Here is a 72,089-nt window from a genome sequence, read left to right as displayed (position 1 = left end):
TTGATTGCCATTGGAAAAAGGGGAGGATGGGTAAGGTCGGGCAATTTAGCCTCCTGTGCCGGAGCGCAAAGGTTCCTACTCCTATCGAATACCACAGCGGGGTTCTTTAACGTGCGAGGAACGTGGCATCTTTCCCAACACGGTGCACCACTATGGTTTGCGGTCATGTTTTTCGTAATACAGAGCGCCTAGCCCCTGGCTAGGTTTCTGAGCTCATTTAGTCGCCTTATACGACAAGCTTAGCGCTGCTGCAGGCCTATTCACCAATGGTGATTTTTATATATACATGGGTAAATCTATAAGTAAGAAAATGTTTCTTTTATTAATGCACCTTCTATCATACACACATAGCTACACATAGCCATATATGTCTAACCCCTTCATAATGATTGAATAAAAAAATTTTTTACTCCTTTTCCAATCATCAAAACCAGATTTAAATGATGCACGATTGCTCCTACGTACAAACATTTTTCCGTACTATTCCTGTTAGCGTGAACTTTCTTCCCGAAGCAAGCAAAAAGTATTGTAACGTTTGGGCTAAACATTCAATGTAAAAAAAAAATAGGGGATTTTTAATACAATATAATAGAAATTGCTACGATATACATGTAATTATATTTCAACTTTTTGAGCAAAAACCGATGTTCATTATACAATAGAAGAGTTTTTTGTCCTAGTTCTTGGTTAAGTGTACTTAATGTATTCAGGATGTAACATGTCACTATGTGGACAAAACACCTGGGTTTAATCTAAAGTAAAGTTACTTAATCCATTAAAACAAAAGCTATAATATCCTATTATAACACTTGTAATCCGTTGATAATAATCGTTATTATTGTACTAATCTAGTAATTCAATTTGAATGGTTCAATGTTCAAGGATGTTTAACAGGTCCAAAAAAGTCACTGCCTGCAAAAACGGACAAAAAAAAATCTTACAGAAGTGGATAGTTTTTTGCCAAGAAGATCCTTAATAGATTAAACTGTAATCCGTCTTACGCAAAACAGAAAACTGTAACATATTCTTAATACTGACTCCATTGTCTGGTACGATGAGCCAACAGAAAACTTTAACATCGTTCTAATACTGACTCAATTGTCTGGTACGATGGGCTATATACTGACACCATAGTTTGGTACAATGAGCTATGTAGTGACTCCATTGTCTGGTACGATGGGCTATGTACCAACTCCGTAGTGGTATTAATTCAATGTGGATCCTGAAAAATTCGACAGATTTTTGAACACATCAGTTCAAGACTATTATCTGAATGTAATATCATTAACACCTACTGTACTTTATGTTCTTTGTTGTGTATGTCTGTTTTTCATGTCTGGTCTTTGTTTCTGGATTACATTCTTTTAACTTTTAATTACCGCTATAACCTTGGTTCCCTTGATTACTCTTTCACTGTCTGGTACGATGGGTTATATACTGACTCCATTGTCTGGTACAATGGACTATATACTGATTCTATTTTCTGGTACGAAGAGCTATAAAGTGACACAATTGTCTGGTACGATGGGTTATGTACTGACTCCGTTGTCTGTTACAATGAGCTATAAAGTGACACCATTGTCTGGCACGATGAGCTAACAAGAAACTGTAACATCTTCCTAATACTGACTCATTTGTCTGGTACGATGGGCTATATACTGACTCCATTGTCTGGTACATTGGGCTATCTATTGATTCCATTGTCTGGTACGATGAGCTAACAGAAAACTGTAACATCTTTCTAATACTGCCTCCATTGTCTGGTATGATGGGCTAACAGATAACTGTAAAATCTTTCTGATACTGACTCCATTGTTTGGTACGATGGACTATACACTCACTCCATTGTTTGGTACAATGGGCTATATACTGACTCCATAAATGACTGGTACGATGGGCCATATACTGACTCCATTGTCTGGTACAATTGGCTATGTACTTACTTCGTTGTCTGGTACGATGAGCTAACATTAATACTGACTCAATTGTCTGGTGCGATGGGCTAACAGATAACTGTAATATCTTCCTTATACCGACTCTGATACAATGAGCTATATACTGACACCATTGTCTGGTACGATGGGCACGATGGGCTATACAGTGACTCCATTGTCTGAGACGATGGGCTATATACTGACTCCATTGTCAGGTACGATGGACTATATACTGACTTCATTGTCTGGTACGATGGGCTATATACTGACTCCTTTTTCTGGTACGATGGGCTATATACTGACTTCATCGTCTGGCACAATGGGCTATACACTGACTCCTTTTTCTGGTACGATGGGCTATATACTGACTTCATCGTCTGGCACAATGGGCTATACACTGACTCCAATGTCTGGGACGATGGGCTATATACTGACTCAATTGTCTGGAACGATGGGCTATATACTGAATCCATTGTCTGGTACGATGAGCTACAGAATAGTTTCCCTCTTTACATGTTCCTGTTTCACATTCAATAGATGTTTTCATTTTAGAACAAACAATGTCAGTCCCAAGTTAAATATTACAAAATCTTGATTCTAGCCTTAAATTAAAACTTAAGAAAATAAGTATAAGTTGTTACTGTATCCGAACTAATTTCTGTTTTTAATCTAAAATTTACTGGTTTCATATTGTAAGAATATAACTGATTTTATGTTCTCTGCTGTGAATGTCGGTTTTCCATATCTAGTCTTTGGATTACATTCTTTTGATTACAGCTGTAACCTTGGTTCCCTTGATTACTCTTACACTACATTGAATATGCTCCTTTTCCATTTTTCAGACATTTGAACAATGAGAGGTTGAATCCTCCCTATAAAACTTATGTATTGGTGTCATAATCATAGGATATTGTTTGGTAAATCTGTCTGTGTTTTGTTTATCTTTGTACTTTTAACTCTTCAGTAATAATAATAATATTTCAATGGTACACAATGCAAAGAATTCTAAAAAATCATCAACCTAATAAGCTTACTACATGTATGTAAGTACTTGATTGTCAGGAAATGACGATGCATCATAGTATACAAATTAAAACAATAAATAAGTCTTAAAAAGTTTGCTAAACAGTATCAACAAAAACATTTTTTTTAGGATGAGTGACAAATATTCATGGACAGCAAACAAAGAAAAGTAACTCATAATCAAAAGAAGTATAGTTCATTCTATACGTTATTTACATCTCGGAACACATGTTTTCTTATGTGTGTTTTATCGTTGTCATTATTGGATTGAACAGCTATTTTTGGTTGTTCATGCATGTATGAACGGATCTCCAAGCTCCCAAACTCCATGAACGGTCCGAAATCCGCTCATGTAATGTTTGGGAGTGGAGAGATCCCTTCTAAATGAATGAACGACCGAAAATAGTTGTTCAATCCTTATAATTCTATCCGACAGTCAAAGTTACCACATGAGAGCCTCAGTCGGTTATTTTGATACATTGTGCTTATGTTTACGCTTCAATACACACATTCCTATGCACACGTATGGGAGCGCGGACGAATATTTACACATAATTGGCTGCACAACGACAGTGAAGGCAGCATGGACGAAGTGATAGTTGTCATTGAAAAATACGAGATGTAAACAATTCAACAAGAATATAATTATCAAGGAAATACAACAAAGAAGAAGGAAAATTAGAACAAGGTGTTTTCAAGGGTTCAGTCAGACTCAGTTATAAGTTTCTTTTCCCGAGCTGAAAATTACTCTAAGTAAACAAAATTGACCGGTAAAATCAATGTGTATGGAACGCCTAAATTGTCTGATGAGATACACGTTTATTTATGTGTTGTCAGTTTTATATTACTTTCTGTGGCTTTATAATTACATGTGGTCATTTTGTATTTACGTTATGTAGGAACATCATTACATTATGTCGTTTTGTCTTTACGTTCAGTCATTTCGTCTTTACGTTCTATCGTTTTATGGTTATGTCAACATATATTTACGTTATGTGGATTTATCTTTGCGAGCAGTGGTGTTTTATTACGTGAGGTCATTTCGTCTTTACATTATATCAATCTCTAAATATTTTATGTGAATCTTTCTTTTCTTTACGAGCAGTGATTTCTTCTTTACGTGATGTGGACAAAAATGTCATGATGACGTGTCATCTTGCAACTTTTCGATCGTGTAAACTTCAAATCAAACCGTCAAAGGCTAAACAGACGTCACAACGCCGATTTAAAAAGTGCTGGACGAAATTGATTTGAGTAGTCTGTCCATTAACTTCATTATACAAAATGTAAGAGTAATTCATCGGCATTAACTACTTCTAATGCTTTGAACAAGCCAACGTAATTTGATTTGTTTTGTTTGTTGGGGTTTAACGTCCGAGCAGCAATATTTCAGCTATATTCAGACAATGAACATGAAATGGATGATAAAATGAACATGAAATGAAAAAAAGAAAGGATGGGTCACAAGGATAATAGGGTCGACAAATTTTGATTGCCACTAGAAAAATGGGGGATGGGTAAGGTCGGGCAATTTAGCCTCCTGTGGCGGAGCGCAAAGGTTCCTACTCCAATCGAATACCACAGCAGAGTTCTTTAACGTGCGAGGAACGTGGCATCTTTCCCAACACGGTGCACCACTATGGTTTGCGGTCAGGTTTTCAGTATTATAGCCTGACAACCCCAGCATGTAACACGCCAGGGGTACCCCATTCCACCACCTGGGGCACACATCCCAGTTGCTCTGTGGGCAGAGCGCCTAGCCCCCGGCTAGGTTTCTGAGCACTATTTAGTCGCCTTTTACGACAAGCTTAGCGCTGCTGCAGGCCTATTCTTTTAACACCCGGACCTGCACGGGGCACGTAATTTGAAGTTTAAGTGGTAAAAAGTGACAAAAATAAAGAAAAATGAAGAAAAACTTTATTTTTCACCTTTTTTCACCAGTTAAACGTCACATTACTGTGAACAAGAGTTCCTGTTTTACACGGGTTTTGAGTACATAGAATTACAAAGTATCAACATGCAGCAATATTCCAACAGCCAAAACTACAAAAGAAAGTGAGTCAAGATCAACACACTCAAACTTCATAGCCACTTATACTCGGTTCAAACAATAATCACAAAAACAGAAGTGGTGCCAGGTGTTCCTGAATGGTATACAAATAGTACGTCGGCTGAGATAACCCCCGTTCACCCCCCTTTCACTCATCAACCAAAATATGATTTTCAGCTTCCCTTATCACTCCCATTTACGAATCATTTTGTCGCAAAAAACTCGAGCATTTTTGTCTTTTTTTTGGCTACATTTTATACCTTGTTGAGGCAAAAGTTATTTTTTTACGTTTGTTTTTATCCTTCGAACTTCATCTTTTTTTCTACACGACGAAGAAAATTTACATATGTATAAATCAACTTGTAGCCCAATATGACTCAGCTTCACAATGGTACCAAGAAAGTTGTGGTTACACTTAGGGTTTTGGAGTAAAAAGTTGGAAAAGTTCAAATATTTATTACTTGGGCTCATTTGGAACTAAGAAACTGTATTAATGTACCGTATCACACAAAAGCTTGTTTAAACTTGTTTAAACTACGGTATTATAAAAAAATGACAATAGCTGGTGATATAAAAGAAATTCTGAAATTCTAAAAAATCCCATTTTTTTCGATTTTATAGTAATTGTCACACCAAAGGGAAAATCTAAGCGCCTCAATCGATCAGATATGTCAAGTACATCATCATCTTAATTATGAATGCCTAAATTATGAGTTCTATGGTATCAGTATGCTGTGAATGAGAATTCTGTTTGATGCTGAGACAAGTTTTCTAGGAGTAGGGTTAATATTTTTAACATTTTATGAAAATTCTTTCTTGGAAATTAGTTTTCCGTAGTTTATTAGTGTAGAAATTAAATTATCAATGAAACCAAATTTGAGACGTTTTAGTTGAACAATAACTAGAAGAGTTGGATGTATATGTCTTTTTACGGAAAAATCGAAAATCCCATTTTTTGCATTTTTGATAAGTTGTAACTACGAAAATGCCAAAATTCATCAAAAGAACTCAGAAGTATTAATTTTGATAATACTAGACAGAAAATACCAAAATAAGCCATTTTCTTTACTGAAGAATAAATACTCTAGGGGTTTTGACATTGAAAAAAATGAAAATTTAAGTGATTTTTCTGTGGAGCAGGGGTACATTTTTTTCATTTTACTCCAAAACCCTAAGTGTAACCACAACTTTCTTGGTACCATTGTAAAGCTGAGACATTGGGATATATGTTGATTTATACATATGCGAATTTTCTTTGTTGTGTATGAAATAAGATGAAGTTTGTAGGATAAAAAAACGTGAATATAATTTTTGCCTCTACAAGGCATAAAAAGTAGCCAAAAAAATACAAAAATGCTTCAAATTTTCAACGACGTGCTCGACCAATCAAAAACGGCTATAAACATGAAAAACTTCATGCTTAGACTTATTTCATCGTGCATTTTAAAGCCTCGTTCTTAAGGCCAAATTTGCACATGTGAGATAACGTGTAAACTTTTTTTGCATATATCAAAATTTACACACGGGTTCAAAGTCGTCCATGTGAACGCATTTACTCACATGTGTAAATTTGCACCATGTCTTTTGCACTTGACCAGGACCAAGTTTGGTATCATTCGATATAGATACGTAATTAAATCGTCTACATAAATTAACCACGAAAAACTAAGTTTCAAGAAAGAATTTTCAAAAAATGTTAAAAATATTACACCTGCCCATTGAAAACTAGTCTCAGTATCAAACAGAATTCTCACTCACAGCATACTGACACCGTAGAACTAATATTTTAGGCATTCATAATTAAGACAATTATGTACCAACAAAATCTATCAATAAAGGCGCTTAGAGTTTTCTTTTGGATTGACAATTACTATAAAATCGAAAGAAGGGGAATTTTCAGAATTTCTTCTATATCACCCGTTATTTCTTTTTTTCAAAATACGGTAGATTAAACAAGCTTTTGTGTGATACAGTACATTGAAACATTGTCTTAGCTTCCAAATGAGCCCAAGTAATAAATATTTTAACTTTTCCAAGTCAAAATAGGAGGAAACTTGCCACCCCTACCCATGAAAAAAAATACCTCAACATGAACTAAATTGTTAATATTCGGCATATAAACGGTGTATAATAGACACTATTGTGTACTATTGTTTTAATTATTGATGTATCCAACATGTCTTCTCATTTCAGGCGCGTATTTTTTTCAGTTTCAATATGACAATATTAAGTTTTTCGTAAAAAGGGGAATTTTCGGAATTTCATATTTTCTTCCAATTCGCCTGTAATTTGCAATTATCTTCAAATACCGTACTTCAAACAAGTTTTTGTATATTCAAATATAATTATATAGTGTCTTAGTTTTCTAAGAGCCCGAGTTATAAGTATTTGAACTTTTTCAAGTCCAATTACAATGTAGGTTAAAAATTGCCATCCCTACCCATGAAAAAAGTACCTCAATATGAACTCAAATGTTAATATTTAGCATTATCTTAATTATGAATATCTAAAATATGAGTTTGATGGTGTTGGTATGCTGTGCATGAGAATTCTGTTTGATACTGAGACCAGTTTTCAAAGGGTATAGGGGTAGTATTTTAAACATTTTGTTTTTGAAGTTATTTCTTAAAAATTAGTTCTTCATGGTATATTTATGTAAAAAATTAAATTATCTATCGAATGATATCAAATGTAAGACGTTTTAGTCGAGCATTAACTTGTAAAGTCGAATTTATATGTCATTTTACGGGAAAAAAATCCCATTTTCCGCTACTTACTACGAAAATCGCCAAAATTCATCATAAGAACCCCAGAAGTATTAATTGTGATAATATACTAAACAGAAAATACCAATAAGCCATTTATTTTTTTTTACTGAAGCACAAATACTCTAGGGTTTTGACATGGAAAAATGTGTCAATTTAGGTGATTTTTCGGTGGGGTAGGGGTACACTTATTTTCATTTGACCCCAAAACACAAGTAAGTGTAACCGCATTTTTATATATGTATAGAATAAACGTCTAAATATGATTTTATGAGTTTTATGCTGAGGAAGGATATCTGTTATCCGAAATATTCAATTTAAATTTTACCATCCTCTGGTGATGTTAAACATATTTAGACGTTTATTCTATACAGTTTTATGAGTTTTATGCTGAGAAAGGATATCTGTTATCCGAAATATTCAATTTAAATTTTACCATCCTCTGGTGATGTTAAACATATTTAGACGTTTATTTTATTTATTGTTATGTTTCGCATCGTTTTTAACGATCCATCACCCCGTAAGAGTGATTGTTGACTATTATTTAGACGATTAATTATATATATATATTTTTTGTTTGGTCGTTCCCTAGACCACTCGGCCAGCTAAGCTATATAAAAATATAGCTTTCACTTGCCGGGTCATTCCTCCTCGTAAAATTAATCTAGGGCAAGCGAAAGCTATATTTTTATATAGTCTAGCTGGCCGAGTAGTCTAGGGCGCTGGACGACTTAGTGCAGGCGGTGTTGCCATAGATGTCACAGCGGTACGAGTTCGAGTCCCGCGGAGGGAACGACCAAAAATTTGCATCGCAAATTTGACAGTTCTAACATCGTTGGGAATTTTTCAGACCCTTCTATAAGTTTACGTTATCTTCCCTGTATCAATTGATCGGATGGAGTAGTCTAAAATACAAAAATGGTTCAGTTTATTTTTTGGGATAAAAAGATTCGTAAATAGGCGGTAAGGGTACCAGAAAATCATATTTTGTTTGAAGAGTTGGGTTGCGGGTGTGCACGGGGGGGGGGGGTATCTCAGCCCACGTATTACATGTGTTACACGAGTATTGTACGTTCATTATTTTGCTGAATTATACGACAGCAACCATTTTTCTGAGGTCCAAAACTGTCCACACTTGGAAAGGTGTAGCATGTGTCGAAATAAACCGTCCCCCTTCCATGTGTAAACATCTGCGCCCTAAGTCCGGACCCCTCCCCTTTTTTATGTGTAAACTGGTATGACTGGTAAACCCCCTACCCATTGTTTTGAGTAAAATATTGAGTTATTTAAAATTACAGAATTTAATATGCACCTTTTAGCTGGGTGGAGTAGAACTTACAGTAAATTAAAAGGTATTCAACCCCCTCTTCCCCCATAAAAACAAAACAAAACAAACAAAAACGACTGGATCATCAATCAAAAGCAACAGGAAAGGACATTTTCACATATGTAGTACCAAGTCTGAATAGCTTATAGTATACAATGCACATGTAGTTGTCTTTCTTTTATTACACTGTATGATAAAAAGTTCTGTTCGAGAAAAATGCACAGTTCTGATAAAGTGTGAATGAATCCTAAACTTTTTGTTATGCATAAAAAATTAGTTGAGAGTCCGTCTGTTTGTCCGTTCGTCTCCAGGCGTTTTCCATTTGATAAACAATACTTTATACAGTTGTTAAGGACAAAACTACATGCAAGTTCCATTTTGAGCTAGATAAAAAAATATATTTCGAGTTGTCAAGAGATCACTTTGATAAACTACTTGAAAGCATAATTAGCGTATTCCTTTGATAATTAACAGGAAATTTCGCAGAATAATTAACAAAATGATTTTCCCCTTTCGACTTTTCAACGATTAAAAATTACGAGCGAACAAGTCCTATTTTGGAGGTTTACCACATATTTGTATGTATATATAAAAGGGTGATTATGGAGTGAATGTACGTCGGAAAAAACTCACACAAATCATACATTGAAAATAAAATCAAGGAACAGGCCTTTAATGCCTCTTCTGCGTCTTGATGTTGTATGAGGTTCTTCAACAATGAAAAAACGTTAACACTCTCAAACCAGACCATTAAGGCCCAGTATAACGTACACACAAGGAGAATTCTTGATAAAATAAAAATCAAAGTTACTCTCTTACTGCCCACTGGCCATGGAGTGAAAACTTTGGCGAAGCCTCAGGATAACAAGCTAATAGCACTAGGATTATAGGTAGAGGCTGCTAATCTTGAATTAATCGATCGCTGCAAAAATACAGAAAATAATCATTCGATTACATGCGTTAGAACAGTATATATTTTTGCGCGCGCAAAAAACAATTCCCCCTGAAAGGTCAATGGTCACTCCTCTGAAACGTGCATATTCTGTTCTATTGGTTACATATAATATATATATCATAAGCAGAAGGTACACATGATAAGTAGTTTTGTTTTTATTGACTCAGGTTCAGATCCAGAAAGGGGGACACGATCCATCCAAACATGGTGTAATTGAGGGTCCATGCGATTTTTTGCTCATTTTTCCCTAAAGATTGAACAAAATCAACGAAAAATTTTAAAGGGAGGAGGTACTCAATCCCGGAACCAGTGTGTTTTTCTTGGAGATGGTGGGCCTGTTTAGTGTACTCAACAGTAACAAAAACATGAAGAGTAACCCAAATAATAATACAAGGATAATTGATTGGAAAGAGTGATCATATTTTGGTTATTCACGATTACCAATTGATTATCCTATTTGTTATACAGATTTCCTCCATTATTCATTGTTATTTTCAATACAAATTTAAAATTTTGTGAACGGCGGATTAATATTCGGGTTGTGACGTTTTGGCGGAGAAAGCAGTGTGAATTATCGAAAACAAATTACACTGGGAACAATCGGTAAATCATTGCTATCTATATAATAAAAGATAACATTATTTTTTGTATAAAAAATTTAGGACTCCACACCGTAAGATACTGCCAAAATAACAATAACTAAACCTAAAAACCCCAAACACCTAAGACTTCCTCAATTGGTAAGAATATTTGAAAAGGTCATATGAACGTTTAAGAAATTTACTATTACACACGTATGCAAAATTCAAATGAATTTGTATATGTGTAAATTCTAACGGATGTAAACTTTCATCAGGCTTATGGAAGAAACTCGACATAGTCCTGCACAAATCTAGTGGTAGGGTATGATGAGATCTGCTTTATGCAACCATTTTAATGCAATTATTACGTGTCTGTGGGACGTTTCACTGTAAGTTTAACACTTCATTGAATACGTGTTAGGATATTTTCTTGTAGCTTACCATAAAAGAAGTAATATCTTTGAAAAAAGACAGCCGACGCAGTAAAATTTTGTTCTTTTTACTTTCAAGTTTCTACATTTCATTCAAGAAAATAACACACGACACGCAATTTCAATTTTCGATACAGTTTTTTCGAACGCCACTAAGTTATCAGTATTTGGCCAATCTGAACACAGAATTACGATCAGGTGACTTGCGTTACAGGTCAAAGGGTAAAAAACGAAACTATAACGACTGTGTCGGAAAAAGGGCGAGTGATTGGTGTTTAATTATTTTTTGTGTGTGTGTGTGAGTGAAAATTAACACTATAGAATAAGTCCACACAAGTAATTTTCTTAAAATAAAATACATTATTAAGCAGTTTATTTAGTGTACAGCGTGCATACGGTGCGACTGTTTAGTAATGCTCTACCTCGCCGAAACGTATTATAATTGTTTTGATGACTTCGCAGAGGTTAAAGCTAAATAATATTACATTTGCTGTAATAAAATATTCTCTGGTTTTTAAATCACAATTTAACTAAATCATTTTACGCACTGAACTACGTACGAAATGGAAATGCAATTTTAGTATGATTACTACTTTTTCTAAACACATTACTTATATACGACATTTGAACCAATATACCAATAAGAGATATGAAGCAATCATAGTCTGTCGCAATGACATAACATCTCTGTATATTAGATTTCTAATATTTTTTTTCTGATTTAGTGCTTCAAGTGAGATTTGATTAAGGACTCAACTGGAAAATCGAATTATCGATGTTTATCTTTCCCAACAGAATTGAGGAGTAACCGCCAGATGTCTGACGTTTGATTCTGTTCATTTTTACTATACAAACATTGATTAAAGGGATTATCTCCCAAACGCGAACGGCACACAATCAAGCTTAGACGTAACGATTTGGTCACTTACATTCTCAATTTTACTGTGTTACGTTTTTTGTTGTTGCTCGTTTTGTTTTTGTTTGTTTTCTTTGATATATTAGGTATTCTTCTGTTTAAAAGCAAGGCAAGGGATGATTATCACATTTCAAGATAATAAATGAAACTAAAAATGTATTTGTTACGTCTTAAGTACCACCTCATATAAATATCAGGCACTGTTTATGGTAAGGTGATTCATGGTGTAAAAACAACGTAGATCAGACGATGTTTAATTTGTCTACTGGCTCTACATTTTATGTAACAGTCCTTTCTGCATTTAGATATGTACTTTTGAGGAAATTTCATTTTAATTTCCCACTAAAATTAACCAAATCAAGAACGATAACTCTTGCAAAGTGCTCATTTCATGTACAATCAAAATATGTTTTATCGCAAATGAAAAGCTAAGGTTTTGTCATGTGATCTATAATGGTTTCTGAACAAGAAATAAAACTGAACTCGGTGGGTTTTTTTGCATGAATCGCTTCATGTCTGTTTTTGATAAAGACCTACTTAAAAACAACTCTTCCTATGTTCGTAATTTTTGAATCTTCTATACTAAATTATTGTATATCGTGAATTTGTTTCGTCTGGTTATAAGGTAAAATCCTAGCGGAAGACATTCCCGTATTTTTCTGTAGTAAAAGGTAACCAATCTCCAGCTGGCAACTTTTATATGCACTTTTATATTTGAATACAGTTTACATGAGGAGGCCTCCAGATGATTTTCCAATCAATAGATATTTGGGATTAAAAAAAATCACTAAAAATAAGTTTCTGCTTGGTTTCAAAGAACAAACAACGTGCGAATGTCAATGTTGATTGCTTCTAATCTAATTCTTTACACATACGCATGCGTTAATTTGAAGATGATCCCAGATGTTTTGCACTTGAAAACGAAGATACATGTATTTGTTTTGTATTTTGAAGATGTGCCGACATCAAAATTTGATTTGAGAATCGCGAATAACCGTTTACTTATAGGATGGCAAACGAGCGACAAAAATTCAGCTAGGTATAGGTATTGGTATAGGCCTAGGTTTCAGGTAACATACAAAATTCAGCTTAAAACGATTTACACAAAATCACTAAATTATTTGCATTTGTGTTTCAAATAATGAGTTCTCATTAATGTTTTCTATCAAACGATTGAACCGATTAACAAAAAAGATCTATTGAACTGAATAAATAATAGTGAACACAGCTTAAGCTCTATGGCAACACGCAAGTGCAAGTTAGCAGCATCGTGCAGAATGATGAGAACAAAAATCATCATCCGGAATTAACACGAGAAGGCAAAAATAAATAATAATAATAATAAAAAACCCAATAATTGTCCCCAATAAATATTTCAAAAACTTAAACACTGCTTTCCGTCCAAAAATATAACTTAAATAGCAAAGGATTGGAATGGGTCAGTAAATAGAGGAGCACAATTTGTTCCCATCGGAGTGCCGGCCTTTTGTTGGAAAACGCGTTCACCACATAGGACAAATATCACTGGTGTAAAGCGGATGACCGTAACGGCTGTTACGGTAATCCTAAGATAGAAGATGGAAATTCGGTACAGAATATTTTTCTTTTGTATACATCGCGTCTACCCTAAAGAACTTGAGATAAAGGATACTACTGACACTGTAGTCAGATTCGTATCTTGACACACACAAGCAGATCGAGGGTAAAGGAAAACTATTGACCAAGTTTTACGGTAAACGTGAGAACTATTCATTCCGTATTGTCAACCTTCCTTTCATCTGTGGTAAAATTCCTTTATCACCTGTGTATGGAGTTTTCATATCACAACTCATACGTTATGCCAGAGCTTGCCATAACGACGTAGACGTTTTGTATTCCACTAGACTACTTATAATTTGCTTATTGAACAGGATTATGTTGCTACAAGATTGAGGTCACCACAACAGACGTTTTATGGTCGTCATCATGAACTCGTGGATCGTTACGGTGTATCCGTCTGCAACATGAAAACTGATTTGTTAAATGTGTCATCGTTTTCATCTTTCGTCTACGCTGGATCGACTTTTAATGAGCACCTGGGCGGGTGTTTCTAGAAGAGAACGCTTACCTTACCGGTGCACTTGGTCCATGCTCCTAGCTTTTAGTGGAGTCCGAGTTGTTCAGTTAATTTGTTACTCTGCATGTTTTATTTATGTTATTTAATTTTGTTGTTGTGTGTGTCTGTTTTCCATGCATGTCAGGATTACATTCTTATGAGTTCCGCTAGAATCTTGGTTATCTTGATTACTCTTACATAAAATCTTGTTTGATATAAATTTCTATTACAAGCGTCTTTAAATGGTAATACAGTACGAGGCTCATTACTCAACATTCTTTAATCAATTCTATACCAAAACGTAGTAAAATAACAACCTCTTCCTTAAATAACCAAAACATCTCACAAACATGTATGCTGACTGTGCTATAAAAACGAGATTTGTAAGTATCGACAATTTTTCGCCACTGGACAATATCATACATTATCAATTACTCTGCATCAATATAACCTAAACTATCATAACAATTTAAAATCGTGAAACCGGCCGATATGGGAAAAACAAAGCCAAAGCTTGATTATTTCGTAAAAAATCGTTCAGAATTTTCGGGACTTTACCGAAATATGAACGAGTTGTATATACAGCTTAATACAAGGTTTGAACCCTGAGTAGTTAGGGGAGGTTTGCACACTCCATTCAAACTTGAAACAGTGTTGCATTTTGATTACGATAAGATATACTTTTTTAATTATGAGCAATAATTTGGCCTTAAACAAGCATTTTCCTTATATCTGGAAAACAACTTGAGTAAAAGTGAATGGAACTCATATAGAGATAAACTGCAATGTGTCATAGTACTAAATAAATTATTGACTTTTTATGAGCAACTCGGCGGGTGTTTCTAGAAAAGCAGAGGACGCTTACCCTACCGGTGCACCTGGTCCATGCTCCCAGTTTTTAGTGGAGTCAGAGTTGCTCATTTCCTTTTGTTACTTTGTATTTATGATTTTAGTTACTTTATGTTCTTTGTTGTGTATGTCTGTTTTCCATGCCTGGTCTTTGTCCCTGGATTACATTCTTTTGATTACCGCTATAACATTGGTTCCCTTGATTACTCTTATTTCTATAAAATGCTTGTTTTTGGAAACCGTTTTGATCCCTAATTCCAGAACAGTCATGGATCGTACATATACAAATATATGTATGTATATATACATGTAGTTTTCGCGACTATTAATTAGACGATTAAGTATTTTTTTTTACTTTCTAGTCCGTATCGTGTTTAAAGACACAATCTAATCATTCTTAATATGCAATTCTAATATTATTTCAACAAATTGAGGGCTCTGACTCTGAAAATGATCAAAACTGAGCATCATATATCTAATTTAGAAACATATTTACATCAAAGAATTATTCCTAAAGGCCTAACACTTAAGTTTGTTTGTTTGTTGGGGTTTAACGTCCGAGCAGCAATACTTCAGCTATATTCAGACAATGAACATGAAATGGATGATAAAATGAACATGAAATGGAAAAAAGAAAGGATGGGTCACAAGGATAATAGGGTCGACAAATTTTGATTGCCACTGGAAAAAGGGGGATGGGTAAGGTCGGGCAATTTAGCCTCCTGTGGCGGAGCGCAAAGGTTCCTACTCCTATCGAATACCACAGCAGGGTTCTTTAACGTGCGAGGAACGTGGCATCTTTCCCAACACGGTGCATCACTATGGTTTGCGGTCAGGTTTTCCGTATTATAGCCTGACAACCCCAGCATGTAACACGCCCAGGGGTACCCCATTCCACCACCTGGGGCACGCATCCCAGTTGCTTTGTGGGCAGAGCGCCTAGCCCCTGGCTAGGTTTCTGAGCACTATTAAGTCGCCTTATACGACAAGCTTAGCGCTGCTGCAGGCCTATTCTTTTAACACCCGGACCTGCACGGGATCTAACACTTAAGGCTTCCTCCCTTACCACTGGAGAAAAATCCAATAGATTTCATCACAGATGGAATAACATTCTTTTCAATGGTTCTTTGAGTCTGATGGATTTATAATATCAAGAAGCTAAGCATCAACTAGCTAATTTCAACATATATCATCAAAATTTACTGAAATATGCTCGTTCTTTTCTGTCTGATCTTGAACTTCGTAATATTCAGAGACGATTAGTCGAAATCCGAGCTATTCAATCCAAGAAATTAAGAAGTAAACAAGTTCGCAAATTCACACGAGACGGCGTAAACACCTTTAATAATACAGAAGCATATAATATTTTGTCACAGGACAAAACCACGCCCAAAAAGTCTCGTAAACGCAGATTTAAGAGAAAATCTAACATGGAACGAATTTCCACCACGACAATTGTCAACCTTTCATCTTTTACTCTATCTGAAACTGAAACCAGGATTTTATCTAAAGTTTTAAATTTCTGTCCCACCCCTAACAATATAGATGAAGTTCAACTTGAAGATGACCAGGATAAATTCGCTAGATCCCTCAGGCTCAAGAACATTTTGCTAACAAACATGAAGACCAGAATATGGACCCTGACAGTTCTGACTCCGACCATGAAGAAAGCGATATATACACTCAAAAATTCGAAAAGAAAAATCAACGGGCTCCTAAAGCGAATAAATGTGGCACGCTAGAAAATGTCATTGACAAAATAAAATCAGATGTCAAACACTTATCCAACAACTACATTCCATCTTCTTCAACATTACGACCGATGAGAAAAAAGCAATACAGTCGTTGAAAAACCGTGACGATATAGTTATAAAACCAGCAGACAAAGGCAGCGCCATAGTAGTTCTGGATAAAAAGAACTACATCTCAGAAGCTATGCGTAAACTTTCGGATGAAAGATTTTATAAAAAGCTACCCAGTGACCCTACTAAATCTTTTAGTGAAAAAATCACTTCAGAACTGAACAAAATGTTCAAGGACGTCAGCATTACTAAGAACAGTTCGAATACTTAAAACCAGAGGATCCAAGACACGGACGTTTTTACCTTCTATCTAAAATTCACAAAAAAGATATCCCTGACTACCCATAGTTTCTGCTAATAGTCACCCAACCGAAAAATATTCTGAATTTGTGGATTACCATATCCGACCCCTTGTTCAAAATCTCCCGTCATATTTAAAAGACACCACGGACTATCTGAGGAAAATGGAATCAAAGAATCCTTTACCTCCCGAAACACTTCTGGTCTCCCTTAATGTCACTTCACTCTATACTAATATCCCACACGATGACGGTATAGAAGCCTGCAGAGAAGCTTGGGAATTACGAGATATTTTGGACCCCCCTACCGACTGCCTAGTTAATTTACTGACTTTAGTTCTGAAGTGTAACAACTTCACTTTCAGCGACGAACACTACCTCCAAATCAATGGTACAGCTATGGGATCGAAAATGGCTCCTTCGTATGATAACATCTTCATGGGTAAATTAGAAAATCAAATAATCTCAACATCTTTATCGAAACCCCTCTCTTGGTTTCGATTCATCGATGATGTTGACATGCAATGGACTGAGTCAAAACAAAATCTAGACAATTTTATCACACATGCCAACAATGTTCATCCATCAATCAAATTCACCCATAAAATTTCTGACACTAAAATCACATTTTTGGATTACTACTGCGTTTGTACAAGACGGATCTCCCAATAGTTGTCATCTAAAACATTGTACTAAAAGCATACCATAAGGTCAGGCACTTCGAATTCGGCGTATTTGTTCTTCTGACGATACCACCAACAAACGTCTAGATGAACTCCGTGGTCTTTGTTATCCACAAATACAGATCGGGGATTTGAACGTGCTAACAAAATCAGCCGTAAAGATCTCGAGTACAAACCTATGAAAAAGAACAAAAGGGTCCCTTTTGTGCTTACATACCATCCAGCCTTTGGGAAACTATCGCAGTTACTGCATTCAAATTGGAAAGACATTCAAAAACACCGAAGCTCTGCAAGCTCTTTCCTGGGGCCCCGGTCCTGGCATTCCATAGACCTAGGAGCCTAAGAGATGCCCTAGTGAGAGCAGAGATTTTCATCTCAGCCCAAACAAAATACAACGGGCCAGTGTCGACCATGTAGAGATAAGAGATGTAAGACCTGTACCCGGATGCTGCACACCAAAACGATTAAAAGCTACTGCACTGGAAAGGAATTTGCCATTTTTTGCGACGTGACTTGCAAAACCGAAAATACCATATACCTTCTCCAGTGCCGATGTGGTATGCACTACGTTGGCGAAACAGAACAACCTTTCAACGTTATGCCAGAGCTTGCCGAAACTACGCAGACTTTTTGTATCGCGCTAGAACTCTAACAAATAGGCTTCTGGAACACGGTTTTGTTGCTACAAGATTGAAGTCATCACTACAGAAGTTTTATGGTCGTCATCATGAACTCGTGGATCGTTATGGTATATCCATCAACACCATGAAAACTGATTTATTCAACGGGTCATAGTTTTCCTTTCCTCGTTTGTCTACTCCGGACTTGACTTTTTATGAGCAATTCGGCGGGTGTTTCTAGAAAAGCAGAGGACGCTTACCCTACCGGTGCACTTGGTCCATGCTCCCAGTTTTTAGTGGAGTCCGAGTTGCTCATTTACTTTTGTTACTTTGTATGTATGATTTTAGTTACTTTATGTTCTTTGTTGTGTATGTCTGTTTTCCATGTCTGGTCTTGGTCCCTGGATTACATTCTTTTGATTACCGCTTTTACCTTGGTTCCCTTGATTACTCTTTCAACAGGCGTATGAATGGTCACCGCAGTGACTGCAAATGCAAACCAGACCTCCCTCTAAGTCGCCATCTTAGATCCGCCGGACACACCCAGGAGGATCTCCAAAACATTGTTGTTACGATCATAGAACATAATAATAACTGGTCAAAATGTAAAAGAGTATCTCGGGAAAGCTTTTGGATGAAGAAATTGCAAACTTCTTCAGATGGAATTAACGAGAAAAAATAATTCATTTTTAGGTCTTGGTCTAAGGCTGGTACAGCACTACTTGCTATACATCAATACGCCGTACTACTATATTTGGACTTTTTATTTTTTTAAATTGTTTTCCACAGTTAATTGTAACTTTGATAAAAAGACCCTCTTTGTTATTTTCATTCAGGCTCCTTATCAGTTACTTATGTGAGCCTTTGATAAAGGTACAACCACCCACAGCGTACGTGATTCAGCTTCTGAATCTGTTTTGATCTTGAACTTTGTGAGTTAATATATAGACTCCCCGGCCAGTTAGGCTGTATAGAAATATAGCTTTCGCTGGCCGGATCGTGCCTCCTCGAAGGGTCAATATAGTGTAATGCATGAATAGTGGCAAATATTGACCCTAGCAGATATCATAATTCACGAGCGTGCTAGTACAATGTGACACTGCCAGGGCTAATATTATAGCTTTATCAATTTCAAGCCCTGTGCAGGCCCGGGTGTTAAAAGAATAGGCCTGCAGCAGCGCTAAGCTTGTCGTACAAGGCGACTAAATAGTGTTCAGAAACCTAGCCGGGGGCTAGGCGCTCTGCCCACAGAGCAACTGGGATGTGTGCCCCAGGTGGTGGAATTGGGTATCCCCTGGCGTGTTACATGCTGGGGTTGTCAGGTTATAATACGGAAAAGCTGACTGCAAACCATAGTGGTGCACCGTGTTGGGAAAGATGCCACGTTCCTCGCACGTTAAAGAACCCTGCTGTGGTATTCGATAGGAGTAGGAACCTTTGCGCTCCGCCTCAGGAGGTTAAATTGCCCGACCTTACCCATCCCCCTTTTTCCAGTGGCAATCAAAATATGTCGACCCTATTATCCTTGTGACCCATCCCTTTTTTTTTCGTTTCATGTTCATTCTATCATCCATTTCATTGTCTGAATATAGCTGAAGTAGTGCTGCTCGGACGTTAAACCCCAACAAACAAAAAAAAAAACGTCATGCATTCCACTAGAAATGCAGCACCCAGTAATGTGTATGGCAATGTAAAGAAGTATTAAGCAGAGACATTGATACATTCAATTCCAAATTCTGTCCCTAGTGTACCCGTTGCCTCATTAACCTCTCTTTTACTGCATGTTGAACGAGTGCCATGAATTTTATAGCAAAATTACTCTTAGTAATTAAACAGGGAATATTATGCATATTAATGCATTAGATGACATTCATCATTATGAGAAAATTGTTTTTGCATATAAAAATCAGCAGTTATGTATTATTTTTATCGTGTACAGTCATTAAAACGAAGAGCTTAATTACGTTAAGTTATTTATGCAGTATTTTGTTGATTAGGAATGATGAATTTTTGCCCTAATGGATGCAATTTATATTATCAAGAAAACTATTTCATTCAAATATTCTATGTTGTTTCTATAGCGTAAATCAAACGTACTAAGATGATAACTTGCTTAATTTCAACATAAATAGTGTTAATTATTCTACAGATTTGCCTCAAGCGTAGAAATAATGGAACTAAAAGTACAATGAAGTATTTCAAATGATACAACTCATAAAAATGATTATTAGAAATTACTTCCTACGATGATACACCCTAGTTATCTTCTTAAAACGTGTATTTAGACCATGTACATTTCCGCGAGGTAGAGCTTCGGTAGAACAAAAAGAATTTTCCTCGCGGAAGTGTATATGGAGCATGCTCTACCCATGTTCATCGACTATACCACAGTTGAAAAAGGGTCTACATGTATCACATTTAAAAAAGTATTCATCTGTTCAATGATGCATTGCCTAGATGTACATTTCACTTTGTTTTCATTAATGAAATGCATAATTAAGAAAAATATTCTTTCGAAAGTCTTTGATTTTGAAAACAAAAAATAATAAAACATTTTTGAGGGGTATTTTTCTCTAAATGAATTCTTATTTTTAAAAGCGCTATGCTATTTTCACTTATTTCACAGTTTAGTATCAACATTTACTACACCAAAGTGCCCATTAATTTAGTTAAGGAAATCACTTAACTTGTATCCCTTTTGCTTAACGAACTAACTCCCAGTCTATTATATTATGTCTCCAAAAAAGGAAATGAAATTACAAAAGTTGCATTTTTATACGTTAAAACACGTGCCATAAAGTGTTCCAGACAAACTATTAAATTGGTAGAGTACAGAGAAGTTATCATAATAAGTTAATCCTCGTCGGAATACACTCAAGCTGAACAAAACGACTGAGTTGGTAAACTCAAATTCAAAAGGCACTTAAAGTTTACACCTAATCATTGTTCTCATAACAGTTGAGACTTTGTTTCACATCTCTGAAGAAAACTTTTATCGCTTCTTTCTTATTTTGACCTTAAATGATTTATACATGGCATTCTTATATGGTAAAGGAAATTATTTTAAGTATATTTTCGAAAAATCTTGTACAAGCATATCCGAAACACAATATTAATAGTATATTAGTATTTTCGCCTTTTTTAATCAACTGGTCGATATCCCCATAGGCATTCACTAGCTCAAAACTATGTAAATTGAACGTGACAAAAGCAAAATAACTTTTAAGTTAAAAGTTTTGCTCTTAGATGAAATTACCGATATATAACAAAATTACTGATTTGATTAAATCTTGACAATAATCGAAAGTAACAGTCAAAAGGAAAGTCGTTATAACGAAATAACAATTTCAGGATAAAACCGGAAAGTTGAAAACAACTGCAATGGTCCCGATATTGTATAGGCATATATATGACGGGTTAAAACTCACGCTGCCATTATGTTTCATTATTTCCGGTATATTTCAACACAACCAGCCCCGTGCAGGTCCGGGTGTCAAAAGAATAGGCCTGCAGCAGCGCTAAGCTTGTAAAAGACGACGAAATAGTGCTCAGAAACCTAGCCGGGGGCTAGGCGCTCTGCCCACAGAGCAACTGGGATGTGTGCCCCAGGAGGTGGAATGGGGTACCCCTGGCATGTTATATGCTGGGGTTGTCAGGCTATTATACGGAAAAGCTGACTGCAAACCATAGTGGTGCACCGTGTTGGGAAAGATGCCACGTTCCTCGCACGTTAAAGAACCCTGCTGTGGTATTCGATAGGAGTAGGAACCTTTGCGCTCCGCCACAGGAGGCTAAATTGCCCGACCTTACCCATCCCCCCTTTCTCTAGTGGCAATCAAAATTTGTCGACCCTGTTGTCCTTGTGACCCATCCTTTTTCTTTTTATCATTTCATGTTAATTGGCTGAAATATTGCTGCTCGGACGTTAAACCCCAACAAACAAACAATCAACACAACCAGAAAGCATAAAACTGCCACCCGTCCAATCAGTAGTCAAAACGGTATCGAGAATATAAGCAAAAAAATAAATAAGTGAAAATAAAATTACAATTGAAACTATCAAATCCAAAACAGGAGCTTCCAAAAGCGATACGTAAATTACCCTAAACATTCAAAATTACAAAAACCTAACGGGATGATTATCATAATAATGTTATTCGCAGCAATGAAAAAAAAACGCAATTTGAAAGGACGCAACTGAGATCTTTATTCACCTGAAGTCAATTTTAGCTGTACATAAAATGGTTAACATGTTACATGTAATGATTCAAACAAGTACACATGTTTCAATAGTATTAGATACCAATATACATGTATCACCATTTCTACCTGCCACAATACACATGAACACATATCCGTATTTCCATTTAAGATTTTGTTTTCGGTCATGTATATTGTAATATTGTTTTAATTGCACTAAGAATCAAATCTTAAACCTCATATTATTTACATATATCAATCTTTTGTATTTAGATGTTGAGAAACAAGAGCAAAACACGACATCAGGTATCATTGACAATAGCCTAGAATAGAAAAAAGAGTACTTCGAGCCATATAATTAGCCTATAATTCTTTAATTATCACTGTCTAAAGAAGATCCTGCCAGTTTTGTCAACAACTTTGGTGTAATACATAAATTAAAGAAAAATTCTATGTAGATCTCTTAGTGTTAGGAAAGATAAAGTTCGTTACATGTTTAGATACAATACAATCATGTAAATCGTGCCTGCTTGTATAGCGGAAAAGTGCGGAGGAAACTGACTGTCATTAGTGCATTTCTATATTTTGACCAGTTAATATACTAAAAGGCAAACTTTACTAACACTTTATGGTAATTTCTGGGGGTTATGATGCATAAAACCTAGATAATTCAATACAATCTCTCTGTTTTTTCTTCCTGTGCCACACCTTATACACATTTTGCCTGATTTTTAGACAGAAAAGTACTTGAATGTTTATTAAATTGATGTACTCCTTTATTAATGTTTATTAAATTGATATACCCCGTTATAATGGAGTATATAGTTTTATCGGTCGCTGCAAATCGCATATATCATACAGAATATTTTGCTAAATAAATAAAATGAGAGGCCAACCCTGGTTAGCAGAGGTTGATTATAGCAAAAAAAAAGATACCCTAGTAATCAGAGGTTGTTCAGGTAATATATTAATGTCAGTAATATACCGGTATAATTCGCAGCGAAATATGCCAAAAAATTGATCAAGCATTTTGAACTATCATGTTTGGTCAACCGCCACTGTAAACAGATAAGGTGAGCTCCGTGTAGCTGTGCCAAATGTTGAAAAATAAATTACCATACAATTTAAAGTTTATCATGTAATGGTAGAATTCAAAGGAGATTTTGTATTGAAACTGATCACTTACAATGTATTTGCATGTACATCAGGGAATGTAACACCTCTCAGAGTTCTGAATGATATATTCAATGCCTCCTTGTAAATTGCTAAGTAATATATTGCTTCCAATATTGTTTGTTTGTTTGTTTGTTGGGGTTTAACGTCCGAGCAGCAATATTTCAGCTATTTTCAGACAATGAACATGAAATTGATGATAAAATGAACATGAAATGAAAAAAGAGGATGGGTCACAAGGATAATAGGGTCGACAAATTTTGATTGCCACTGGAAAAAGGGGGGATGGGTAAGGTCGGGCAATTTAGCCTCCTGTGGCGGAGCGCGAAGGTTCCTACTCCTATCGAATACCACAGCAGGGTTCTTTAACGTGCGAGGAACGTGGCATCTTTCCCAACACGGTGCACCACTATGGTTTGCGGTCAGGTTTTCCGTATTATAGCCTGACAACCCCAGCATGTAACACGCCAGGGGTACCCCATTCCACAACCTGGAGCACACATCTCAGTTGCTCTGTGGGCAGAGCGCCTAGCCCCCGGCTAGGTTTCTGAGCACTATTTAGTCGCCTTATACGACAAGCTTAGCTGCTGCAGGCCTATTCTTTTTACACCCGGACCTGCACGGGGCGCTTCCAATATTAAACGGTGGACCCCATCTTTGTTAAACACGACTTCATTGCGGATTATTCCAGGGTATTAAATGTAACCATCTGCTGATTTTGTTCAGAATGATGCCACCGAAGTATTTACTCGGTGTCTGCACCTTTCCATGTCATCTCAATTTTCAGAATAACGCCAACAAAGTTTCGACAATATTTGAGACCAAATCAACACGGTATTGGGCATGAAATAAAGTACACAGGCAAATAGCGCTGTGAGTTCTTGACAAAATATCTTTGTGTCAATATTTCCTATACATATGTCATTTCCTCGGTATGGATTACGAGAATGTGGAGAGGGGCTTCATATCGTAGCATATGTGACAGCTTTCTGGTGTCTCTAACCAATTTGAACTGCCACAAATAAGAAAGTTTAATTTTCGATTCACAAATCTGTCCTACCGGGGTCCTCGTACAATAACAAAGCCGTATTCAACATACTGAATATTACATGTCAAAACCTGTATCACATGCTGTATCAACCTGAGACTCATCTATCACCCCAAGGGTCACCAGAAACATATTGGCATCTGCAATCCCATTGCAAGCTCTGGCAAATGTGTTTGGCTTTTAATTGTCATACATTGTTAAGAAAGATGTTTCCTTATCATCACCACAACTCTTTTTGATTTTGACGTACGAGTGCTAATGACAGACACAAGACTTTAGTTATCGATCCTCATTAAGGAAAATTCTGAACCTTAAATGAACATTGCCAAAATAATTGTTCAAAACCTGACAGTATCATGGTCTTGGACCCTCGGGTATGAACGAAATAATGCCTGATGTTGCGGTTGTGCTTAATGAACCTGTTAATCTAATGGACGGGACCCCCGAACAGTTCTTGAGACAATCACAGGCAACTGAGAAGAGCTTGCCTACCTTGTATGTTCACTTGATAAGAGGAAATTGGATGGAAACAATTGCAGCGAAGACATACATATATATATATATGCAGAAACTCTTTGGACATATTCTTTGATAATTGTATTTGTAGTATTTTAACCTATTAAATGTTTGATTCAAATTTTGATTTTGACTGGTCGTCCTAACAGTTTGTTTTGTTTGTTTGTTGGGTTTTAACGTCCGAGCAGCAATATTTCAGCTATATTCAGACAATGAACATGAAATGACAAAAAAAAGGATGGGTCACAAGGACAACAGGGTCGACAAATTTTGATTGCCACTAGAAAAAGGGGGGATGGGTAAGGTCGGGCAATTTAGCCTCCTGTGGCGGAGCGCAAAGGTTCCTACTCCTATCGAATACCACAGCAGGGTTCTTTAACGTGCGAGGAACGTGGCATCTTTCCCAACACGGTGCACCACTATGGTTTGCGGTCAGGTTTTCCGTATTATAGCCTGACAACCCCAGCATGTAACATGCCAGGGGTACCCCATTCCAGTTGCTCTGTGGGCAGAGCGCCTAGCCCCCGGCTAGGTTTCTGAGCACTATTTAGTCGCCTTTTACGACAAGCTTAGCGCTGCTGCAGGCCTATTCTTTTAAACACCCGGACCTGCACGGGGTGGTCGTCCTAACAGAGGAATGCATATACAATAAACAAAGTTCTGTGTGTATGGTTGCCCAAGAGCCGGTTGGGTCTTGTGATTTGCGTAACCGATATTGCTCGTGGTAGAATTTCGAGCTCATCCCTCGCCTGCGTTTAGCACCTGCCCTAATTGTCTGAATGTATTTTAGTACGTTTTGAAATTTTGAGCTCTGTATAATAGAATAATAAATGCTTGTGTTTATGATATAAACATTAGTCCAGACTTCTATGTTTTTTTAATTTTTTTCGGTTGGATAATCAGCTGACTTTGATCAAAGGTAATGTTATGTTGTGTATTATTATTGTATTTATTTGGTATGTTAGTTGCAATCAATTATCCCAAAGTGAAATATTCGACCTTGTTTTATGTTTTGTGGATCAGGTTTTGTGTTTTATATATCAGCAATATTATCAAAAGCTTTTAGATACCAGTGAGGGTATTTGTATATTGTTACAGTACTAGTACCTAAAGGTGTGGAAATTGGCATGTAGTTAGGCTTACTTTATATTATTAGCTGAGGCAGTCCATGTATTCCAGGTCCAGACATCACCGGCTGTATACCGGAAATTGTGTTGACGTTTATTGCTATAATTCCACGAAAAGGACAGGCATATGTTGGCTTGTTGGGTACTTCGATTCCAGAAGTGGGGACGACCTATGTTTTATTGACAGTTTGTTGTTGTAACTTCAGGCGAATATTTTAAACATGTAGTTGTGGTTTTTGTTTTTGCTCGCTTATTACAAGTTACTGAAGCTGCTGCTGGGGCTTTTTGTGAGGGGACATTCCTTCTTACACCTCGTCTTACAGACTGAAATTCACATTATTCGGTCATTAGGTAATATTACTGAATTAACGAAATAAATCATCATATGTTTTATTACTAATATATAAACCCTTGTTATTCTCGATACCAATGTTGGAACAGGGTTATATCTTTTGATTTCCGCAAAAACCTTGGTTCTTTTGATTACTCTTTGATAACTTAACGAATCTTGGTTCCTTTGCTTATTCTCATTTTTCAATAGAAATTATCTCCACGAATGACTTTTCTAAGATTGATAAGCTATTAAATCGTCAGAGTCTATAGATAACTTGATGAAATAGGAAAAGCAAACACAAAAGAAACAATTAAGTACCTTAACAAATAGAAATTAATGAAGAGAAAACCATTAATTATCCATTTTTTTTTGCTATACAGATTACCGATGAAAAACGACATTTTGCGGGCATTTAAAGATTTCTTGTATTATTTTTTTAGTTCAATATGATTTTTTATTTGCTAAAGGAACAAACAGGGATATGTTTTTCCTACTTACGTGGTCCTCTCCCATATTTGTCATAACAATTTCAGTACAATTACGCCCCGTGCAGGTCCGGGTGTCAAAAGAATAGGCCTGCAGCAGCGCTAAGGTTGTCGTAAAAGGCGACGAAATAGTGCTCAGAAACCTAGCCGGGGGCTGGGCGCTCTGCCCACAGAGCAATTGGGATGTGTGCCCCAGGTGGTGGAATGGGGTACCCCTGGCGTGTTACATGCTGGGGTTGTCAGGCTATAATACGGAAAACCTGACTGCAAACCATAGTGGTGCACCGTGTTGGGAAAGATGCCACGTTCCTCGCATGTTAAAGAAGCCTGCTGTAGTATTCGATAGGAGTAGGAACCTTTGCGCTCCGCCACAGGAGGCTAAATTGCCCGACTTTACCCATCTCCCCCTTTTTCCAGTGGTAATCAAAATTTGTCGACCCTATTATCCTTGTGACCCATCCTTTCTTTTTTTCATTTCATGTTCATTTTATCCATTTCATGTTCATTGTCTGAATATAGCTGAAATATTGCTGCTCGGACGTTAAACCCCAACAAACAAAAACGTTCGTCGCACGTTAAAGAACCTTGCTGTGGTATTCGATAGGAGTAGGAACCTTTGCGCTCCGCCACAGGAGGCTAAATTGCCCGACCTTACCCATCCCTCCCTTTTGCTTGTGGCAATCAAAATTTGTCGACCCTACTGTCCTTGTGACCCATCCTTTTTGTTTTTTTCATTTCATCATCCATTTCATTTTCATTGTCTGAATAGAGCTGAAATATTGTTGGTCGGACGTTAAACCCCAACGAACAGAACAGAACCGAACAACTGATAATTATCGGTTCGAATAAGGTCTCATTCGTTTACGTGAGACGTATAGGTTTATTATTCATAATTCAAGGTCGAATCAACGAGTTTGTTGTTTTTCACAAAGTAGATTGGAATTTATGTCTCCTGCCATGTTGGATGAAACACTGATGTTACTCTCTACATATCTACAAGCTATCATAATCAGGGTTACAGTTTATACATTTTTAATGCTTTATTTCGAACAAAAGCCACATTTTAATATCAGTAAAGCATGCATGCAGCATCAAATTAAAACTGCAATTCAGACATAAAAATCAAAGTACTTGACAAATACGTAAAAATGGGTCACAAGACAATATACATGAACAATGAATCTAACAGAATCAAATGTAATTACATATTAAAACTGAAAAGGTCGTAAACACTTTAATTCGCTTATCCTACTAATGACATGCAATACAAAAGAAACATTCTCATTTTTTATAAAGTTTAAACCTACATGTTTGTATTTATTTGTCATTATTACAGCAATAATTGGATAAATAACAAGTGATTCGATTTCTCTACTATATACCATTAATTACACTACAAGATACATATGCACATTTAACAATCCATATACTTTGAACTTAGATAATCGTGTATTAAAAAAAAAAACACAAGAAAGAATCTTTACAAAATACAAAATTAAACTCACAAAACAATAATAAATATCATTTCCCGGTTTGTTTCAGGAATATTATATTATGTGACTTTTATGTGCTTACCCTACCGGTGAACCTGGTCCATGATCCAAGTTTTTAGTGGAGTCTGAGTTGTTCATTTGTTTTTATTACTTTTTATGTATGATTTTAGTTACTTTATGTTGTGTATGTCTGGTCTTTGTCTCTGGATTACATTCTTTATTACTCTTTCAAATCATGTAATTTCATCGACTCGTTGTATTCTATATTTGTTTCAAAATATGTCGTCTATTGGTACGAAAAACTTATAGATACTAGTCTCTGATATAAGTTGGGGCAATAAGTGTTCAAGATTTTCTTAGGTATCTTATTAAAAAATGTTGCCGTTTTTTGTCAGCTCTTTTCTTACTTTTAATGAATCCCGCACACTATGTAAAAAAGTTGCATCATCACTGCAACAACAGCTCAGTCAAATTACTGTTTTATTGACATTTTCTCAATGTACGTATTCATTAGATTGACCATTGTAGCATTGTTGGGAGCATCGTGGCACAATAAATATCACGGTCAAATTGTCTACACAAAGTTTTCATAAGGAAAAATATTCACGAAATAAGTAAACAGGGTATAAAACAGATCCCTGTATGCGTAACACCGATGTTTAAATACCATAGGAATGAAATGTTCTCGTCCTACTTTACCCGTTTAAGAAGCCCCTACATGATTAGAAAAATTACTTTCGAAATTATTGAAATGTTAAGATCAGACTCCTAATTTCTATCCAATTCAGCACATTCTAACCGGTTTGTAAGAATTACCTCGTAAAAGGTTTTCTGTTTTCAGCATTAAGTTGGTTAATATATCGATTGTCCTCGACTATCTTGAACTACCAGAATGGTTTCAGGTGTTTTATTTCGATAGTAGAACTGTGGTATTCTCCCGGAGTAGGAACCATAGGGCTCCGCCACAGGAGGCTAAATTGTCCGACCCTACCCACCTCTCCCAATTTCCAGTGGCAATCAAAATTTGTCGACCCCATTGTCCTTGTGTCCCATCCCACTTTCATTTTATCATCAATTTCATGTTCATCGTCTGAATAGAGCTGAAATATTGCTGCTCGGACGTTAAACCCCAACAGACAAACAAAATTTCGATAGTAGAAGGTACATTTTTGTAATTTTCTTACCTCGAATACGCTTTTTAATGAAAATTATGAAGAATTGAAGCTTACAAAAAGTTTAAAATCGATTGATTTACGTTATTCAGAATGCTAGTATGCGTGTAAAGTCAACGAATCGCAACATGTCGCATGCTTTTATTTGGGGAACTCGATTTTCGAAAAATAAAATTTCATATTTTCAATACCTCGGTGAGACTCGAAATATGAAAATATTTTTTTCTCAATGTGATAATTTTCAAATATTCAAACGACAGTTATGAAATTTCTATCATCTTGATTGTATTTATTATAAATTTTCAGATAAGTAGAACGTGTGGTTTTAGTAACAAGTTTGTTTGTTTGTTGGGGTTTAACGTCCGAGCAGCAATATTTCAGCTATATTCATATAAAACATCAAATGGATGATAAAATGAACATGAAATGATAAGAAGAAAGAATGGGTCACAAGGATAATAGGGTCGACAAATTTTGATTGCCACTGGAAAAAAGGGGGGATGGGTAAGGTAGGGCAATTTAGCCTCCTGTGGCGGAGCGCAAAGGTTCCTACTCCTATCGAATACCACAGCAGGGTTCTTTAACGTGCGAGGAACGTGGCATCTTTCCCAATACGGTGCACCACTAGCCCCGTGCAGGTCCGGGTGTTAAAAGAATAGGCCTGCAGCAGCGCTAAGTTTGTCGTATAAGGCGACTAAATAGTGCTCAGAAACCTAGCCGGGGGCTAGGCGCTCTGCCCACAGAGCAACTGGGATGTGTGCCCCAGGTGGTGGAATGGGGTACCCCTGGCGTGTTACATGCTGGGATTGTCAGGCTATAATACGGAAAACCTGACCGCAAACCATAGTGGTGCACCGTGTTGGGAAAGATGCCACGTTCCTCGCACGTTAAAGAACCCTGCTGTGGTATTCGATAGGAGTAGGAACCTTTGCGCTCCGCCACAGGAGGCTAAATTGCCCGACCTTACCCATCTCCCCCCCCTTTTTCCAGTGGCAATCAAAATTTGTCGACCCTATTGTCCTTGTGTCCCATCCTTTTTTTTTTTTTTTCATTTCATGTTCATTTTATCATCCATTTCATGTTCATCGTCCGAATATAGCTGAAATATTGCTGCTCGGACGTTAAACCCCAACAAACAAACGGTGCACCACTTTGGTTTGCAGTCAGGTTTTCCGTATTATAGCCTGACAACCCCAGCATGTAACACGCCAGGGATACCCCATTCCACCACCTGGGGCGCACATCCCAGTTGCTTTGTGGGCAGAGCGCCTAGCCCCCGGCTAGGTTTCTGAGCACTATTTAGTTGCCTAATACGACAAGCTTAGCGCTGCTAGGCCTATTCTTTCAACACCCGGACCTGCACGGGGCTTTAGAAATAAGAAAATGTTTTAAGTTTGTTCATCATCATGTTCAAGATCCGCCTTTTCTTTACAATAAGTTACTCTATCTAATAATAGAAAATTTGTATCATTGAACATTTTCAACATTTTATTTGAAATGGTAGAGTCATGATCGAAGGAATATTTAAAGAACTGATAACTAACACAATATTTATTTAGTTTTCTTTGGAAAAAAATATATGTAATTTTTTTACATTGTTCTTGTGTTTGAACATGCAAGGGTACCACCTGCCTATAAATAATTTGTCAAAAATGTGCGGCTCCAAACGTTGGCTATCATTGAGGTATAAAGAGTATAAAACATCATTTTTACACTTTTGCTTCAACAATATTAATTATAATCCAATATCAATACAATTGAACTTATCGCACGTGTTACCCGCCGATAAGTAATTGTTAAAGATCCTTACGTCCCCCATTCACGCTCAATCTGCAATACTGGACATCCATTTTCGATCATTTAACGATGTTTTCTTTTACCTGACAGTGTGACGGGATGTAGAATCAACGAATGAAACACACAATCAACACGGGACCTTCTTATTAATTAGATAATGTAGAGTAGCTCTTACATTCACAATATAATAGTATAGAACACGGACACTGTTCCGCATTTTAGTCTATATAAAGGATGAAAAAGCCCGATCTCAGTATAAAACTAATTACTTGAATGTTCATCTTGTCTATGTAGTCAAACGTATAGAGATAGATAGAATCTAGAAAAATTTGCCTAAACATTCCTGCCAATTTCCTGCAATTAGTCACGCAAAGATGTTGTTCCGGAGATGCTTTAAGGATCGGACATACTAGAATATTTTTACACCAATGTAAGGCGAACAAATAAGAAATACCAATGTAGAATTATCGTAAAGTTTGCTATATTTGATGCTTAACGTTTAAGGTCACTGCAATTTGTCTAAGCAATCATAAAACTGAACAGAATCATAATGTGTCTAGGGCATGACACGTCAAGTAAAATTTGTATTTATAAAATGTTCCTAGACTATCACTTGAATGAAGATTACACATTTATTTGTTCATGTTGTATTTAGTCTTTTATTTAAGCGAAGGGCTTTTTATCATTCCATACTTATTTCATTTATAGTAACAAAAGTCAAAACGATTTTTAAAGGAAAATTGTGTAACTTAAATTTGTTAGATGTACATTCTTTAAAATATTGTGAATACCAAACTAAAACCATTATGATTTGTTCTATACTTGTTGACCCCGTGCAGGTCCGGGTGTTAAAAGAATAGGCCTGCAGCAGCGCTAAGCTTGTCGTATAAGGCGACTAAATAGCGCTCTGCCTATAGAGCAGGTGGTGGAATGGGGTACCCCTGGCGTGTTACATGCTGGGGTTGTCAGGCTATAATACGGAAAACCTGACCGCAAAACATAGTGGTGCACCGTGTTGGGAAAGATGCCACGTTCCTCGCACGTTAAAGAAGCCTGCTGTAGTATTCGATAGGAGTAGGAACCTTTGCGCTCCGCCACAGGAGACTAAATTGCCCTACCTTACCCATCCCCCCTTTTTCCAGTGGCAATCAAAATTTGTCGACCCTATTATCCTTGTGACCCATCCTTTCTTCTTTTCATTTCATGTTCATTTTATCATCCATTTCATGTTCATTGTCTGAATATAGCTGAAATATTGCTGCTCGGACGTTAAACCCCAACAAACAAACAAAACAAATCTATACTTGTTGACACAATAACTAACTTTCAAATGAACTTTGAATATGCCAAACATGATGACAGTATTTATGGTTAATCCTTCAATCATTCTGTCTAGTCCGACATAATTGTGTGATCCCATGCAGTGACTAATTAAAATTAAAAACGCTCGTTTTTCTGATGGACTCAAAGATATTCTAAAAGTTTCAGGTATTTTCTGAATCGCCCAATCAAAAATACAAATTCGCTCGTTTCGACCATTATGAACTTGCCGACATCTGCAGTATAAGGACGGTTTATATCTCAATAGATATCTTGTATATGTTAATTGACCAATTAGACTTGACATTACTCGGTGTATGTCATTTAAAAAAATAGGAAGCTTCAACATGTTCATTTTGCCCATGATCAAAGTTCATAACCTTTCTTTGTGGTTACATTTCCTTTCTTGCATGTTATTACTGTGTTTTTCTACCTTGCTTTGTCTGTATCCTTAGAAAGAGTAATCAACGGAACCAAAGTTATAGCAGTAATCAAAAGAATGTAATCCAGGGACAAAGATTAGACATGGAAACAGACAAAGAACATAAAGTAACTAAAATCATACATGCAAATTAGCAACTCAGACTCCACTAAAAACTGGGAGCATGGACCAGGTGCACCGGTAGGGTAAACATCCTCTGCTTTTCTAGAAACACCCGCCGAGTTGCTCATAAAAAGTCAAGTCCGGGGTCGACCAAAGAGGAAAGGAAAACTATGACACGTTGAACAAATCAGTTTTCATGGCACAGATGGATACACCGTATCGATTCTCGAGTTCATGATGACTACCATAAATCTTGGGCAACATGACCCTGTTCCAGAAGCCCATTCGTGCACCTGGTCCATGCTCCCAGTTTTTAGTGAAGTTCGAGTTGCTCATTTACTTTTGTTACTTTGTATGTATGATATTAGTTACTTTATGTTCTTTGTTGTGTATGTCTGTTTTCCGTGTCTGGTCTTTGTCCCTGGATAACATTCTTTTGATTACCGCTATATTCTTGGTTCCCTTGATTACTCTTAGAATTCTAGCGCGATACAAGAAGTCTGCGTAGTTTCGGCAAGCTCTGACATGTGGTATGAACACTCCATACGCAGGTGCTGAAGGTATGTTGCCACAGATGAAAGGAAAGTTGAAAATTCTGAATGAAAGTCATCACATTTGTCGTAAAGTTTGGTCAATAGTTTTCCTTTACCATCAATTTCTAAGTGTAGGCCAAGATATGAGGCTGACCTGACAGTGTCTGTAGTATCCTTTATCTCAAGTAGCCATTCTAATGTTTAATTGGCTTTGATTAAGGCTCCGGAACTTATTGTTTCATATACTGCTTTGTTTCAGACCTTATCCATGATGATATCGTATTTAAACCTGAAATACACCCTCAGGTCTGCTTTAACGATAAAAATGCAAAGCATATTTGTCTTATTGACGGGATTGTTCATAAATTATATTTATTCATACAGATCAGTTGATGTTTCGGACGATATAGACATACCAAAGAAAAAAAATACGTTATCGAACAATGATTATGATAAATCAGCCAAAATACATCTCCGGTTTTTCACGCTAATAACGTCCAATTATTTCATACGATTTCCAGTTCGGCTGGTGCTTCTATTTTAACAATGACTTCATTTCAGTTACTTTTCCTGAAAGTATAGAAATAAATATTTGAAGCACGAATCATTTCAAAGCTAACCTTATTATAAACCAAAACCTTTGCATGACTGCATAAATTTAAGCGTATTTATTAACTGGGTTTACTCATTAAAATCAAGTTAGATAAATTCAATAGTGAAACATTGTTGGAATATTTCATCAAGAACAAAGAGAAACAAACATTGTGATGTTTATAACGATTTTTACACTGATACTGTGTCATATTACAGAACTAAAGCAACAACAACTGAAACACACTGTACATACATTAAGAGTTTTGAAACTTTAATTTTACATTCATGTACTTGTATTAATTTAATCATGTGTTTGTATATTAATAAAATTAAACACTTTCATGGACATATCAAAATACTGAATTGATCAAAACATCTGTCATGGCTTTGATAAATGATAAGAGGAGGCGGAAACAAAGATTATGATTCCCCCAGATATTTTTGTTTTTGTTTATAAAATGTTTGTTCGACCCCAAGTTCATATTATAGGCGTGAGGATTAAATTGAATACAAAGGTTATATTAAGAAACAACGACATTAAATATATAGAAAAAAAAAATAAACATAAGAATGTTTGCAGGAACTATACTGCACCGGAGTATAATTATCAGTCAAATAGTTCTTTAATGTTGTATTTAATGTCCTAGAGGGTAGAAATGGGAAAAACAGTGTTATTACTGTTATCGTTAAAAAGAATTTATGTCTAGAATATTTTGTTGGTGTAGATAAAACTATATGGTAAGAAAACCTGCAATTTTCTATCTGTCTATTCGATTTCCCCTTAGCTTTTGAGTTAGCCAGTGTTATATTCCTTTTAAGCAAAGAATGCGTTTGTTTTAATATATCTAAAAATTAAATTGATGAAAAAGATCGTATTCTTTTCTATTTTAATTCATTAATTTAGATTTACAACCTGTAAACATTTGAATACAGTGCCGTCCTTTATTGACGTCAAAACGAATTTTTGCACTAGTCGAAATAATTGAATATGGACATTGCTTCATATATGATTCGAATATTTCAATGCTAATAATCTATAGCAAGTGCTATATATATAATTCAACAATAGCATATATCATCATAGACAGTTATGATATGGGGCTAACCTCCAACTTTTCCCGTTATCCATTGTCCTATTCACAATCCCCATTGCTCTATATCACATGATGCACTGTTCAATTTGCACCGTTCTTGGTAAATCATTTATCAACTTTTAAAAATGTTTCCATTCATGTCACGAAGAAAGTAATGTCTCACTACCAAGTATTCACTCTCCACTAAACACAGATTGTAATTGTTTTACTGCGGAACTGTCAATATGATGTTCAAAGTTAAAGTAATAGCGACATAAAATCTAAAGTAATGATTCCCGATTTCCCAGTGGAAACCTTTGATGTGACCGATATTTATTTAATAAAGATACTATACGGGAAATTGTCAATTTTCAAGTATATAATAATATATAATAAAACGAAATCCTAACAACATTATTAAGATACTAAAATATTGTAAGAAAAATGGTAAACATTTTACTATGAACCCAAGGTATGCAGTAGAACATCGAAAGAAGAGATGAAACTCTGAATGTAGACACTTAATATGAAAACACAACAAGTCGAAAATATAAGTCACTTTAATATTGGTAATTGTCACTTAACATGAAAAGACAACAAGTCGAAAATATAAGTCAATTTAATATTGGTAATTGTTACCGTTTGTCTGTGTGGGATTTTTTTATATCAAATCTGCGTAAAATAAATCAGCAATTAAAGGTATTTAGTATTAAATTCACATGAAACGAATCTACAAATTGTAAGAAGTTCCTTTCAGCTAAGAGAGACCAAGGGAAAAAATGCGCCCAAAAACCTAATATCTAAGGCAATGATAATCAATTGTCCTGGAAAGATAAAGGTTTTCTAATACCAAATTACACCGACCCTTCGAGTATTATATGTTGATCCTTCTGTAGTACCTCGTATCTTGGAAAACAATTATCTACGGTGACAAATGTACAAGGTATTGCGCCACCAGAGCTTGGTTAGAATTTATATTTACACCTTATTCCTTTCCACAGTTTCATTATATCTTTATTTGCAGATCAAGTTTACACCTTTATATTTTATTTTAGATTGCTTTTTTTTTTTTAGTTTTGCTTTATTTATTTACCATATTTCATTTCAATATATTATACTAGTAATGATAAGTCGTTTCTAAAATAGCCCCGTGCAGTTCCGGGTGTTAAAAGAATAGGCCTGCAGCAGCGCTAAGCTTGTCGTAAAAGGCGACTAAATAGTGCTCAGAAACCTAGCCGGGGGCTAGGCGCTCTGCCCACAGAGCAACTGGGATGTGTGCCCCAGCTGGTGGAATGGGGTACCCCTGGCGTGTTACATGCTGGGGTTGTCAGGCTATAATACGGAAAACCTGACCGCAAACCATAGTGGTGCACCGTGTTGGGAAAGATGCCACGTTCCTCGCACGTTAAAGAACTCTGCTGTGGTATTCGATAGGAGTAGGAACCTTTGCGCTCCGCCACAGGAGGCTAAATTGCCCGACCTTACCCACCCCCCTTTTTCTAGTGGCAATCAAAATTTGTCGACCCTATTGTCCTTGTGACCCATCCTTTTTTTTTATCATTTCATTTTCATTTTATCATCCATTTCATGTTCATCGTCTGAATATAGCTGAAATATTGCTGCTCGGACGTTAAACCCCAACAAACAAACAAACGTTTCTAAAATATACTCTTCTAGATGTAATTTTGCATTCAACGTCAAAGCTTTGTTATAATATTTACATTTAATATACCGAAGTTTAATGACTCCACACCACTTCGTTGCCAAAAGATTAACGAAAACATGCAATAATCGTTAGCCAAGGATCAATAATTTATTGTTCATTATAGTCATTGAGATAGCAAATTGAATATCTACCGTTTTATGTGAATACCCATAGATTGTTATTAGGGTCATATTTGTAGGTATATATTTCAGTTTTTGTGCTTATATAAAAAATGCATAAGAACCAAGATCCTATCTATTTTCAATTAAAAAATAATTGATCGATTAACTTCCCTTTCGCAATGTAATATATTTCAGAAAACGTTTGATTTTGTATTGTCAAGGCGCCAAAAAGATAAAATAAATGACCAATGATTACATGACCAGTTTTGCGGTAAATGTAAATCCCCCATAGTATATTCCAAACAATGTAACATTTGAGTACATGTTTTTTTCTAACAAGTATTGTTATTGGAAACATCATACACATTCAAAAATAGCGTTGCATTAATAACACATTAGCATAAGACTAATGAGAGATGTTTATATTATATCGGGTAAGAAATACTGTTCCGTGGCTCAGTACGCAAATTGATTAACCATTTAAGACTGTAATATATCAACATTGTATTGCAGACAAACGGTCACATTTTGGCGCATTTTGTTATAAAACATTGAATTTAGTAAAATGTGGATTTAGCTATGACTTGAAAGTTTTTTTTTTCGCCTGAAAACATAATCTCTGATTGAAAAATAGTGATGTCAACTAACAAAAAAAATAAAATAAAATAAACTGTACATTAAACTGTGCATTTTTCGTTCTACATTTGAATTTTTACTAAAATAATGCATTCAATTATATTATAAACAGTTTTCTTTTGATCTAAAATTAATTTAATGTTACTTTTTTCATGCACATTGATACCACCCTTTCTTTCAGAGAATGAGAAAGTACCAAGGGGTCTTAGAACGAATCATTAGCTGTTCTATAATCCATGATAATGTAACAGTACTCAAACGGTCTGTCTAATTTCACAGCTCATGTCAAATTATTCATTAAGAGAGAGGCATTCCAATCCGATAGCTGATTGCTCCTCTAAATCGTATATCTCAACAAAACAGAGGTTAGAGTTTGACTGATTAGAGACTATTCAGCCAATAGAACGGGAGTGGAATGATCACATTGTTTTTCGTCAGTGATCTTTGGAATAATTACATCTCATCTTTATTTGATGACTGTAAAGAAGAAATATTGAAGTATTATTTGGTCAAGTGAGCACAAAATCAACATCTGAATACGGAAATCTATACTAATTTACTTACTTAGGCATCATGAAGCATTTATGAGATACTGACGAACTTCTGTAAACATTTAGAAGAAATATTTTTTCTAATTTCCAACGTGAGAATTTTGTGAGAGTTTTACTTTAAACCAACCAACTACTGAGGAAATATATGGTAATTACCACAACACAAGTTAGTACGTGAGTTGACTTCTTATCGTTTGTGACTAGCTCTACACTTTTAATAGCAAATTAATGCAATTTGGATTTTTTTTTCTTGCAAATATGATATAACAGTTTCCTTCGCTGGCGAATGAAAACAGAACTAGAACAAATTCGGGACCAGAACAAAGATTTGTACTACAATATGTATTTTTGACTGAATTTTGCAATTGTTGTTCGTCATTCATATGATACTGGATCACATCCATAACTCGTTATTTTGATATTAGATTGGAATTGATATGGCAAATTTGTCAAGTTCATTCGCTAATATAAGTACTTTGTTAAATGGCTATAAATACTCAAATGAAACTGACTATTCGATAGAATCTGTCATAGATAACAATACAATGCATATAGTTGTTCCAATTGTTTTCATATGGATAATGGTTATAGGTGTTGCGGGAAATGGTTCCTTAGTATACATAATAATTCGCGAAAAAGCATTGAGGACAGTTCCAAACGCTCTTATTGTTAATTTGTCTATAGGAGACTTATTACTACTTTTGTTTTCTGCTCCGTTTTTTACTTTTGTTTTTGGGGCCGACAAATACCCTTTTAATGAACCTATTTGTAAAATGAACGCGTATCTACAGACACTGAGTTTAGGGGTTTCAATTTTTACCTTAACGGCGTTGAGTTGGGATAGGTACATTGCTATTGTTCATCCAATGAACAAACATAAAGGGAAGCCGATGCTAAAAGTTGTCGTTATAGTAACTGTAATATGGGTTACATCGGCACTCCTTGCCGTCTTTGATGCATGGAGTTATACATTGATAGAAGGACCTGGAATAGCAGTTTGTTTTGAAGTACCGCCTAAACTGTTTGGCGTTACTTACGCCAAGGCCAGAAGTATAGTTCATTTCCTGTTATTGTTTGTCATTCCTCTAGTTATCATAGGATGCTTTTACATGATGATGGCAAAGATTCTCGTTAAAAGCAGCCGCGAGATGCCATGTGAATTAACGGTTGGTACGTCAAGTAATAGACAGCAACAAAGACAAATCAAAGATCGAATAAAAGTGGCTAAATTTGTACTTTCGCTTGTAATTATGTTTGTAGTTTGTTGGCTACCAAGGCATATATTTGTATTTTGGTTCGCTTGGGACATTAATGGGTTAACGGATTTTTGGATGATATTCAAGATCTTAAGCATCTGTCTAATGTATGCTTATTCCTGTGTAAACCCGTATGCTTTGTTTTGTTTGAGCCGACAATTTCGGAAGTACTATGTTTTTTATCTGTTCCGTTGTTGCCGAAAGTATCGATATAGGACGGATGATCTACGTCGTGGAAGCACTTCAATGACAATGATCAAATCTCACTCTGATTTATGACTACAGACCTTGGTCAGTCATACGCTGTCCGACACTGACAAACGTAGGATTCTTCGAAGTACAATCGTAGACTTCAGTCCAAAAAGGAAGAAGTAGAATTATACGAAAAGTCTAAAGCATTTATGCCATGAAACTAAAAGTGACTCTGCTATTCATAACAACAGTAACGACGTTCGTGCTTATACCTATTTCTATGTAACATTGTTATCATAGTAATCAGAGGTTAATAATGATTTAATCAGAGAACTCTAATAGATTGCGTGTCTACGTTTTGTTTTTCCTTATTAGACGATGATTGGAAACACAACGAATTTGTGCATTAATATATCATAAATATATGTGTATCAATATCAAAATGGGATGCTAATAAACTTTAGGACCAAATTAGACATGCATGTTGATATAGCTAGTTTTCACTACGTGTAAAAATAATGAACTATGATATGTACTACTTGTATCTTTTTGTCGTATTTTCTTCAGTTGCATTTAAAACGCTATAACCATAATTCTACCAGTGATGTGTTGAACGACTTGAAATTTTCCGTTGTCCAAGGTTATTAGTAATCAGAGTTTATCGTTTGTATTTTATTTCTGTTTAATGTATTTGTTGTTTCTGAGTATAATTAACACTTCTACATTTATTATAAATAACTATTCATATTGCATTGCGTCTCTACAATGATTTTACGGAAAGATGTTTCGGCAAACTTTATTTCTAGTTTAGACATTAACTTTATATTTGTCCTATAGATGACGAACATTGTCAATGTAGACAATTTGGTTGAAATAAGACGAATCCAACAAATTTTACTGATGATTTTACGAAACATTTTTAGTTGTCATTTGAATGCAGCATTATATTATAACTGTAGTTTAAAACTCAATTAAGTGCTTAAAAGTAATTGTATTGAATTGACTGTCCTACGATATAAATTTCATGTACAGTAAATGGAAGTGTCACATATATGAAAGTTAAAAAAATAAAAGCGTTTTCCCTTTATGTTTTGAAAATCGTAGTCAATGAAAACAATTTTATCTACGCAACGCACACAAAGTGAAATATCGGAACACAAGAACACATTCTAACTGAAACAACGCATATGAAAAGGAAACAATTTTCTTGTAGCAGAAGCAGCTACTTGCAACTGATGTCTTAAAAAACTAAATATCTTCCATGTAAATCTTACCCATGAAAAAAATAATGCAATTCCATTTTATACAAAAAAAACATTTTTTTTAAAATTGAACAAGTAGGAGAATTATAATTGTTCTGGATATGTGACGAAGCACAAGTACTAATAACCACTATTTATTCGTTCGATATAATTTGTTATATTAAACTAATGAATAATCGTTTAACATTTGAATAAAGATTGATATATGTTCTTTTCTGAACACTAAAAGTACTGTACTAGTCAAATATTACAATGTGAAATACAAACTTGCACTGCAAAAAAATATATCAATTATAATACAATTGGATTATGTTTTTTCATTCCTTTTTAACAATGAAATTACTAGCTACTTTGCTAACCTAGCCGTGTGAATGTTTCTTCTGTTATCAGTGAACATAACGGTGCACTCTACAATGCAGTTTTATACAGTTCAGTACGTTTGGACTAAAGATATTCAATACACTTATTTTGATGATTGAAAAAAGTATTTTGTAAAAGTATTTTGATGAATATTCTAAGTACAATATGGTTAATTTTATTTTTTCGTATTCTATACATCTAAAAAAAAATTTAAAAAGATTGTGTTTGTTGTTGGAATGATCCTCCATGTTTTTGCTCTATGATTGTTTAAAGATGAATGAACATTGAAGCGGCAGCTTTTAGAACTGAAAAAAAAAAGATTTAAATAGAGACTTATACGATAAAATTATTCTGTATTGCGATCAATATTTCTGTATTCTATTCCTATTAATGTTGTTTTGAAGAACCAATTTTCGGTTGTAGGGAATATTCAAATCAATCACAACTGTCATACAAACTAAGTATTTATCATGACATGTATATAATCCCTTGACGGTTTACGACTCATTGATATAGAAATATTTAGAAGCTTAGAACCATGCAAAAGCTATTGGGGAATCAAATAATTAGAAAGTGAAAAAAAAATATACAAACAAGCAAAAGACTCATTCATTTTACAAACAAAAGCTAAGCATAAACAATGAAAACAATAGTTGCGTAGTAACACTGGCAAGATATAAAAACAAATTACAATACAATCAATCAAACAAATATTAAAAAAATAAACCCAACAGAATAATAATAAGAAAAATAACAAAAAGAATATAACAAAGTACATCTTGTTTAACTTCAAGGTAATATTTTGTATAAATGAACATGATCATTCGTTATGCATTTAATTACGTATTTTGGTATCTCAGAACAGCTATACGTTCCTTTCTGTCAGATTTAATTTACGTTTACATAACACTGAATTAAACTGCAAGAAATAAACCAAGAGTCGAGCAAACTTCAAAAGAACGCAATACAAGGGAAAAAGGACATACGCAAACGAAATAAACACAAAACATACAAAGAAAACAGAAACGAGCTACCGGACTCCAATGAAAAAATGGGAATATTGACTATGGTGCACCGGTAGTGTAAGAATCCTTTGCTTTTCTCGGAACATCCGCCAAGGTGCTAATAAAAATGTCAAGTCAGGGGAAGGTTAAAGAAGAAAAACTATGACATGGTGAACAAATCGGTACTCGTGGTGTAGATGGATACATTGTAACGATCAACGATTTATGATGAGAGCCAACTTCTCTAGTGATTTAGATGATATATTTGTTGATACAGGAAGTAACAGTATATACACTTATATGAACTTGAATGAATTGGTTTTGTATGTGATCATTCTGAAATTTATTCAGAGTCAAAACAATAATAATAATATGTAAACGTGTTGCAATGTGTAATAGTAGTAAAAATAAGGTAACAGATTGAATCAAGAGACTGTAAATCCACTTAATCAGACAATGATTGATGTCTTGCCCAAATGACTAAGTAAAGGAGAAGGCATGTGGTAATAATGTAGCAAAAACTATCTCCTCTTCTTATTTGCCAACTTTAAAATGTTCCTAAATAATTAATCATAGAACACAAATTACCTGTGTTATAAAAGTAAAAAGTTTCTTATCTTCTCCTCTAAAACTTTTGACTTCTTTGTGACGCAAAGCAAATGACAAAAAACATAATACAATGTAACAATATAAGGAACGATTGAAAAATCAATTATTCTAACTTATAAAATGTTAGTTTATGTTGGGGAATTAAGGCTAACTTTACATTGAATCTTTTGGAAAAAGGCTCCGATTATATTACAAATATGAAACGTTTAAAGATTTTTATTACCTAATTATAATGTTTTATCTTGTTTATTAAAAACACACATATTTTTCTCTATTTTCAAAATTTATTCAGGACTGTCGATGTACTATTGCACGGTGCAATAGTCTCCTTGAGGAATCTATTGCACTGACCCCATAATGACCTTTATCTAAGCCTTTTGATTGGTTGAACTTTTTAAGCGCTTCATTGAATTGAAATTTACACACAAAAAACTCGTGTGTAAAAACGTAGGTCTGACTCGTAAACATGGAGCGGTCAATTTCCTATTCCTGGTCGAATGGTTGTCTCTTTGACATATTCCTCATTTCCATTCCTTGTTATATGTCATAGACAAATTAGGTAATAAAACAGTTATTAAATGGGTTGGATGCAATAGACCAGAACATTTGTCCTTGGTACTGAGAATGATCAAGTGTTCTCAGTACCTCAGGACAAATATTCTGGTCTAATTCTCAGTACCAAAGGAAAAATGTTCTGGTCTATTGCATCCAACCCATTTAATAACTGTATACTATTAGATTGCATGAACTTAAGAATAACAAAAAAAAAAAAAATCAAATGGAAAAAAGTTAGCAAATATTAAAATCAACAAAAACAAATTAGATCTAGCCAGGGTATTATAACAAATTGAGATTTCCTCAACTGTTCAATTTAAGTGATTTGTTTGGTTGAATTTTGAGGATGGATTTGAGGAAACTCTCAATTTGAGATTCGTTATAAATCTGGACTATGACCGGTTATTTACGTCGTTAAAAGAAAATTGTATATATATTTTTTAAACCAACTAGCTTAAAATTACTGCAGGATACACTTTTATTATTATACACAGCAATTATGGTATGTGACAATTTTTTTTTAAATTAATAGATATCATGTCCCTTAAGTTATGTTATGACATCGCTGGCGTCTTTCTACACCAAAGTTGACAAACAAGACTTCCTGTTTTCAAAGTTGGGAAAAACAATGTTGACCAGAAATTCAAACTATTAAACAACATCAGACCAAGTAATTCTTGGTCTCTGTTTTGTTTCCCTTATACTAGATAAGCATTGCTGCTACTCCCCTGTTCTGGTCTCCTGTTTGAATAGAAATATTGTATTATACAAAAAAAAAAATCGCAATAAATCTTTCTATTTAACAACTAATAACAAGCATGTGCATGTAACATTGTGTACTAAATAAAGCACATTAAGAAGAATATGAATGAGGTTGTTCTATACGATCATTAAATTCAGCCATTATATGATAGAATATTTTATGTCCATATGAAAAGTTATTAAACCATTACATAACCAGAACAATCTGTATAATGATACAAGATATGTAAAAAAACATCGAACTGAACGTATCAATGTGTAATTCATTTAATGATAAAAATGTTGACAAATGAAATCCAAATCCTTATTGATGTTTTTTTTTCATATTTTTTTTTACTGTAATCACATTTATAAATGATATTGTATATAGAAAATTTGACAAAAAGGAACAATACTTATAGAATTGCAATTTATTCACAGTCGAAACTTAATAAAAACATGTAACGAATGACCCCAGAATTCTCTCCGACGGGCTTTATGACGTCCGAGAAACATCGTTATTTTACATTTACGGGAAACATCTTATTGTCCTCAATGGCATCCCAGGTGTGAATTTGTGTTATATTATACTAAATACCCTTTTTGATATATTACACTTGTATGCACATGTGCTTAACCTTTAAGTGCAATTGTTGCAATACCTCAGATGCAGTGAAGCAGGTCCGGGTGTTAAAAGAATAGGCCTGCAGCAGCGCTAAGCTTGTCGTAAAAAGCGACTTAATAGTGCTCAGAACCCTAGCCGGGGGCTAGGGCGCTCTGCCCAGAGAGCAACTGGGATGTGTGCCCCAGGTGGTGGAATGGGGTACCCCTGGCGTGTTACATGCTGGGGTTGTCAGGCTATAATACGGAAAACCTGACCGCAAACCATAGTGGTGCACCGTGGTGGGAAATATGCCATGTTACTGTGGTATTCTCCCGGAGTAGGAACCATAGGGCTCCGCCACAGGAGGCTAAATTGCCCGACCCTACCCATCTCTCCCAATTTCCAGTGGCAATCAAAATTTGTCGACCCCAGTGTCCTTGTGTCCCATCCCTCTTTCATTTTATCATCAACTTCATGTTCATCGTCTGAATATAGCTGAAATATTGCTGCTCGGGCGTTAAACCCCAACAAACTAACAAACAAACAGATGCAGTGAATGTCTAACTTTACAAGTATTTTAACATTTGAATAAATCAACAATAGTTAAATAACAAATATGAACACTCCACTATTCATTTGTCTTATTAAAATCATCTTAAATGAAAACAAAAAGGGTGAAAATTAAGGACAAGGAAAATAACAAAAAATACAAAATATTGTGACGAAACACGAATAAAATCAATGACTGTAAACCGAAGTATACGTAATTGATATGTCTCATACAATTCATAAAACAAGAATTACTTGAATTAAGTTCTTAATGGGATAAGACGGAAGTATAAAAGGTTAAACATACAGTTTTACAGAAATCCAGACAATTAACAAGATGTGAAGTCTGGCATGCTGCCTTTAATATTCTATGTCGCTGGTTCAGCATGAAACAGACAATTAAACCCAGCGAAAAGAAAATTACAAAACAGCATGGGGAAGACTAATACAGAATACCACTAATTACATCTATTCGTGTGTTAGTGTAAGAGAGTATGTCGACATGCAAACAAAGAACACTAGGATTTTTTTTAGCAGATGAGTAAAATTATTTAATAAAATGCCAATGAATCATTGGCCACAACGATAAAATCTATACTGAAAATTATATTTTGCTTTCGATTTACAAATGATCAAATTACTTCCTAATATCAACTCATACAATACAAGTAAAAACAGAAAAGAACGTAAGCAATACTATTTTGAAACTTGCACAAAGAGAAATAGAGAAACATAGCTGAAACAGACACAACAGAAAACTTCAATGAACTTGATAAAACGAGAATTTGAATATAAACAATACAAAACGGAGTACACAAAACAAAATGCAACATATGTTTTTCATACGTTTTGAAAACACCTGGAAAACATTTGTCTATCATGTGTTTTGCATATGATTTGGATCACCATGATCAACACATGAAAAACGTATGTTTCTGACTAACGAATTAATTTTATAAAAAAAATATATGGTATTAATGTTTTCAATAGTATTTTGTATATGAAAAGGGCATTGTATTTAAAAACAATTTAGAAAACATGTGCTGTCGTTTATTGTTAAAAGCACAGACAATTGTTTACCATAGTACTCCTAAACACATGTTTACAATACCAATGCACCTGGTTCATGCCACAAATTTTTAGTTGAGTCTTGAGTTGCTCATTTGCTTTTTTTTCTTTGTACTTACAATTTTTGGGTACTTTATGTAATTTGTTGTGTGTGTATAGTTTCGCTGTCTGTTCTTTGTCCCTGGATTGCGTTCTTTTGATTTCCGCTAGAATCCATTGGTTACCCTCTAATACGTTGGCATTTTTACCTGTGTAGTATGTGTGTATTCTGAAAGTTGTCTTGTCAATGTACCGGACAATTTATGAAGATAACAAAACTTATTAGGCCATTTGAATTAAAATTATGAAACTTCTAAGCATTTCAATCTAGATTTAAATAATTACTTTGAATCAACATATATTGTACCTAGATATTTTTTTTTATTTCCGGATGACCATAATGTATTAATTTCACCTTTGTGTCTGCTTCTATATATTGAAGCATTACGCAAAGTGTTTTATGACACATATGATGATTTAAATGAATTCCAGTAAAACGTGTGTTATATTTCATTATGCCATCATCCTTAAACAATTTGTATCTCCTTAGTTTTATATCATGCTATAAACAACAGACGGAAACAATTACAACAACTTTAATAGAATTTCATTGCGCATAAAAACAATCACCACATTACAAATAGTTGCAGCGATGCAATCATGACTACGTCCTATTTTTAAAATCGCCAATAAAATGAGTTTATTTAATTGAAGAAAAGGAAAAAGTAACGTTATTCTTCCCTATCCTTAAAAAAAGACCCATAACAAAATAGTTAATCTCCTCAATAATTGGTAAATCACTACTTTTAATGAAAATAAATGAACGTACAATTATTCATTAGTGCAATGGGGAAAACAGTAATAAAGATAAGTATTACTTCTGAATTAAAATAATGCGTGTATATTCCTCCTTAGAAGACGAGACATCAAAGACGAACTGTTATAACTGCGTTCCATAACAGCCGAATAATTACCGACAAGCACGGTACAAATTTACTTTGTTACCATTAATGCATTTAAAGAATGAAAATTTATAGCTCCAATTTATTTCTATGATACAAATCATAAATATTGAGCAGAAATAAAAAAACAACTTAATATATAGCATGTAAACATGTCTTGAGATTGTTTATACATGTAATACCAAAATTTATTACTCTTCGGTTTTTAGAATATGAAGAGTGTTTTGATACGATCATCGGTTCACATGCTTTAAATGCGCCATAGGTGATAGACAATGTACATCTTTTATTTTGAGACGTAAACAAGAAAAATTAACCCGAGAGCATATGTAATGCCTATAGGTGTATTTAGTACGAAACAAATGCTAAGTCCATGATTGCAAGGAAAAAATAGCATTTAACGATGAATCAGGTAGGGAACGAGGTAACAAGTCAGAGTTAATGTCTCGTAATTTGTCTGGGATGACGACATATCGTAAAATTCCATCGTGCATCACTCCAATCTTCAGGGAGTTCTGCTATAAGTCTTAACGGTTACGTTGTTTAATCATGTTAATTATTCTCTTAGATTAATATAGAACAGCAATATTGAGGCTCTTCCTTTTACAACTGTTTCATGTTATTTGGCATTTTAATCAAACTCGGAGGTTAAAGTAAAGGTCTTTTAACCTAAGTTGTTTTATGGATGTTATTTATGGTCGTCATCATGAACTCGTGGATCGTAATGGTGTATCCATCTGCACCATGAAAACTGATTTATTCAACGGGACATTGGTTTCCTTTCCTTTCCATCTAACAAAGTCACCGTTCAATCGGTAACAAGTACATTCAACAGTTCAAATATATCACAGCAAGTGGCATCAGTTTTCATGACAAGTAACTATGAAAAGGTCTTCAATTACCATTACAGTATACTAGATTAAGATGATATGTCTTATTACACTTGTTAACAAGAAGTAATGAATTATACAGACAAGATTGCAAAATAACCAGCTGGAAATAACGAATATATAAAAGAAGAATGACTTTACATCTCCTGATTTTTTTTACTTTCAATATACAACAAATTCATCTCTTAGTTTCAAAGCAATTAAACTAGACAGAGATCAATTGAAAAAAGCTAAGTAGACAAGAAATCAAAATTCTGTGGATAATTAGTTGTCGTGTTGTTTTTTCTTTTGTTTACTTTGATCTTTTGGTCTTGTGGTTTTGTTGTCCCATTAATTATTCAAAAAGGTGGATCAATATACAAAAAGTCGTTTGTTCATCCTTTTTGTTTCGCTTATGTAGAGTTTCAAGACATGTTATATTGTTCATATTTGTTTTATCTTTGTCTTTCTAAAGCTTTTCTTGAAACTGTAAACATTTCATAGATTTTCATGTAAAGATCTCTGTTATTTACAGAACTGTGTCAAATACATATTGCCCACAGATCAAGTTCGTTACTTCAAAAAGTGTCACCACAACTTTATTCATCGTGATTAAGTGTCCGTTTCTCACATGACAAACAATTTCCTCTGTCAGATATTTTTACTTTTAATTGGAATTGACCTTTAATTAGAAACGGGGACAGTTTTCCCTATAAAAGCACCTGAGTGCTCAACCTCTTTTGTATTGGTGTGTCTCCTCATTTATTATTTCGATATTAATTTTTCTTTCTTTGTACTATATTTGAACAATCAAATTTCAGTTTTCTGAGACATTTGACTAATCTAGTCCTAATTATCAAAGTTTCAAATAAGAAGCTATAAATCGGAGAGATTGTAAGGTAACTGCTTCTCATTGATGGCAATTGCATATGCTCTCTAGACTCGTTATATTGTACAGCTGAATCAGTCATCCAAACTAACACTGTCATAACATTGTAGGAGAGTTATCACTGCAGTATTTAAGAACAGTGGGGTATAATTGATTGATTGATTGATTGTTGGGGTTTAATCCCCGAGCAGCAGTATTTCAGCTATATTCATGAACATGAAATGGATGATAAAATGAACATTTAGTCATATTCAACTAAGTCTGCGAGCACAACACATCATCTCATTTTGAATGATAATATATTGTAAAATTTGTCTGTAATCCGCTTTGTATTTGTCAGCAACACTTAAATTTACTCAAATATTGAATTGTCAACAGTACACCATTTAAATTAATAAGCCCCGTGCAGGCCCAGGTGTTAAAAGAATAGGCCTGCAGCAGCGCTAAGATTGTCGTATAAGGCGACTAAATAGTGCCCAGAAACCTAGCCGGGGGCTAGGCGCTCTGCCCACAGAGCAACTTGGATGTGTGGCCCAGGTGGTGGAATGGGGTACCCCTGGCGTGTTACTTGCTGGGGTTGTCAGGCTATAATACGGAAAACCTGACCGCAAACCATAGTGGTGCATCGTGTTGGGAAGGATGCCACGTTCCTCGCACGTTCAAGAACCCTGCTGTGGTGTTCGATAGGAGTGGGAACCTTTGCGCTCCGCCACGGGAGGCTAGAATGCCCGACCTTGCCCATCCCCTTTTTCCAGTGGCAATCAAAATTTGTCGACCCTATTGTCCTTGTGACCCATCGTTTTTTTTTTTTCATTTCATTTTCATTTTATCATCCATTTCATGTTCATTGTCTGTATATAGCTGAAATATTGCTGCTCGGACGTTAAACCCCAACAAACAAACAAACAAATAAATTAATAAAGCAAAAATGGTGCTGCCGCACCTATCAACTGTGTCGAGCTATTATTCGATATTTTTAGAACGCCTGAGGTTCTTTGCGGATTTTCATTCGAATGTGCTGTAGATTAGAAACTGTTAGCAGAATATTTAGAGTGCTATATTATCTTAATATGACAACAAAATTAAGATAGGATGGCATCGCCAAGGATCATTTACATAATAAGAGTCAATAATTTCTTGGGTTTTTGAATAGTTCGAATAACTTGATCATGTCGTCGTTGTTTTCGAATGAATTGTCCTGAAACCACTGACAGAACTATAAAAAAAAATCAGGTTAAAACCCCGTTTATTCTTTCATCGACAGTATGGTAGAATATAATGTAAAGAAATAAAAGAAGTATAGACTTCACTTATTATATGTGAGTATAAGTGTATATTGATAACAGATACTCTGAGTGTAATAAAAGAAGTTAGAACATAAAATGAAGATATATAAACATGTACGTAATTTATACGTCAGTCTGTGTGTCAAATCGTATAAACATCATGAAATATATGAAGAGAACACTAAGTACAATGGACACGGATGGAAGAGTAATCAAGGGTACCAAGGTTATAGCGGCAATCAAAAGAATGTAATCCAGGGACAAAACAAAGACTAGACATGGAAACAGACATACACAACAAAGAACATAAAGTAACTAAAATCATACATACAAAGTAACAAAAGCAAATGAGCAACTCGGACTCCACTAAAAACTGGGAGCATGGACCAGATGCACCGGTAGGGTAAGCGTTCTCTGCTTTTCTAGAAACACCCGCCGAGTTGCTCATAAAAAGTCAAGTCCGTGGTAGACAAACGAGGAAAGGAAAACCATAACCCGTTGAATAAATCAGTTTTCATGGTGCAGATGGATACACCATAACGATCCACGAGTTCATGATGACGACCATAAAACTTCTGTAGTGATGACTTCAATCTTGTAGCAACATAACCCTGTTACAGAAGCATATTTGTTAGAGTTCTAGTGCGATACAAAAAGTCTGCGTAGTTTCGGCAAGCTATGGCATAACGTATGAGTTGTGATATGAACACTCCATACGCAGGTGCTGAAGGGATGTTGCCACAGATGAAAAGAAAGTTGACAATTCTGAATGAAAAGTCATCACGTTTGTCATAAAGTTTGGTCAATAGTTTTCCTTTACCATCGATTTCTAAGTGTAGGTCAAGATATGAGGCTGACTTCACAGTGTCAGTAGTATACTTTATCTCAAGTTCTTTTGGGTACATGCGATGTATCAAATCCCCGAAATTAGGATTGTTTAAAGATAATACGTCATCTATATAGCGGAAACTGAGATTGAAGGATCTAGCCAAACGATATTCTTTCTTTCTGATCAAATCAGCTATAAAGTCAGCCTCATAAGAGTGGAGATTTGGGAATAATATTTTTTTAACAATCGACACTTCCATTAAAAAAAGTGCAACTTCAACGATTTAAAATTACAGGATTCTTCGTTGATTTATAATAGTTTAACTTTCAGTAAGAGACATGTCATTCGTATAACGATGAACTACATACGTTAAATTGAAACATACTGCCGTAACTGAGACAATATGACTTATATGCAGTATGACATCTAGGAGAATTACATAATCGGATGGGATATCATTGGATTGAGACAAAAAAGATTGTAATTCTTTTGCATCGAAGTTGCACATTTGGTGTATAATTTAAGTGGTTACTTCTTATTCTGTAGTAGACAAGTATATAAAAATTCTAATATTTGAACCCTTTTACTGAAGCTAAATGCTTATAGACTGGTTTAACAATCATAAACAATGTTGTTGCATGAACAAGAAATCTTATAATCAAAAGTAATTGAGGACCATGAAATTAAAATCGTATTATGCCAACATTTTCAAGACATTTATCTTAGCCTGTCGCTAGTTCAGTGAAAAGAAGGTCATACGTTATCTAACACCTTACCATATACTAATGCACTTAACTTCATTTTGTAATTAGTTGTGTAATTAAGATAAATCATCTTTTACAACCTCAACTCACCCATAATAAAGATAGGCTGGTATCAATACCCAAGTCAGAACAAAATTATAGCAAATGCTACTACATGTATATTCTTATCAAAAATAAATCCTTACTAAAACGAAGAGAATTCATCCGGCATAAATAATAATGGGTTCCACTCCATGCATCCTCTAAAGCTGAGTTTATATGTATTTAAGTATAAAATATAACGGCAAGAACTGACTAAGTATTCTTGATAGCTTGATAGTTCATGTCCTAATCTCTAAATTCAATTTATTCAAGAATGGTTGTAGTAAATTAAAGCGGAAGACAAGGGCATTAATCATAATTTTATTTCTTGCGAATTAGCCTATTTAACGGATAAGTACATTTTTGGACTAAGTATTGAGCTTTCTGTGCTTTATGAAGAATATCACCATATGATATAGGGTGGGAGGTACCAGCCCGTATTAATCATAGTTCGAACCGATTGTGATATGTAAACACCACATGATTGTGACAAAGGAACGGTACCTTCTAAAAACAGATAGTTAAGAATAGGGAATAAAAATCATAGTTTTATCATAAATTTTATTATTAAGTTTACCATTGTTGATATGCATAATAAAATCCGGAAACCTACAGTCTTTATCATCGATATATGTTTTTGTCAAAAGAAGTTCAGGAGGACATTTATCTTTAGTATAAATACTGAAGTCGTCGTTGTTAATTAAGAGCCAACTTATCGTCCTTATATCCTATGTGTTATTACACAATATCTACCATATGTTGTTTGGAATGGTTTTTTTTCTTTATTCTAGCCATAAGTTGTGATTCGCAAGAGTACAGAAAATGGTCCTCTAAATGTGGCGAACAATCGTTTCCCATGGTAATCACAAGAACTTGACGATAAACGGTATCGCCAAAGCGGATGACAGTGTTTTCTAAAAGGAATTAGAGTTATGCAAATATATCAAAAGAAGTCCAATGAACATAGTTTTATATTTTACGTTACTAAAAGTATGTTAAGAATTCAAATAAATATATTGACATCCCGATTTATCGAACGACCTGTTAGATAAGATAACTGAATTTTTGTTTTATGTGGAAGTGTAGTGTAAAAGGTAGAAGAATATAAACTGTAAACAGATTTGAAAATTCCCGCTTGGGAAGTTCTTCTAATGTGGTACAAATTGCGTTTTAATGGAAAAAAATGTATTGATATAAAGCATAAACTGAAATAAAAATCAATTCGTTTTTTTATTTAACTCTTTTGATTTTGATAACTTATAAGACTAGATCATCAAGGAATTTATAAATGAAGTATCTCTAATTGACCGTTAAAGTCCCAATTTGAATTGATTTTTATTACTGTTAATTTCTCTGTCAATTTGATGAAGTGTAAGAGTACCTTTGGCCTTGCAGACTCTTTAATTTATGAAAGATTATACGGAATGTGTGAATACCATTGTTTTTTTACAATTTATATGCGCGATTATATACACCGATGCTCCTACATGAGTCATTTAAAATTGCCTACCATATGCATGTTTTGTCTATAAATCATTAACAGACACAACATTCATGCATACCAGTATATTTAAATACGGAAATTTCCATGATACAAACTTTACGTAAATTAAACTTTATGGCAAACATGATGACTTTTCATTCAAAATTGTCAACTTTCCTGTGGCAACATCCCTTCAGCAACTGCATATGGAGTGTTCATATCACAACTTATACGTTATGTCAGAGCTTGCCGAGACTACGTAGACTTTTTGTATCACGCTAGAATTTTAACAAATAGGCTTCTGGAGCAGGGTTATGTTGCTACAAGATTGAAGTCATCACTACTAAAGTTTTATGGTCGTCATCATGAACTCGTGGATCGTTACAGTGTATCCATCTGCGCCATGAAAACTGATTTGTTCAACGTGTCATAGCTTTGCTTTCCTCTTTCGTCTACCCCGAACTTGACTTTATATGAGCAACTCGGCGGGTGTTTCCAGAAAAGTAGAGGTCGCTTACCCTACCGATGGAGCTGGTCCATGCTCTCAGTTTTTAATGGAGTCCGAGTTGCTCATTTGTTTTTGTTACTTTGTATGTATGATTTTAGTTACTTTTATGTTCTTTGTTGTGTATGTCTGTTTTCCATGTCTGGTCTTTCTCCCTGGATTACATTCTTTTGATTACCGCTATAACCTTGTTTCCATTGATTACTCTTTTAAATTTTCATCCTTACTTATGTAGGAACCCTATGTGATTTTGTACATAGATTATTAATTTGACAATACAGTATAAAATACTTTCATCTTTGCTTAAAATGTCATCTTAGAGCATTATAAAAATTCAATTACAAAAATAATTAGAAATTCCAAAGTATTGAGCTGTTAACGTTACATAATTATAGACGAATGTTACATGCCATTACGTATATTGGTAAAGTAAAATAGGAATTGTATCTTAAATATGTCATACGTGTGACGTTGAATATTGATGAAGGTGGGATTTCAGTTTGGGGTTATAATGAAGTACTGTTTAACTTTAATTCAGAGAACTAATGAATAATTCTTTGATAAAATTTGCTGTCAGATTAATATTATACGCGTGTATATATTACCCATTCATTAGACAATAACCAATTGATTGTCTTGTGTTGGGGTGGAGGCTAAGGATTTATTTTAATTTTTGAGAAAAAAATAATTGGTCTTGAGCTATCTAGAAAAAAATGCTTTTTACACGAAGCTGAAGAGAAAAAAACATTTTAGTGGCTATGTATACAGATTTTGGATTTATGTGGCAATTATATCCATTGTTGAAAAGTTGTCACATTATTAAAAAAAAAAAGCATGGCGAACATACATACTCCTGGTTTAAACCAACGTTACTCAGGAAAATACCTGCCTGTACCACGTCAGGAACAAAGTGGTAATTTCTAATTTTCTGGTTTTAACTGTGATACTGCCTTTCCTTTTTACTACTCCTTTTTGATGTTGCCTTAGTTTGATCAGTTTGGTTAATCAGTTTGGTTGTTTATTTGTTATCACAAACATACGTACGTACTTTCATACATACACGTTCATTTTCATAAGACAGCAAACAGCTTCGTGCACATCAATAATATGCCTCATAACAAAGCCACAAGACGAAACTGAACTTTGCAAAAATAATCGTTCTGAATTATATGCGACATTGCATAGTTTTTTTTCAGTACAGAGTTTTCTGTTCCACTTTTCATTTTTATATGGTGTCAGTTGTAATAATTTCTTTCTAATATAAATTGCGTTGCATATTTTAGCATTGTCCATTAAAGGGTTTTAAAGATTTTAAATATTAAATATTTTAGTGCATACTATCTATATTCTTTTTAGAAATAGAGTGAAAAAGATAAAGGAATTAACGTATTGAAAAAATGGAACATTTCAAACCCCTATATAAACTTGATAGCTTTGAAATTGACAAAATAAAAAAAAACTCAAACAAATTCAGGCAAAACTATGCAACAATTTATTTTATCATGTATCATTGTTTGTTCATAGGATAATACTGGTTCAATAATAATAATGAACTATCAGTTATCTGCGATTATTTATTCGCCAAAAATAATTATATAGTGCAGTTGTAACGTGCATGTAATTACATTAATTCAACACTCTACTAATTTATAGATTGAATTTACAAATTTTGCTGATGTTTATATATTTACATTGGTGCATTAAGTAAAACTTGACATGTATAATTCTTATCTTATTGACAAACACGTTTTTAGAGTGATCGCTTATGAATATGAAGATGCACATGAAGGTCAGAATTAATGATAGGACATGTGTGTGTGGTTATTATAAAATACCTTCTGTACCTGAAGTCGTTGTTTAAAATTATCACATGTATGAAATTGTTATTAATTGAGATCAACTCGATCATTCGTTAGTGACAAGGAGTTCAGAATTCGTCTTCGCATAAGTATCTTTTAAGACTTAAAAGAAAGATATGTATAGTTCTGTGTAAAGGGCATTGTGTTTAAGAAGTAAAAATCGCAACTCTGTGAATGAAAAAAGAAAACGAAACACCAATCATTTAAATATTGCACGTTTAGGTGTGATGTACATGTGTTTCATTGATTTACTTCTCATCAGAAGTATACGAACTAAAACATAGAAAGTTCCAAATTAAAACGTAAATTGTTTATGAGAAGAAATCAAATATTGTTGAAATAGGAAGCTAAATCCAGCACAAGTAAGCTCCTATCACAGTATGTCAAAGAAGCAACATTATTGGAAAGTTCAATTAATCAGAGGGCCAATCACATACACATGTGTTTTTACCTTTTACATGAAATGCATGGAAAGCTTGCTGAATGCTTGAGATGAATGAATTGTACTGTATTATCTTTATGCACAAATATTGTTCTATTGATTTTGAAAGATTTATATCCTAGAAATTCAATAATAAAATCCGGTTAAGGACACTATCTAACAGTTTGAAAATTAAAATTGGCCCTACAACAGAAATGAAGGATATTCAACATTATTGCATTTCCCATAATTTTCCCACCACAATATTATGGCAATTAGAGATTACCGTAAATTTGGATAGTTTTGCGTCGGGTTATTTTTGGTCGTTTTCTCCCAAAACAGGGGAATTATTTTGATGTGTTTTATTTTTGTAGTTGCCAAAATTTTCATAGACGATTCTAGCAGTCACCATGTTTGGGGTTGTTTAGTTTTGACTATTGTACAACTGAAACTGATTAGTTTTAAATATACTTTGAAGACAAAGATGTCCTAGCTACTACAAATATAAATATAGGCAAAAATGCGTGGAACGTTTCTCATCATTCACACTAATGTATTCACTGATAATTAGTTGACATGGCAACAAATATCAAGTAAAATGAAATGACCTTTAAATGAATGATAATAAATAATTGAATATGATATTCATTTCTTACATTTGCAGAATATACCTATGTGTGTTTTGCAGTTTATATGTGCCTAGCACACATTTACTTTCGAAGCACTGGTACCACAAGTATTCCACTTTAAACATTTGCACATGTGCATTTTGACAGGATTCTATTAATAAAGCATTCCTTTTTTACTGTCGCGCTTACATACTGTTTTTTTCGCCATGTAGTATAGAAATGGAGTTACGTACATACACAGCACACGGGGAAGTGAAATAAGGTTAAAGAGGAGTCAAAAGATGACCGAGGAAGGTGGTGCATGGTACAACCATGGTACTCAAAACCAGTAGATTTCTTCAGAACATCACAGTGCCAGGAAAACCGAAAAAAAGATTCTGATATTAATACTTTTTAAAATGCATAGTAAAATAGCTCTACTTTATACTTTTCTCGTTGATAAACACATTCACAACTAACAAAAGTCCCTACCTAATATATATATTTTACCCTATTACGTTGTACACATCTAACATCATGCAACCCTTATCCTTAAAACAACATTATGTACAATACTTCTAACATCTTTAACACCTTTTTAAAAAAAAATATATCAATTGTAGGAAATGTCTATATTTCAAAGCCAAGGTTTACTATATGCAATTAGTTTGCAAGAAAATATCACTTTCGGATACACGATTAAACACATGTGCTGATTGGTAACGGTTGATATTCCCAGTATTATTTCAATCCGTGGTACAAAAGGAAAGTTATGCTTAGTCGTGCCTAGTTATTTTACAATGTTGTATTAAGTATGCATTCGACATGGCATAAGAATAAGCAGTCTCCAGGCGTGGAAAATCAGCGATACCTAGAGTCTAATAGCTCGGATCTTGTGTGTCATACACACCAGATTCACTTATATTAAACAGCCCTTTTTCCTTAATATTTCAAAAAGACTTAATTTGAAACCGATGCATTCATTTGTATACGTCAATATGCATTTAGGTACAGCAATGTGTGTTGTTATATGCTTTACTAACCATTCAGTTACAATACACAAGCTTGATACATGTACGTGTTACATATGTATATGTAGCAGTAGTAGGAGGAGTAAGGCATGCAAATGTATGATAGAGTCTTTTATACTTTTATTCTTGAGATTTCCTTGTTTTCCACATTATCCAACAACACCGTTAAACAACACATATTCATGTAATGTATATGTATAGATATTTAAGATACTGTACAATGTTACACAAAGTATGAATTCGACATGATATAAGAATAAGCAATTTTGGAAAACGAGAGAAACCTATTTCTAGAATCAACTAGCTCGAAGTGGTGCACTACCAGCTTGAGTGTCATGCAAAATGAGTGTTTAATATTTTTTTAAGATGAAATCCATTCAAAACATACAGTTAAAGCGTAGAGGGTATCCAATATTTACATCATATCAATACCAAATTATCAATATTTTTCGTATACGAAAAAAGAAATTGAAAAAAAGAATAAGTGTCAAACCTGCTTTCAACAAAAAAGCAAAAAATCCAAGAATTAATTATGTTTGGCAGCAACATAAACGGTTTCCAAACCGGTGCTATTAGACTTAGAACAAAATAAAGTCCCTAAAATTGAGATAATAACTAAAATTAAAATATGAAAAAGATTCAAAATGGAGACCAAATTAAAAAAAACAACCATATTGTAAAGCAAAAGAGACTATTATATTCATTGTATTATAAAAACTCCTCATTTTGATTTGCACTGAAATTGGTCAACGTTGAACACATCATAAAAATTGCAACAAACATTAAAAAAAAACAGGGAAAATATTTAATCGAATGTATATTAAAACTACAAGTTATCAATTTTCATTCAATTTGACAAATTTGAAATTGTACGGTTGTTGCAGGCGTTATGTGACATACGATAAAACGTCTGACCAAACTGATACATCAATTAATTAATCTTTTCGAAAGGATGAAGAAAATATATTCATAACCAGGATAAATTTCCATTATGTCAACAACCGAGGCTTTTTACTTCATTTTCTTGAAAAATCCCCTAAATTAAATTTTGAAAAGTCATAATTGGAAATGTGTATCGTATACATCGCTATATCTAACGGTTTTTTGGAAAACAATGTACTTTTACTTGGTTATATTAAAAAATAATAGAGCCATCTGGTGGTAATCATGAAATACGATTTTTAATTAAAGAAACTTATTCATTTTTAATTTGATGCTTTTGCTGAACACATACAGGTAACCATCATTTTATACAGTCAACCTTGCCGTCCATTTTTAAGCGATTAACATTTTGAAAATATAATGCATGATATCAATCGACAGTAATTTAAAAGATGTTCATTCAGTTCAGTGCATATAAATGTATATTAACATTGCCAAAGCAACCAGACTCATACATAATAAGAATGTTTCATAAGTGCGTACTTCGTAAGTTTTCAGAATGTAATCATTGACATTAAACTTACTGATTGGCTGTTCAAAAAGCGAGAGAAGAATTGTTTACTATAACGAACAAATTAGTGTTCGGGAAAAAAAGATTTAAAGTTTTTTTCTTATTTATAAACAAAATTACTTATCTCTATCTGCAACCGCCTGGTTTTCTTTTTTTTTTAATCTGACCCTCAAAACCAAAACTAATCATAAAAAATATTTAAGCACTTTTACTAACTCACCTGTCCAAAGGCCATGTGAGCTATTGCCATCACTTGGCGTCCGTCGTCGTCGTCGTCGTCGTCTTTTACAATTTTTCATACATCTTCTTCTCTGACATTACCTGACCAATTAGATCTAAACTTGGTATGAATGTTTCTTAATGTATCTTGCATAGAAAGTGATATGGGGATTTTTGATCCGTCGAAAACATGGTCGCCGTTACTTAAAATAGAACATAGGGGTTAGACAGTAGTTCTTCGCTTGTATCCCCAAAACTGTTAGGTTCAGCCATATTATATCTTGGAATTAATGTGTTCAGCAAAGTGTGAACATATCTACGTTACAATTTTTGTTGTAATCTGTTAAACCATGTTGGAGTTATTGTCCCTTTTCAAGGTTTTTTGCTATTATTGATGTTATTTCTTTCAAAAATCTTCTCCTCTGAAGCTACCACACCAATTGGAATCAAATTTGGTATGAATGTTTCTTAGGTTATTTTTCAAAGAACTAATGTAGGAATTTTTGATCCGCGGAAAAAAAACATGGCTACTGTTAATAAAAATAGAACAAAGGGGTCGGTCATAAGTTTCTCTCATATATTTCAAAAACCGTTAGTTTTAGCTAAGTTCCTTCAATTGCTGAAATGATCCTTCTTATAAGGCCTACAAACGTCTCTAGGGAATTGAAGTTGTCCAATAGCTCCATGTAAGAGTAATTGCCCATGAAAGGTGAAAAAATTATGTTTTTAGCAGTTGTCAGCCAATAACTTGAAATCTTTTATAGATAGAACGAAACTTTCAATTAATGAAATGATACTTTTGAAAAGTCTTACCAAGTTTCTGAGTCGAAGTTTGTGGACTTCTTGTTAGATTTATTGCCATTGAAAGCAAAACTTTACTAGGTAAGCTATTTGGGCTCCTCGGAGCCTCTTGTTTCAAATTTATACAGTCCTTATATTAAAGCCGTATCATTTTGTCGTGTACCTATACTTTAACTGATATTGAAAAATGGTATACGAAGAGTAACAATGACAGCTAACTTCATTGTAAAAAAATACAGTTAAAAAAACACAAGGTAAAAGACAATAATTCTATAAATGGTCTGTTTAAGAAATAAATTACGGAAAATTCATTTTATCATTGTTTTACCCGGGCTGACCATTTATGCCGCATTATTTTACCCCGAGCAAATCTAGACTTGATTTATTTCGATTCTAATAGGATAATAGCGGTCCATTTTTACATTTCCGTGACCTATTACGGTGCTACCGAGTACGTGTGTAAGTGATGTTTACGGAATATGATATAACTTTTCTAAAACAATATTTAATATCATTATTAAATATTAAATATGAACTTGATATTCATCCACGCTACTGAAATGAATGAAAGCGCTGATAAACATCGGAATGTTACGTGTGTTTGTTTACATGATTAAATTGAGCATTAATTTACAAACACACAAGCAACACCCAGTGCCACGCCCAATAAGTCGCGTGCTGCTCATATAGCAATCGAAAATTGATCACAGTAGTGGTCTCAAAGCCTTTTAAGGACGTCATATTAGAATTTTCTTTTACATCTAAATGTAAATATTAGGCTGTTATCATCATGGTAGACCAATTGTGATTAGTGTATATTATTGTGGTTATGTACGTTTATCAATGGGAATTGTATTACACAATTCTGGCTATTTCTGTGTGACTTGGAGCATTTAGAATAATGCTATATATTTACTGTACTTAGAACATTATTTTTGAAGTATTCCTTTCTTCCAAATCGTCTTGTTTATCAAATAAGGCAACGATAATACAATAAGAAGATTTTACTTTCTCTTAGATGTAAGTTGTTGCTTACGGCTACCCTTACAACACTCAAGAGAGTCACATCTGGTAGTGTCACATTCAATAGTCACAAATATATACAAACATCTACTCATCACTTAGAAGGATCGTACTTCGCATCTGTTGATTAGTACAATCTAGACTATCAACAATTAGGCAAAGCCAGTATAAATAGGATAGCCTAAATTAGGATATATTAACAATGTAAACAACAACGCTAAACTTTATTTTCAAGAGTTCACCTTTCTTTGAAAATAGGACTAAATAATGGTTTTGCAATGTAAGATGTTGGGAATAGATATTATTACTATCAACTAGTATTGTCATGGGTTGTTTAAGATATAAATACATAATTCTGTACTGTTAGTCGTACAGATACAGCTGCAACATAGATGCGTAACCTGAATATAAACTACCTATATCTCTTTAACTTAAATTGCTGAATATTACTCATAAAATATTTTTCGAACTTCACTGTTATTATGTTTCTTGAGGCGTATGTACCGTGTTCTTTGTATACTTCTTAAAAGGTTTGTTCTTGATGGTATTCATCAGCCCACTAGTTAGACTTATCTTAATTCGAAGTACATCATATATTATACATCATGTAATTTGCAGAATTCAAATTACATTAAACAGCTTAATTCATATGGTAGATCCTTGTGGCACTAGAGTTGTCTTTCAATTATAATACGTTAGCTTTGTGTACTTCTAGTTTACAATTATTATTTAGTTAAATTTTATTCCTATGTATTTGATTTCCATTTGCTTTGGAGAAGTAACTCCTTGAAAGACGTGCACAGCATATCGAAATTTGCAATATGTCTGATTGTTTTTTTGTTTTTGTTTGTGTTTTTTTGTGTTTTTTTTATTTGATTCTTATGCTGCTGATGAAAGGTTACTCCTTGAAACACTTTAACAGCATATTGGGTATTGAAATATTATATTTTTTTTGTCCAATTATACTTTGTGGGATATGAAAAGTGTTATAGCCACAGTATCACCAATGCTTGAATGGATCAATTACAGCGTATATGTATAGCAACAGACGAACAGTAAGAGTAAATTTCAAATACTATTAGGACCATTACTGAACCACTAAAATTGACATTGATTGTACCAAAGTTTCTTCCATCTCCTGGTTGTGTACAGAAACTTACTTTACATAATTGTATGACACATTGCTATTAACGATTGTTATTTTGCAGACTGTACGATTAAACTGATGACGATGCATATTGAATCCATAATTTATTGAGTATGGCACATTTGGTTTTGTCACTTTTCTTACAACTACAACATATTCATTATGTCTGCTTGTTACCATGGCAGAAGATTCTTTATCGTTTAATATTTTAACAATATGACTTTTATTTAGTAAGTAGTTATGGAATGAAATAGTTATGTGATATACCACAAAACAGTCTATTTTCATTAGCTTTATAGGTAAATATGATAAAAATATAATTATGCATTATAATCTGTCTGCTCTTAGAAGATAATCCACATTAAAAATCCAACTGTCTCTATTGTATTTTAGTGTCATTTACATAGGTATCTCCCTTAATTTTGATTTCTATAGTACATTTTATACATTTTTTCTCCTAATAATAAAGGTTGTATGAAAAGCCACATGTTAATTTCTGTTTACTATAACATTATAAAAAAATATCAAAAATAAAAATATGTAGGCTATCCAACCATAAATCACACTTCGCACGATTCTTATCTGGAATGCTACTTATTAAAGTATATTTATGATGCATACGATTCAAATTTAATGATGATACATTTTTATAGCAAAGGTAAAGACTAAAGTGATTGTGAAATGACAAAACATTACGTCCAATATTGCTAATTCATTTTCAAATTTGTGGCTTAACAAAATTGGTGAAGAGTAAAAGGATTTATTATGGGAACAATATTGTTTTTGTTTTCATTAACGGATGCGTTGAAGTTAAAATTTGTTAATGACAATGCTCCTTATTGAAAGGAAATGTAATTATCTGATACCTAATGTTCACAAATTTGTTTGCAGGTCACGTTATCTTTGCTAATAAATTTTAACTGAAAAGCTTAAATACCTTCACACTTAAAGCTTGTACTCAGTTTGGTTTAGAAAAGTACACAACCGACTTGTAAAAACACTGGTAGTTTTGACATTCATATTTTGACTAAAATTATATCTTAAGTAATACTTATAATATCATCTAAATAAACAATTATATCAACTGTTTAAATAAATAAAAAAGAGAAATATATACTAATTTTGTCAACAAAGATTCAAAATTTCTGAGACGGACACTTAAAAACGGGAAACAACACATAAATGAAACAAATTCATTGGAGACAAACTCTGCAAAATAATCAATACACAAACATTAATATGAAAACTGAAGGAATACGAATAAAGTGACAATAAAAATTCCAGGATTGAAACCTCAGAAAAATGAATTAATATATAAGCAAAACAGTGTCTTGCAGAATAAATGTATGAATAAAATACATAAAAAATAAAATCTGGAACGGATACTAAAAATTAATAAGTACAAAAACAACAGGATCACAGACAGAAACTCCGAAAAATCAAAACTTTCAGAATTAAGTATTTCAGTCTTGGGACGGAGACTGCAAAAATAAAATACAATAACAAATTTCTTATTTAGTCACCAATCGGGCTATCAAACATAAGGACCTTGGTGTCCTATAAGTATTCCGAGTGTCTGAAAGAGTGATCAAGGGAACCGAGGTTCTAGTGGTAATAAAAAATGTAATCTAGGGACAAAGACCAGACATGGAAAACAGACATACACAATAAAGAACATAAAGTAACTAAAATCATACATACAAAGTAACAAAAGCAAATGAGCAACTCGGACTCCACTAAAAACTGGGAGCATAGACCAGGTGCACCGGTACGGTAAGCGTCCTCTGCTTTTCTAGAAACACCCGCCGAGTTGCTCATAAAAAGTCAAGTCCGGGGCAGCCGAAATAGGAAAGGAAAACTATGACACGTTGAACAAATCAGTTTTCATGGACGCACATGGATACACCATAACGATCAACGAGTTCATGAAGACGACCATAAAACTTCTGTGGTGATGAATTTAATCTTGTAGCAATATAACCCTGCTCCAGAACCCTACTAGTAAGAAGTTCAGGGCGGTACAAAAAGTCTGCGTAGTTTCGGCAAACTCTGGCATAACGTATGAGTTGTGATATGAACACTCCATTCGCAGGTGCTGAAGGGATGTTGCCACAGATGAAAAGAAAGTTTTCAATTCTGAATGAAAAATCATCACGTTTGTCGTAAAGTTTGGTGAATAAAAATACTACCAGTTATCATACCATTAAACCACCGTAAACAACAATGAAATAAATAATTTACAGTGTAATGTGCCTGTCATACAATAAAGGTTTCTAAAAATAGAAACGTCTGTTTATTTATCAAACATATTTTTTCGTTTTATTTCTTTCATTCAGATCTAAATTTAGTAGCTGCGTTAGGAAGTCAAAAGATAACTGGAAAATCTGGCAGGTCGACTACATTTACAAAAGACATGAAATGGAATGGCAGATATGTTATAGGTAACTGTATTATTGTAGTCATTATTTTACTGATATTCATTTCCTTTATGTAAATTTAAAAAAAAAATGAATGAGTTGGTTTAATTATAGCTTATGTTGAACAAAACATGATATATTATATTATTGACAGACCCAGTTAATCTGCATCAAGCGCTAAACAGCTTTTTTTTGCCTTAAGTTTTCATTGTGACAGATTTAATATCACTTTATAAATAGTATGTTGAGACTGATCGCGAAAAGTGTTGTGATTATTGACTTCTATTGCTATGTATAGAGTGTGTTTTATCTCAATTTCTATTCTTTGTCATTTTACAGTTATAGATTGAAAATAAATTCGTGGATAAGCTAAGTAGATAACCCTCCTGATATATGAAAACAACAAAAAGGTACGGGGGAGCAATCATTTTAACACCTAATGTCCCGATTTGTACACAAATTAATGTATGTATATTACTTATATTCAATGGCCTCAGTAACTATTAGTAATGGCAAATTTTGACGCAGCAAAGTCGAGATTGAAAACAAAAATGTTAGTGGCATTAATAACAGAATATCGTATTTATTACTGGAAATCATAAATAATCAATGTGATTAATACGCTTTTGACAAGTTAATATTTCGTGCATTAAACATGTTTTAATTTACGAAAATACCAATCGACTATTGCCTGTTTAAGTACAAATACCATTAAAATCATATTGATGAGCGATATGTCATGTTTTCATTTAGATCAGTACAGACACCAAACATACTCGTAACTTGAACAGCAAGAAAAACGCTATGTAAGAATCCGTCTTTGATTTCTCTTTTGTTCTTTGATTTATAATCTCAGTGGTTTTATTAATTAAAATGTGGAACAATGAGATTTTTTATTTTAATGTCAAAACACTACTTTGATTTGCTACATACACAAAATGTAATGATATCACCAAGTAATAATTCATTGACTTGAAACTCTACTTGACTTTGGTTTTAAACATTCAAATATGAGCACATTTAAAAGAGATTTTATTTCATCTGGTTTGCACTCTTTTAATTATTATAGGAATTTTATGTTGAAATATGTACATTATTGCATTAAAATATCAACAGGTGAAACTTTTATTTTTGAAACATAGATAAAAAAGAAAACAGCTTCATCATTTTTCAAAAAACTGTAAAGATTTTTAATATTTAAATAGTCGAGCAAGATATACATGTAATGCGTTCGGTGGTTTTGTTAGTTGTTCTTTGTTCGTTTCCTATATTTATCCTACTCTCGTATTTTTGTTCATATGTAACACTTTGATATGACTATTATTTTATACAAATGAATTTCAAAAAACTTGAAAACACATACTGATAACAAATACAATTATCATAGTTTTCTCAGGAACACCATTTTTGTTTTAAATAAAAAAAATAAGAACAGTCCGTTTTAAGATAGTAATCGGTTTTTCATTTATGTACATCGTTTTCATATTCAGGTAATGGCCTTTTTTAATTAATTGAAGACATACTGTTCTGACTGTTTTGTCATAATTGTTCCATTTTGTTGGATTCAGTTCATCAGAAACGTCCATGAACCCTGATATAGTTCTGTTCAGCAGAAGAATAATAGGAAATTCTTATTCAGAGTATCAATATGAAGAAGCGTACGTCACATCGTGAGAATTTATCTCAATGGTGATACAATAATACAAAATGCCTCCAAGAGTTTTTTTTCAAATAATTAACCATCGTAAAAATTGCTGTTTTTCTTATGCCAGGCAGGGCATATCAGATGTAGACTATGTCGATAAATACATTGATATTAATCATTATACGCCATGTAACGTTATTCTACGTTTCCTATATTAAACTCCAAGCTATAACACAAAACAAAATAGTTTTGCGATGTCTACCTTTTTTAAAATCGCTGCCATATGATAAACCTATATATTTAAATGTGGTAACAAAAATATATTCAATCGTTTAATCTATTTTTATTCCATTCGATAAATGAATGCTTCTATTTAAAACTTATCGTAAAAAATTGCATTGTTGAGGGGTGTAATACTTGTAATTCCTATTTCGTCAACATAAAAAGTATTACCTTAAATTGTGTTAATTAAAAGTTCAAATTACAGGCAGGTCTAATTTACTGTAAATATCTATTGAAGGGACTGTTAATTCTTTCCTGGATAACGATTGCAGTATCATAGCTGCAACGTATTTTACTATTACAGTAATATATGACTGTTTCATAAAAATCTACAGTAATAAGGTATCATAAGAAACAAAAAGAAATGACTAATGAAGAAACAAAAGGGGCATTAATCTAAGTTGTTTATGATCCAAAATGAGGAAATAGCTTGATAACTTTTCAGAACTCATTTTTCAAGTTTTCTCTTAGGCGCTTGTTATGGGTATATAAGGAAACAAAAACAACTATATAGCATTATGTAAATACAGTTATAATAACACCGAATATCATCAGACGCTCTAGGTCATCATAATCAATTTATTAATCTCAACAATTACTTCCACTGAATCCGAATACTGATTAAAATTACATAGGCTCTGTAAATAACAATGTCTATCAAAGATATTAGTTATGCATGTGTATATTATTTAAGTCATAGCTTATCAAACTCTGAATAAAAATAATTGAATCGTCTAAATGTGTCGAAAATATGAACCAAAAAAGTAATTCGGTTCGTGCGCAGATTGCCGAGAAATTGAAAATTAATTCTGAAGTATAGAGAAAAATAATTGAAAAATATCTTGATAATTTGAACATTTTATGAATTAGAATAAATATCTTTATATATTGAACTCGTCAATATTTTGATAACGAAAGAATAAATTTTGCAAAATGGCGGTTCTTGATATATTTAACCATATCGTCACAGTGTTCATCTTACGTGTATCTCCGTAAAGATGCATTCTCTTATTACTATGAACTTTTCAAAATTTAAAAATCAATTAATTATGACATAATGTAAGAGACAGGCTGTAAATCTAGACAAAATATGTAAAAAGAACTTTTCATTAAGTCGCAAAAAATTGTGAAGTACAATGGTCCATAACTCCGGTAAATGTTGCGTCCACAAGTGTGACCAGATGGGGCACAATGAAATAAATAATAGTCAAAAATATGTATTTGTATTATTTTTTTAACAGTGATTGATATTCGCTCGTTCAAATTTGATTATGACATCACATTGAAACATAGAGCAATTGCCCCATTGAAGATGAACATTTTTTTCAATTGGTATATAAGACAGCATTATTTAACCGTTTAACTTTATGAACATTCTGACTGATATCAGCAAAAAGACCAAAAACCTGGTTAATACGGAATATCAACTCATGATAAAATTCACAAGATACAAAAAATACAAACACTTATAAAGTCAACAGGTACGTTTGATTTCCACATCTCTAATATTAAATACAAACATTGAAGTTGATCTCTATTTCATATACCGATACTTATTTATGTACAACACATATCTTTCAGCCTGCATTATAATTTGGCACTAATTGTTGGATATAATTGAAACCCGTTTTAAATTTAAACACATAAAAACTAAACTGTACGTAAGCATGTTGCACAAATAAAATGACTTTTGTCTAATGTTTTACGTCGATACGACATACTACAGCATGTTCTTACAGTAGAAATACACGTTTGTCTCTGGTAATTAGGTTTGATTAAAATTTCCTAAGTACAGACTTATGCTACGAAACTTCTTCTATTTTGATGAAATAAAAGTGTCACATGTTCTAAATTTGATTGAAATGTAAAACAATTTCAATCTTCAGTATTAATTATGTCAAACACTAGCAGGATTGTCTTTTCAGTCTTGGATCAAATCTGTTAATTGTTATGTATTAACGGAAATTAAACAAACAGGACTATAGTCAAACTGTCATTAATAGGACGTCGTTAAGGTATTTTGGATGTCGCCATAAATTTTCCAATTATTGTTTTTTTAATTTCCCTCTCCATTACCACCAAAAGAGTTATTAACATCCATATTGTATTTTATACGAGATATCAAAAGTATGGTTTACCTATAAAAGTAGATAGAATGGCAATTATTTACTATACATCAGGATACGAAAAACATTGTTCAATGCAAATGTTATCAATAAGGGATTCATTATAAAAAGAAATTAATTTTGGGGTAACGATTGGACTCAAAAGCCATTAAAGAGGAAGAAAAGGCAAACATACATTTCATTTTTTCCCAGGTAAAGAGTAATCAAGGGAACCAAGGTTACAGCGGAAATCAAAGGAATGTAATCCAGGGACAAAGACCAGGCATGGAAAACAGACACACAGACACAAAAAATACAAAATAAACAAAATAATACATACAAAAAATAATAATAAATGATGAACTCGGACTCCACTTAAAATAGGGTGCACGGACCAAGTGCACCGGTAGGGTAAGCACCCTCTGAATTTCTAGAAACACCCGCCGAGTTGCTAATATAAAGTCAAGTCCGGGGTATACGAAAGAGGAAAGGAAAACTATGTCATGTTGAACAAATTAGTTTTATGGGGCAGATGGCTACACCATATGACAACCATGAAACTTCTGTAGTGATGACTTCAATGTTGTAGCAACATAACCCTGCTCCAGAAGCCTAATTGTAAGAAGTCTATTGCGATACAAAAAAATCTGCGTAGTTACGGCAAGCTCTGGCGTAACGTATGAGTAATGATATAAAAACTCCACTCGCAGGTGCTGAAGGAAAGGAAAGTTCGCAATACGGAATGAAAAGTCAATGTGGTTGTTGTAGTTTGATCAATAGTTACCATACTTACAAAAACAAAAATAAAGAGTTAAATATAGAAGGATTTGCATCTCGTAATTTATTGGAATATCTCGCGTGGCGAGATTTCAGTATACTCGCATCAGCTACTTGCCGCCGATACTGCTATTGCAGTCAAAATAAAGTCATATGAAACATTGATACAACAAAAGCAGGAGAAGCTATAGCTATAAACATCCTTATATACACTTTTAGATTATTTTGTTGTCAATTCAAAACTAATTTTATGATGATCGTTCGGGTTTAGAAGAAGGAGTTAGAATTTTAATTTAGGAGGGAATACCTTTCTCGAGGTCGTGACTCTGGCTGCCACATTTGGTCAAATACAAACGTTGATATCAAGCAAGAATGGGAGGCTAAATACAAAATTTCTTATATTCACCCTCGGACCATTTAAAATTAGAAGGGCAACCGCCCTCGAAGGCGGAGCTACCCAGTCAGGAGTCAAAACCAATGCATATATAAACGTAGATATCACAAATGTAGCGAAAACTACAGCTTTAAAACTCCTTGTATACACCCTCATAGTATTTCTGATCAATTTTAAACAAATTATATTACGATTGATCGGGTTTGGAAATAGGAGTTTGAATTTGTAATGAGGAGGGAAGTACGCCTTCGAAGGTGGGACCAGGTAGAAAATTTTCCAAGCTATTAAGATCTCGAAAATATAGGTATTGATCAAAACAAAACATTGAAAAGTCTGGAGGCAACTTGAGGTTGTATATTTTTTAAACCAAATGGGTCAGAATACCTACATTAATCGTGATGAAATGTTGAAGCGGTGGAAATCGCCCGCCATTAACATGGTACGCTCAGCATCAACGAAATGCATCATAGGTAATCTCGCTGTATATCGCCCCACGCAAGATATTTATTATCGTACTATTTAAAATTGCGCGATATTCTGACCCTTGCTATTTAAAAATCCTTGCAAAAACATTCTTAAAAACATATACAAACATTTTTAAATAATGTAAACCAAGACACTTTCAATGTTGCTTATAGCAATCTGTAATACTAAAATACCGATGATATATATTACAAATTTCGATACGCTTTACACGTGTTGAACGAAATAACCTCTCATCAGCAGAATTAGTATCAAATGAAGGTTGATAGTGAAATTTCCTTACTGATTAATTTTGGTAATAGGCGGAAGAAATATTCAAAAGGAAAGTTCGTATAGCAATTGGTGAAATAGTAATATCAGGATAAAAACTGTTGGAAACCACCACAAAGATCGTGACTAGGTACAGGCATTTCAAAATGAAAGATGGATAGAACAAGGATTTATAGCGCGCTAAATATCTCGCTTCTATTACGGTTTATTACTTCCGGTTTATTTCAACACAATGAGGAGCATACAATTGTCACGGGTCAAAATTGGCAAAATCAGTAGTCAAGTCAATGAAGATGTGAATATAAAGTGTAAAAAAAGAACTAAATACAATACAAACTAGTATAAAATGTTGTGGACACCAACACTTATGTTCAAAAACGTTCCCAATGTTGCAGGAGTCCGAAAATCAGTTCTATGGCTCTACAATTTATTTCCATTTGTTTTTAGTTTTTTAAATGTTTGACCGGCGGCCGTTTTGGAAAGGTGGCTATTTC

At 34.1% G+C, this 72,089-nt stretch overlaps 1 protein-coding gene and 1 long non-coding RNA gene across 2 annotated transcripts; one reads left to right on the top strand and one right to left on the bottom strand.

Moving 5' to 3' along the window:
- Positions 1-34,429: 34,429 nt before the first annotated feature.
- On the bottom strand, positions 34,430-71,289 carry LOC148613523 (uncharacterized). Its single transcript, XR_015923144.1, has 3 exons — positions 71,231-71,289; positions 60,253-60,353; positions 34,430-34,642 (listed from the first exon to the last, which is right to left on the bottom strand). It is a non-coding gene; the product is annotated as an uncharacterized LOC148613523 (long non-coding RNA).
- LOC148613524 (neuropeptide CCHamide-2 receptor-like) lies at positions 38,499-41,288 on the top strand. Its single transcript, XM_088586871.1, has one exon. The coding sequence runs from the start codon at positions 39,191-39,193 to the stop codon at positions 40,286-40,288; it is 1,098 nt and encodes a 365-aa protein (XP_088442997.1). The 5' UTR covers positions 38,499-39,190; the 3' UTR covers positions 40,289-41,288.
- Positions 71,290-72,089: the final 800 nt, after the last annotated feature.

Source organism: Perna viridis, chromosome 6, assembly GCF_037379345.1.
Source record: "Perna viridis isolate PV_CMFRI_1.1 ecotype Kerala chromosome 6, ASM3737934v1, whole genome shotgun sequence".
Taxonomy (NCBI): Eukaryota; Metazoa; Mollusca; class Bivalvia; order Mytilida; family Mytilidae; genus Perna; species Perna viridis.
The sequence above is the reverse complement of the archived record's forward strand: the minus strand, read 5'-3'. Positions and strand labels throughout refer to the sequence as shown.

What these genes read in the sequence shown, in the direction of transcription:
- LOC148613524 (XM_088586871.1), top strand. Translation starts at nt 39,191, where the DNA reads ATGGCAAATTTGTCAAGTTCATTCGCTAATATAAGTACTTTGTTAAAT.